The 69,754-nt window shown below is 42.8% G+C and overlaps 1 protein-coding gene across 1 annotated transcript; it reads left to right on the forward strand.

Moving 5' to 3' along the window:
• The first annotated feature begins 34,247 nt into the window (after positions 1–34,247).
• Positions 34,248–59,297, forward strand: LOC143301633 (dynein light chain roadblock-type 1-like). The gene is made up of 4 exons (XM_076616057.1): positions 34,248–34,587; positions 44,514–44,589; positions 45,285–45,452; positions 54,882–59,297. Exons 1-4 carry the CDS (start codon positions 34,585–34,587, stop codon positions 54,929–54,931), a joined length of 297 nt encoding a protein of 98 aa, XP_076472172.1. The 5' UTR covers positions 34,248–34,584; the 3' UTR covers positions 54,932–59,297.
• The last annotated feature ends 10,457 nt before the right edge of the window (positions 59,298–69,754 follow it).

Consider the following 69,754-nt stretch of genomic DNA (forward strand, 5'->3'; position numbering starts at 1 on the left):
GCTGAACGCCGAGGAGGTAACTAAGGCCATTCACCACCTTAGAATAATAAAGCAGCAGGTATTGATGGTATTATCCGCGAAATTTTTAAGACCGCAGTCACACGTGGCAGAGTAACAGATTTTCTCGTCCATTTATTTAATAGTATCTTTTCATCTGGACATTATCCAGAAGCTTGGACAGAAGCCCTGATCCACCCAATACACAAGAAAGGAAATCTGCACGATTCTGATAACTACAGAGGTATTTCCTTATTAAATATTTGTAGCAAAATTTTTAGTTACATCTTAAATAAACGATTGTCAGCTTTTGTAGAAGAGAAAAATATTCTTGGTGTGATACAAGCAGGCTTTCGAAAGGATCGCTCTACAATTGACCACATTTTCACGCTCTTTGCTATGATTCAAAAACATCTATTGAAAAACATAAAATTGTATGTTGCGTTCATTGATTTTAAGAAAGCCTTTGATCTTCTTTCTCATTGCAAATTGTGGCCCATTTTACACAAATTAGGAGTAAAAGGGAATATACTGAACACACTAAAGAGTATGTACACAACTGTTAAGGCCCGCATTCGTATTGGAAGTCAGATTTCAGAAGCTTTCCATTGCCTTAAGGGTTTAAAACAAGGTGAAATAACAAGTCCCATTTTGTTCTCCTTATTCATTAACGAACTGGCTCAGGACATCATTAAGAATGGAAAACATGGTATACAACTTTCCCCCGATGTGCTTGAACTTTTTATTTTACTGTTTGCAGATATTATTTTACTATCAGACACGGTTACAGGCTTACAAAACCAGTTAAATGAACTTGCATGCAAATCAGATGAGCTAGGACTTCATGTAAATCTTCACAAATCAGAAATTTATTTTCAGAAATGGGGGTTACGTGGCAAAGAAAGAAATGTGGTTCTATAAAGGGCAGGTAATGTCAGTGGTAAATTCCTATAACTACCTAGGTATGATTTTTCAACAAAATTAGCATTTAGTAAAGCCGTCAGTGGCTTAACTTGTAAAGCGGGGTCATTGATATTTTTAGAACCCTTTGGAGATTAGAAGATTGTTCAGCAACCATTTTTGTAAAACTTTTTGACACACAAATTAAGCCAATGTTGTTATATGGTGCAGAAATATGGGTTTAACACAACAGAAAGTGGTGGAAAATGTTCACACCTTTGCATTGAAGAATTTGCTAAATGTCAGCCCCCGAACCCCAAACGACATGGTGTACGGCGAAACTGGACGTTACCCTTTATATGTTTTTACCTATGTCGCTTGCATCAAATACTGGTTACGTTTAACAACACTAGATGATTCCAGACTTCCACGTAAAGCATACAACATGCTCCTGTCACTTCATAATGATGGTAAGATTTGCTGGGTAACACAGGTTTATAAAACTTTATACGAGACGGGTTTTGGCTTTGTATGGGAAAATCAGGGGGTGGCAAATCAAAATATATTCCTGGGATCTTTCAAACAGAGACTGATAGATTGTTACTACCAAAACTGGACTGAACATACCACCAGCAGCACTAGATTTAGTGTTTACCACACATTCAAAACATCAGTATCCTTGGAAGCTTACTTCACTACAGTTACGAACAAACATATCCGTGACATCCTGATAAGATTTAGATTAGGTATATCCGAACTACAGACGCACAAAAAACGTTACACTGCTGTATCAGAGCAAGATTTCACATGTTCATTCTGCCACAATGCCATAGAAACGGAACTGCATTTTCTTTTCCACTGCACAGAATTGAATGACTTACGACAGAAGTATATTCCTAAAAAATAACACGCTTTATCCGTCGATGACTAGGTTTCAGCATTTGATGCAAGACAAGCATTGCCTCCATGACATTGGAAGATACATTTATTATGCAAACCGACGTCGTTAATGCTTTTTTTTTCTTTCTTTTTTTCTTCTTTCTTATGTTCATAGTCTACTATAACAAAGGTTCACTCTGACATTGTCCGCACGATCTGTTGTAACGGGTCATATGGCCTATACAATACAATTCTTGCGTTCTTGCGTTCTCTCTCACCTTTGTAAAGGTTCTTGCTAATTCAGAGACAGGTTTAACAGGCACTCGACATGTCATTTGTGTTGGGACTGGTAACACTGACACACATCCTGGACAGATGTGACACAAAGGATGGATCAGTGATGTCACTGAGATACAGGCTTTAAACATCTGTTTTGTTCTGGGATCAGCACCTCTCATCAATAAGTCAACTGGCAGAGTAAGTGTTGAACACCTCCTTTGGAAAGAAGACTGACCCAGATCAGTGGAGTTGCAATGGTTTGGCTACAAATGTCACCCAATAGCCTACAGTATGGATTATGGTGGTGGTGGTGTGTCCATCAAGATCGATGATGACCATCGTTGTCATCCAGCTGGGGGATGGGGGGAGGCTGGTGGTGGGGTGGGGGGAGGATGCTCATGAATCTATCTGTGAATGCGCAGATGGCTGAATAGTCCAATCTGCGCACGAAATGTTCGCTGACAGTTGGGGCAGACAAAGACAGGCATACCATTGTCAGGGAGCTTGTTTGCCCGTGACTTTCTGGCCTGCCTCTTCTGAACAGATGCAGCAGTCCTGTTGGCCTCGCACAACTTGGTACCTTTGTGCACAGCAGTGCGCCATTTGTCATGGTCCACTGCAGATTCCTCCCAGGAGTCAGGGTTGATATCAAACGCTTTCAGAGAGACTTTCAGAGTATCTCTGAAGCGCTTCTTCTGACCTCCGTGTGATCTCTTCCCTTGTTGCAGCTCGCCATAGAAGAGCCTTTTGGGCAGCCGATGGTCTGGCATGCGCGCCACGTGTCCAGCCCAGTGAAGCTGGGACTGCATCAGGATGGTGAAGATGCTGGGAAGGGTGGCTTTTACGAGCACCTCTGTGTCTGGGGTCTTGTCTTGCCACTTGATGTTCAGTAGCTTCCTGAGGCATGTTGTGTGGAAGTGGTTCAGCTTCTTGGCATGTCGTTGGTACACTGTCCAAGTTTCGCAGGCGTACAGTAGTGTGGGGAGAACTACTGCTCTGTAGACCTTTAGCTTGGTCTCAAGACTAATGCCTCTTCTGTTCCAGACATTTGCATTGAGTCTACCAAAAGTTGAGCTTGCTCTTGCAATCCTGACATTCACTTCATCGTCGATGGTCGCATTTCGTGACAGTGTGCTGCCAAGGTATGTGAACCGCTCCACCGCACTGAGTCTCTGACCGTTGACTGTGATGTTGGGCTCAACGTAGGGTTTCCCTGGGGCTGGCTGATGGAGAACTTCAGTTTTCCTCGTGCTGATGGTAAGGCCGAAGTTCCTGCTGGCAGTGGCAAATTTGTCGACGCTGAGTTGCATGTCAGCTTCAGATCCAGCGTTGAGGGCACAATCATCAGCAAACAAAAAGTCTCTGATGATGTCTGTCATGACCTTCGTTTTTGCTTGAAGCCTTCTGAGGTTAAACAACTTGCCATCTGTTCGGTACTTTAGGCCGATTCCAACATCGCCATCTCTGAAGGCATCAGTAAGCATTGCAGAGAACATGAGGCTGAACAGTGTTGGAGCCAGGACGCAGCCTTGCTTGACACCATTTGTGACAGCAAAAGTTGCAGATGTTTCGCCTTTGTCCTGGACTCGAGCCTGCATGCCTTCATGGAATTGGTTGTCCGAGGGCATCCGTACTTGGCCATGATCTTCCACAGTCCCTCTCTACTCACGGTGTCGAAGGCCTTAGTGAGGTCGACATAGGTGGAGAACAGATCAGCATTTTGCTCCTGACATTTCTCTTGCAGCTGCCTTGCAGCAAACACCATGTCGGTGGTTCCGCTCTCTTTCCGGAATCCACATTGGCTCTCAGGCAAATGACCTTGGTCAAGGTGTGCTGTGAGGCGGTTTAATAGGATCCTGGCAAGTATCTTGCCTGCGATGGAGAGCAAGGAAATGCCCCGATGGTTATCACAGGCTTGCCGGTTCCCCTTTCGCTTGTACAAGTGAATGATAGATGCATCTTTGAAATCCTGGGGGATCGTCTCTTCTTTCCACATGAGTGAGTACAGCTGATGGAGATTCTCAGTCAGCACAGTGCCTCCATCCTTGTAGACCTCTGCTTGTATGGAGTCTGAGCCAGGTGCTTTGCCTCTGGATAGCAGACGGATTGCTTTCTGGGTCTCAAGAGGTGTTGGCGGATCGTCCAGTGCTTCGTTGATGGGGACTTGTGGGAGACGATCTATGGCTTCATCATTTATGGAGGAAGGGCGATTTAAGACAATGTTGAAGTGCTCAGCCCAGCGTTCGAGAATTTTCTCCTTCTCGGTGATCAAGGTATTCCCATCTGCACTGAGGAGGGGGGATGATCCTGAGGATGTGGGGCCGTAGACTTCTTTTAAGGCATCATAGAACCTCTTCATATCGTGCCTGTCAGCATATCCCTGGATCTCATCAGCTTTGTCACTCAGCCACTTATCCTGCATCTGGCGTAACTTTTGCTGAACAGTCCTGCGGATGGCATCGTACGCATCCTTTTTTGATGTGGACTTTGGGTTGCTCAGGTAGGCTTGATGCAGACGGCGTTTCTCACCCAGAAGCTGCTTGATTTCATCACAGTTTTCATCAAACCAGTCTTTGTGCTTTCTGGTCATGGGTCCCAGGGTCTCTGAAGCTGTACTATAGATCAGCTCACGCAGGGTCCTCCAGTCAGACTCCACATTCTGGTTGTCCAGAGAGGCGGATTCCAGACGATCTTCCAGCAGCTCCACAAAGGACTGTTTGATGGTGATGTTTTTCAGCTTGGCGATGTTGAGCCGTTTTGGAGCCTTCTGGCCTTGGGGGCGTCTCTTGGGCTGGATTCGAATATTCAGCTTCGAGACTACAAGGCGATGGTCTGTCCAAAACTCGGCGCCGCACATGGTCTTTGTTACACGTACATCTTGCCTATCCCTTTTCCTGACGATAACATAATCGATGAGATGCCAATGCTTTGAGCGAGGGTGCATCCATGACGTCCTGTTACGGGTAGGGAGGCAGAAAACTGTGTTGGTTATCAGCAGTTCGTGCTCTTCACAGGTCTGAAGCAAAAGCAGTCCATTTGGGTTGCAGTGGCCCACACCGTGCTTTCCAATCACTCCATCCCAGGAGATGTAGTCAGAGCCAACTCTAGCATTGAAGTCCCCAAGAATGATGAGCTTGTCTGTTTTAGGGATAGCAGCAATGACAGAGTGAAGGTCCTCGTAGAACTTCGCCTTCACTTCATCCCGGTTGGTCATGGTTGGGGCGTAGGCACTGACAATGGTGAGGTGCTTCTGGCCAGATGCCAGTGGGAGTTTCATGGTCATAAGCCTATCGTTGATTCCAGCTAGCTTGCTGACAAGTGCTGTTTTTACTGCAAAACCAACGCCAGCCTCACGTCGCTATTCGCTTCCTCGTCCACTCCAGAAGGTGTAACCAGATCCCTGTTCACAGAGCTCGCCTTCGCCTGCAAGCCGAGTCTCACTCTAGGCTGCGATGTCAATGTTGTATCTGGCGAGTTCAGATGCAACTAGTGCCGTTCTCCTTTGGGGTCTGTCCGCGTTATCTCAGTCCAGGAGAGTCCTTATGTTCCAAGCACCAATGGTGAGAGGAACGATCCTTGTTTTTTTCTTTTCTTTCTTGTTTCGACCGCTGATGTAGGGTCCCCACCAGCCGCGGTATGCTGGCCAAGGTGATATGGAGCAGGCAATTTTTAGGGCACCTTTTCTAGCCCCTTCCTCATGCCAGGGAGGTGAGCAGTGCATTCCTAAAGAGGGCTGCTCAGACGGCTGCCGAGCTCCATCGCTGCTCCTGTCGACGAAGAACGACCCTATGGCCTGAGCCGCCTATGTGCAGGTCTGCGGCTGCGACTGCCAGTGTACCCACACCTGTCGTTTCGTCGCTCGCCTGTCGCCACAGGACTTGGGGGTGATGAAATGATGAAGGATGAAAGGTCATTTTGGATGACTGATGACTTGCGCGATGAGTTTGTTTAAAGTGAAGAGGAGTTGCGCAACGTCGACCTCACTCTCTCGTCCGGGTCCACCAATTTCCAGTGCCAAGACTAAATCGAGACAACTGGAGGATGAGCACGGATGCAGTGGATGACCAAGATATCCTTTCGGTGTCTCATCTTGCTCTCTGCACTCCACAGTGCGTTGCTGTAACCGCCTTCCTCTCCGTTGAACCGATAGGTTTCTTCCGCAGATTCTGCCGGATCCAGACTTCGCATGCATGGGTAGACACACCCCAGGGGCCAACTGCGTGTGGCATGCACACAGCACGGTGGAGCTAGATGGCCGTCGGTGGTTCTCCTGAGCCAACGCCTTTTTATGGATCTCCATAAGGGTGTCTAGGCACCCGCCTCACAAGTCCCGGAAGGGAGCGGTGGGAGTGCCGGTTTAGTCGTCGGCAACCTGACCCTGAACAGGTTGTACTGGATTACAGGTTACCAGTAGCAGATCTAATGACCTGACCTGACCAGAGTATGGATTATAAAGAAAATTTAAACACCACTTATTGCAACAGACATTATTTTTATTCAATAAAAAGAAAATCTTTTTTTCTGAATATATCCTGTAAGTCATAGGTGCCTTGGCCCTGAAACTGATTTTTATTTATTTCGTTGATGGGCACTACCACATTCATGAGGCAAACCACATTCCACAGGCAAACATTGAATTTTACTTTCAAATGGGAAAGCCCACCAAGTGCTCGTCGTGCTGAGGCCATGATTTTTATTTATATATGCAGCCATTTGAACCTTTACTCTGTAGTTTTATCACATAACTTTACTTTGCAAAACGCTTGAAAGAAACAAATTGCTTATGTATTGGTTTGTTTCGTAGTAAAATAAAACATGTTACACTATGAACTATTGTGCACACCTCTGCCTGGGACATAGGCCACCAACAATGCTGTCCAGCCATCCCGGTCTCTCCAGTCTCCCTTGTGTGTTCCAGATGACGGCTTGCCTTCTTGGGCTGGGTGCAGATTTTCGGAGCATGTCACTGATCCATCTTCAGTGTCTTTGGGAAACTCTTATTTAGGCTGCTGTCTTGTTTGATCCCTCAGTTCATCATTTCTGATTTTCTTTGGCCAGCAAATCCGGAGAATCCTGAGGCAGATCCTGATGAAAGTTTGGATTCTCTTTATTCTCTCCAGTTTGGATCCACCTTACTTGTCAATTATGCTTCCAAGGTAATTGAAGCTCTCCACTTCTTCTAGCACCTTGCCTTCCTGCCTGTTTGGTGTTGTGTTCGCTGCATTGACCTTACAGGTCTTTCCCACAGTGGATGTTGAGACCCAGGCAAGCTGTGGTTTCCTCAACAGTACTGGCTGGTTTTTTCCTGCATCTGTTGGTGGTCGTGGGAGAGGAGGGCCAGATCATCAACAGAGTTAAGGTCATTCAGTTGTCCACTGTATGCATTTTGCTTCAGGGCTGTGGAGGTCTCATAATCCAATCTAGTGCTAGTATGAGGGATGTTCATTAAAGATTTCCCTTTACTTACTTCCATTTATTGTAGGACGTTGAAATTGCACTTGTATAATGATACATATCTCAATATCACTAAAAAGGTTTGGAAAAAAAATTCATTGAAATGGAAGAAGGTATAAGTTTGCCATCTTGCCCAATTAAGATAGAAGACAAAGAATTTCCGTCCAGTGCAGAGAAAGCAAAAACATTTGTAGAAATGTTCTCAGAGTCTATGCAATTGGAGGGCCTGTTTTACGGTCAGTGCGCGACCCATCCGCTTTTACTGAGCAACTTTTACCTCGTGATCTTATTTGTGATGATGATGAGAATGAAAGAGAAGGTGAGCGAAAGAAAGCACGAAAGAGAGGAAAGAGAGGAGGCGTGAAGAGAAGACTGAGAAAAAATAACACTAAGCCCCCACTGCCATCTATGATTTTATCCAATGTCAGATCTCTTAACCCAAACGGCAGAAACTGTAATTTAGATGAAGTACGAGCAAACTGTCGATTTTTAAATGATTTTAGGAACTCGTGTGTGCTTTGTTTTACCGAAACCTGGTTTAGTGAGAAAGTGTCGAATGAATGTGTTGCGATTGATGGTTTTAACACTCCGTACAGAATGGACAGAGACTGCAAGAAAGTGGGGAAGAAAATGGGTGGTGCCTGTATGTCAACGAGAAGTGGTGTGACAGTGCGAATGTGTGTGTGAAGAAGCAACTGTGTACACAGGAACTTGAACTCGTATAGGCCTCGATACCTGCCACGTGAGTTCGGCCGTATTTTTTTGACTGTTGTGTACGCCCCAGTCTTTTGACCAGGCATCTTCTGCACGTGCAGGAAGGACGATCGCAGGTGTTGTTCGCGACCTTCAACTCATCTCTGCCGATGCCCCGTGTTTTATTGTTGGAGATTTTAATCACTGTGATTTAAAGAAAGCCTTACCTTCTTTTAAACAATGTTACCTGCCGGACCCGACTGGACAAGACAATCGATCTGTGTTAAGGGAACATTCCTAATGCCTACAAGTCTGTTCCCCTTGCACCAGTGGGTGTATCTGATCATGATGTTGTTCATTTAATCCCAGCCTACAGACCAAAGATACAGACAGAGCCGATTGTGAAAAAGAGTGTGAAAGTTTGGACGTCAGAGAGTGTGGATGAACTGAGAGGATGTTTTGATTGTACTGATTGGAGTGTGTTGACTGACCCATGTGAGAATGTTCATGAAGTAGCTGATGTTGTTACATCTTACATCAGTTTCTGTGAAGACATGATAATTCCGACAAAAATATTTAAACTTTTCCCCAACAACAAACCATGGATCTCAAAGTCTCTCAAAACAATTTTAAACGAGAACAAGAGAGGCAAGGCCTTCAAGACTCACTTGTGATACACTGAAAAAACAAATCCTAGCTTTTTATGTATTGTGTATATTTTCAAAATGTAATGTTTAAGATGAGAAAGATCAGTTTAAAGCGAATTAAGTCCCCTAGCATTAATTACAGAGTAATTTCCCTTTTTTACTATCTGCACCAAAACGTTTGCAAAATAAATAAAACTTCCATGCTTAGCAAAAGAAGTTCCTGTTTGAACAAAAAAATGATAATAATGACAGCTCTTGTTGTTGGGTCAGAATATCAGATCAAAGTGCCAAGTTTAGAGAATACAAAAAATATAATGTAAAAAGGTGTGGTTGGTTCGATTCTAACAGAAGGGAGAGGGGAGCAGACAGGGGGATATAGGATCAACTAATGATGCACTCACTCTCTCCTCACATCAATAGCAGGGCCACATGGAGTGGTTTTTATAGAGTGTTTACTTTACAATACAGCACACAGTAAAAAGTTCACCCTACACCTAAAGCAGCACCTATAAGCAGCACAACTGGAACACAAACACACAACCAAAACCCAGGTCAGGTAAAATCTCAAAATATCCTGACATCACTGACATGAAAGGCCTATACCCTCTCAGCACCTTTCATCACATGTCCACCAGTATGCACTCCTCTCACACACAGATCTATGTGAGGTACAAGCTTCATCAAGCTTACCTGCCACCAGCAGTGACATACCAATTACCATACTGTGTACAAAACATATCACTGACCAATACAACCCTGTGTTCCAACTCATGTTAACAACCCATCATTCAATTAAACGGTGTGTTACTATTTCCAAACAAATCTCCTCTTTGCCATCACAAAGTGTCCCACTGACACAAGTACATGTGTGGAAATCATTACTTCCAACACACCTCTGGTAAACAGCAATATGCAACCATATAGCACTGACCCTCAGTGCTCTCATTGTTAACCAACTCATTAATCACATTAAAATGTGCTTTCCCACTTTGTCTGAACAAAGTAAACCACTGACACATAGCACAACTCCTACACATGTTACCACAACAACCAACAAATCAAACATGTGTTCCACAACACTTGCTGTTACCCCCATGTGCACACACACATGAAAAACCCTCAACACACACTGACAATGTGTTATCCTATAGATCTGTTCAGTTCGCACTGAACCAACACCACCTACTATATACAAAACAAGTAAGTAATACATCAAAAATATAGAACAAGATATCTGTAGCCAAATAGAAGGGGGGTGGGGGGGTGGGGGGGACTCAAAAGATTTAGGCCAGTACTTATCTCAGTGGGTAGCTTTCACACATTAACCCCTTTTCTTTCCACAAGCCACAAGATCAACTTATCAACTTAAACTGGCTGTTCACCGACACAAAACATAGTTTCTCAACACAAGTTATCAACATGGCATAAAACCATTACAAGTCATGTACTCACAGCCCAACAAGGATTTCCTTGCTCCTCACATCACTGATCAGTCAGTCACCCTGTGTCAGTCAGTTCTTCTGGGAGACAGCTCAGAACTGGCTGTGCCGACTTGTTTTATCCCTTCCCACAACATACTATGCAAGCTACAACACTCACTCCCCCAACTAGCTGAACTGAAATAACGGTAATGTTCAACTTTAGAATACTAAACTCAGGGGGGCTGTTTTGACGAAAAACGAAGGGTGTCTTAGGCTCACCTCGATGCACTAAGTTGAATGGAACCCTCAGCTAAGCTATACGACCACTACTTTCCCATGAAACTGCGACAATTTTATACACAGTAAGCTCAGCCGATCACAGCCAGAGCAACCACCTGCAAGCCATTTTGACTGCCGTTCATCCACGTGATCAGCAGTCAAAATGGCGTGCAGGTGGGGAAGGAGTACTCAGCTTACTGTGTATTTGTCACAGTTTCATGGGAAAGGAGTGGTCCTAGAGCTTAGCTGAGGGTTCCATTCAACTCGGCGCATCGAGGTGAGCCTAAGACACCCTTTGTTTTTCGTCTAAACAGCCCCCCTGAGTTTAGTATTCTAAAGTTGAACATTACCGAAATAACTAATCTTTGCTTGTCCTAATGACTCTATGTGAATGACAGACAGGCTCACTGCTTGATCCCAATTCGTCAATTCAACAGATTGATCTGATTCACTACAATTCATTCCACTTGTTTCTACGACATTCTGTGATGACAAGTTCACCCGTTTATGTCACAAAGAGATTGGGGAGACAGGACAATACAATTCTCGGCATGTTAGCCAGCTTGATCAAAGTACGCATTAGCATAAATTCTTCCTAGCTTACGTTCCGAAGTCCCGCCATCTACGTCAGCTGCGTTCGTGGAAGAGGAGATGGGGAACGACTTGAAAGACAGGCCGCCACACAGGATGTTCTGCTCAGCACGGGGATTGCGGCAGACGTCACATTACCGCACGTGTTTCAACGACTGGGGCGGGTGATGAGGTGGCGCGGACCATAGGCGCCGACTTGGGAGTAGGGGTGAGGAGGGAGGGTGGCGCGGGTGTTGGCACAACCTCAAAGACTGGGCTTTGGACGGAGCGGGAAGGGAGATAAGGAGGAGGTGGGGGAGGGGGGGGGGACGAAGGGGCGGGGAGGGAAGGGGGACAGAGTGCAGGTGGTGGGGGGTGACACTGCTGGCACACTATAACAATAAATATAACAGTAAATGCAATTTGCATATAATTAGGCTTCATTTTTTTATTTTTTTGTGCCCATCCCAGAGGTGCAATATTGTTTTAAACAAGATGACTGGAAAGAACTGAATGTTTCCTATTTTTATGCCTAATTTGGTGTCAACTGACAAAGTATTTGCAGAGAAAATGTCAATGTTAAAGTTTACCATGGACACACAGGCACACTGACACACACACACCCACACACACACAAACACACACACAAACACACACACACACACACACACAGACAACCGAACACCGGGTTAAAACATAGACTCACTTTGTTTACACAAGTGAGTCAAAAAGGTAGCGTTTCAGTCAGGGAACAAGAAGGATAGGAAACTGATACAAAAGAAGCTTAGAGGTGAATTACGAAGGGAACAGAGGGAATTCAAATCAAAAGTAGAGCAACAGTTTCAGACAGGAAAAATGGCAGATGCATGGGATGGGTTAAAAATGATCACTGGAGAAACGAAAAGGAAAACAGTAGCTTGTGAAATGAAAAAGGATGAACAGCTTGATTTTTCAAATAAACTGAATGATTTCTACTGTCACTTTGAAAGGAATGATCTGGGAAGGGAACTGGATAGTGTTATCTCACAGTTGCAGGAAAAGATCAAAGATAGGAACACAGGTGAAGACTTTGAGATCGATGCAAAAGTTGTTGAATCTTTATTTTTAAAACTGAATGTCACGAAGGCAATTAGCCCCGACAGTATCTGCGGAAGATTACTGAAAATATGTGCTTCCCGGTTGTGTGACGTGTTCTGTAAAATTTTCAACTGGTCTCTGAAGGACTGCTCTGTCCCCAGCATCTGGAAAAAATCTACTATCTGTCCTATCCCCAAGAAAAAGAACCCAGCCGCACTAAATGATTACCGTCCTGTTGCCCTGACTTCAGTAGTGATGAAATGCTTTGAAAAAAATTATTCTCCGACATCTTCTTTCTCACACTGAACAGCAGCTTGACTCTCTTCAGTTTGCTTATAAAGCACACAGAAGTACTGACGATGCTATCCTAACTCTTCTTCATAATGCTTTCCTTCATTTGAATAACACGGGATCTTTTGTTCGTATCCTTTTTGTTGACTTCTCTTCTGCTTTTAACACAATACAGCCTCATCTCCTTGCCCTCAAACTGCTAGGCATGGATGTTGATCCGAAGCTTACTCTTTGGATAGTAAGTTTTCTTCTCAATAGAACTCAGTCCGTCCGCTTTCATTCTGCCCACTCTTCTCTAAAATCTACTGGTGCACCCCAAGGTACAGTGCTGTCCCCTGTTCTTTTTACACTGTACACAAATGACTGCAGAGGCACGGAGGAAACTCCTGTCATAAAATATTCTGATGATTCAGCAATTGAAGATCTGTCCAACTCTGATGTTATTTATTTCAGTGAAATTAAAAAGTTCTGTTCCTGGTGTGAGAAAAACTATCTGGATCTCAACGTATTGAAAACAAAAGAAATGTTAATAGATTTTCGGAAAGACCCCTTGCCTGTAGCTAACCTTGTTATTGATGGTCAAACAGTGGAGAGGGTCAATGAATATAGATATTTAGGACCATCTTATACAATAAGCTGATTTTTGACAGAAATGTTGATTCCATTCATAAGAAATGTCAATTCAGAATTTTTTGTTTACAGAAGCTTAGAAATGTTGGTATAAATTCAAATATTAATCAAAGTTATTATCGATGTTGTATCGAGTCTGTGCTCACAGTTTCATTTATGTGCTGGTATGGACGTTTGGGAGTGAGGAGTAAGCGTGTTTTGAACGATGTCATGAGTGTATGCAGTAAAATTGTGGGAGTGAAACAAGCTAGTATGCAAGAGCTGTATGAAAGTCGAGTGGTTAAAAAAAGCAGGCAGATAGCAACTGACGACACCCATATTTTAGCAAAGTATTATGAGCTATTGCCATCAGGACGACGTTACAGAACTTTTAAGTTGAAATCCAGAGCTCTGAAGACTTTTATTCCACGTTCAATCCACCTATTAAATTCTTGAGAACTGTGTGTGTGTGTGTGTGTGTGTGTGTGTGTGTGTGTGTGTGTGTGTTTTACTGGGCTTAAAAACGTGACAATTGGTTATAATGAATGTGCAATATGTAGGAGGAATAATGTGCAATATGCAGGATAATGTACAATTGAATATGTCTAATGCTAACGTCCATATTCTAAATGTAATAATTAATTGCAATGTTTTAAAAAGCGAATATGTGAAATGCTTTTATTTGAGAACATATGTTTATTACTCTTGTTTAATCAAGTAATCCGCGTGTGTGGGATGGGTGGGGGTGGGTGGGTGGAGGAGGGGGGGTGCGGGTGTGTGCTGATTATCTGGTTGCGGTTTTCCGCAATTTATCTTTATTTTTATCTTATCTGTCTATTATAATCAATGTGCAGTATAGTAGGCTATGTTTATAATTATATTCAAATAATGTTTCTTAATTCTTTCTGTTTTTACATTAAGAATACTAGTTATTACCTGCAGTGTGTGGATGTATGTATGAAATGGTGTATGTGATATTTTTTACATTTGTATCTTGGTAATATTCGTAAAAGCTGTTGTTGACTTTTACAGTTATGGTCCCCATGTTGTTTACTTGTCTATGTTGTGATAATGCACCTGACCAAATTTCTCCAGTTGGAGATAATAAAGTTATTCTTTTCTTTTCTTATCTTATCTTAATCAATCTTATCTTATTCTTATCTTATCTTATCCTTATCTTATCCTTATCTTCTTATTTTATCTATTGCCTAAAAAGAGTAAACACAGAACCGAAGAAGAGAGCAAAAGTGATTATACAGATCCAAGCCCACTCAGTGAGGTCAAAGACGCATTACGATCCCTCCCTAAAAAGAAAACATCTGTAGGACTTGACGCGGTCTTAAATGAGATGCTTAGACACTTACCAGAAAATTGTTTTGTTATTTAAGCTTTTTCAAAAGTGCTGGATTGATGGTTTAATGCCAGCTCAATGGAAACAGTCTATTGTGATACCAGTTTATAAACAAGGAAAATGTAAAACAGATAAGAACAGCTACAGGCCAATTGCACTAACATAACATACTGGTAATTTGATGGACAGAATAATTTTGGGAAGATTGATGTACTATTGCCATAAAAATAGAATTATCCCAATTAATCAAGCGGGCTTTCAGAGAGGTAGATCTGCAATTGATAATTTGGTTGAACTTACAACACATGTAAAACAACAATTTGCTAGAAGAAAAAACGTTCTTGCAACTTTCTTTGATATAAAGAAAGCCAATGATCAAGTTTGGCACGCAAAGTTACTCTTTAAACTGAAATCTGTTGGCATTTCAGGGTGTCTCTATAATTATATCAAAGATTTCCTGACTAAAAGACGTGTACAAGTACGAGTCGGAAATACGTACTCAAATCCTAAGACTCTTCACATGGGATTACTCCAGGGTTCTGTTATTACCCCTGTTCTATTTAACATCTTGCTGAACGACTTACCCCAACATTTATCAAAAGACGTGATCCTAGTGCAATACGCAGATGATGTATGTATGTGGATGGAATGTAACTATGAAAAGAAATACATTAAAGAGGGCATTAAACTATATTAAGAAAACATACCAAAGAGAAATAGATAAATTGAATAAGTATATTGTCGATAATGGTATTACATTATCAGCAGAAAAAAATCACATTATGCTTTTTACCAACATTTAAAATTGAAAATGAGCCCATTCAGTACAGAGATAAGATAAAGTTTTTAGGCTTAATGCTTACTTCAAAACTATCTTGGAATGCCCATATTGAATATGTAACAAAAGCAAGAAAATGTTTAAACTTGCTCAAAGTTATAAGTAACCAGTACTGGGGACAAGACACAGCGATACTGAAACATTTATCATCATCACTTATTCGATCCAAACTATCGTATGGACAAGAAGTCTTTTTCAATGCTTCAATTTTAAAGTATTTGTTAAAGAAACTTCAAAGCATTGACTGTAAAGCATATAGACTTGCCCTTGGCGTACCTTTCCACACATCAACCCTCGGAACATATAAAGAAATGGGAGAATTACCTTTGAATGAATACCGAAACCTGGCATGTGCTAAATACGTATTGAGAAGCTCAACAACTGAAAATTTTACATCAGAGGAAGTAAGAATTACATCTGAAAACAACTTCCCAAAAAGAGCTAAAACGATATATTATCTAACGCCAATTGATACGTTTGTGTCAAACCTTTTCCAAAAATCCGCACTTAATCCAGATAATGTAGACACGCAGAAAACAGTAAGTCCATGCCCCATTTGGGAGATGAGTAAAGCACAGTTTGATATCAATCATACTGACATTGCACACACAAAAAAAAAAAGAAAGAAAAAGAAAATCCAAATATCATGGCAACTGAAGTCCGATTACACCTTCGGAATAGATACCGTGACCACTTACATATTTACACAGACGGCTCACTCCTAGACAATGGCCAAGCAGGTTCAGCTTTCGTTATACCAAAACTGAAAACTGAACGATCATACCATATTGATAAAGATCGATCAATATTCACAGCTGAACTTATTGCTGTTCTTGTGGTTTTAAATTATATTCTTGATCTTCCAGTTTGCCTTCTACGAGTCTTATTTTGTGTTGATTCAAAATCTGTAAGAACAAGTCCAAAATAATAATAGAAATAAGTCACATTGTACATCCTTTGAATATGAGAGGAACACATATAACTTTTTGTTGGGTTCCTTCTCACCTTGGTCTCCAATATAATGAATGGGCTGACAGGGCTGCAAGAAAAGGTGCAAAACACCAACAGGGAACCACAGAACTTTATGTGCCTTTGTCTGTACAAGAGGAGTACCGCTTACTAGAAAAAGCATCATGGAGCAAGGCCAGAGAAGTATACCAGCAAATGGCAAAGTTTTAAATAAAAGTATAAATAATATTCAACAACCGGAATTTATCAATCAGTCAAGTACATTCAGTAATTTAATCAGATTAAGGCAAATTCAGGCATTATCAAACAGGATAAAGCTGAACGCTTTTATAACAAAGTTCAGCAGAGATATTAAATGCATATGTGGAGAATCTATTTCTAGCAAACACATACTCTTTGAATGTCAGAGTCTGAAATCGTTTTTACCAAACTTTTCGGAAAATTCTTGTGAATGTATTTTTGACAATTTCAAGATGTTATCTGCTATTGCAGAAGGTTTGCTGCATAGTCCAACTGGGCATTTGTTATAGTTGTTACAGTTGTTTGATGTTAGCGTTTCCTTCTATATGCCTATGTCTCCCCTTTTAATGTTTTATTTTTTCCAATGCTCTGTATCTTTCCCCACCACACACACACATGTGCACACACACATACACACACACCATTCTTCACCCTCTGCCTAATACTGTCCCCACCACCACGCCCCGCCCCTAATCTTGTGATATTTGGTCAGAGAGAAGATGGATCTGAATCTGCAGAAAAAAAGAAAGAAGAATGACCAAACAACTGTGATCAAACTTCAAGAAGAATTAAAAGTAGAACACAGACCAGTAGAACAGAGATGACTGGGTATATTAAACAAGAAAAAGAATGACGAGCAGCAATGGAAAGCGAGACCACTGCGACTACTTTCAGTTTAGAATCTACCAGAAATCAAGTATTGACAGCCTATCACTACAAAAAGCAACTACTCAAGGTGTTGATGAAAAAAGTAGCCCACCCCCAGAAAGGCTGTATAATAAGGTAACTTTGAGAAAGGACCTGACACCACAGGAAAGGAAAGAAGATGATGCTCTTTTTAAAGAGATGAAAAGAAAGAGCAGGCAAAGGCTTCAGGGTACGAGTACGCCCATTGGATTCGCAAGAATGGTCATGTTAACATCAGCACCCAGAGGGGTACACTGAGAAGAAAGGATGAGAAGACAACCACAGATGGATGTCAATAGTTTTAAAACTAGTTTTAAGTTTAAAAAGTTCTTGTTCGTCTTCCTCTTCAAAAAATGTAGATAACGTTAGGAACTGCACTTGCTTTTATACAAATGCTGACCAGCTAATAAAAAAAGAAAGAAATGAGTTAAAAGCCATGGTGGATATTAATTCACCAGATATCATAGGAATAACAGAAGTAAAAGCAAAGAACTTGAGGCATCCAATCAATGAGTGTGAGATAGCACTGTAAGGATACGAACTCTTTCACAACCTGGACCAGGTGGGGGTGGGGGGAGGGGTGGCGCTGTATGTGAGAACAGTGTTGAAACCATCAGTTTGTAACAGAAAAGCAATTTCACAGAATGCGTCTTTGTTGAATGCCAACTTGACGAAGGTAAACTGCTAGTTGGACTTGTATGCAGAAGCCCCAACAGTGAAGAAGAAAATTCAGAAAGATTGAATGAGCGACTGCAAAAGGCAGCTGAGATGAAGGCATCCCGCGCCGTAATCATAGGGGATTTCAACTTCCCAGAAATCGACTGGAATAACGAGAAAAGCGAGGCAGGTCCAGTCCATGCAGCCACAAAGTTCCTGAAAGCAAGAAAAGATGCCTTCTGGATCCAGAACCAAAGGGAGCCTACACGTTACCATGAAGGAGAAAAGTCCAACATAGTAGACCTCGTCCTCACCAACAGAGGAGGTATGATCAATGAAATTATTACAACAGCTGGACTTGGAAAGAGTGACCACTTCTCCTTGATCATTAGGAACCTGCGCCAGTACCAACCCACCGAAAATTGAAACCCCTTAACTGCCCTGCACGTATGTGACACGTGCATATTGACGTCACTGATGACGTCATCAGAAGAAGGGGATATAACTATGGAAGGCTGAAAATTCACAGTTTATCTGGAGTGGTATATCTCCAGACCATTTTCTACGTTTTTAGGCTTATTGTTTTGGATATTGTTTTATGACTTGAAACACCACTTTCCACTGTTTCCCCCCTGGCAGTGAAGAGGTTTAAACGTCTTAACTATGCAAAAACAGATTTCACTGTACTGAAGGCTGACCTGGCAAAAATAAAATAGGAATAGAAACTAGAGGGACTAACAGTTAACGACACGTGGCTGAAGATCAAAGCAGGAATTAACTCTACTGTGGAAAAGGCAACCCCTTGGTCTTTCACAACAGGACGCAGAGGTAAAAGCTGGATAGACAAAGGCACTCTTACCTCAGTTCGAAAAAAACTGTTCAGGAGGTGGAAAGAAACCAGTGACGGTCAGATCTAACTGGACTACATCAAAGCCAGGAATAAAGCTAGAAAGGAATGCACAAAGGAACATGGAAGCCAAAGTCGCAAAAGAAGCAAGGAACCTAAAGGCCTTCTGGAACTTTGTAAGGTCAAAAACAAAGACACGGACTGAGGTAGCAGACCTAAAGGGGAACGATGGCACCAAGACAGGAACTGGCAAAGAAAAAGCAGAATTGCTGAACCAGTTCTTCCAAAGTGTTTTCACTATAGAAGATGATGGACCACTGCCAGGCCAGCCAGAGTATACATTTGACAAAAAGCTCGAAAATTTTCAGATATCAATAGAATGAGTCAGGAAACTGCTGGCTGGTCTACACACAGGCAAAGCACCAGGACCGGATGGACTGCCGCCCATCATCTTAGCTAAAGCAGCAGACGAATTAACGGAACCTCTCGTGCATCTCTTTGATGTCTAGATAGTGGGCACATCCCAGACAAATGGAAATGTGCATTTGTAACGCCAGTTTTTAAGTAAGGGAGCAAACTGCAAGCCAGCAATAACAAATCATTCAGCAACACTAGTTGAGTTGAGTGGGGGTGAACTGAGTTGACTTTTGGAGTCATTAAGATTTTGTGACAGACTCACATTGCTGGAAGGAAACAAACAAGAACACAAAACAACAACAATGATAAATAAAAGGAGTGGCAAAACAAAGCAATACGCGATAATTTATCAAACATTGATTCATCGATTCTTTACCGACGTCCTGTTGAAAAAATAGGCCAAATGATAAGTGATCATTCTCCATGGAAATTGTTTCACACTAGAACCAGTGACAATGAAGTAAGGTTAAGTGGAATTACCTGAATTTACCTGGCAAGCCCGTTATACAAGGGCACATTAATTGGAACTGGTTCTTGATTCAGTCTACCAAGGCCGGCAGACAGGTTCTCAGAGCACTGACTTACTGAGCCATGCCCCATCCTGTTTTTACTTGTTCCAGTCTTGTGTGCCCCCTCGTATATACAGCATATAGTGGTGCATCTGATCTTGCTGTACAGGATCCTCTTCGAACAGTCATCACATGATCACCAGGGATATCGGACGACAGCCAATTCCTGTTGCGTTCAGACCCAGCACCAGTAGTTCTCAGAGATCCATACTGTACTATCAATGCCAGATCGCTCTGAGGACTACACCTTCCCCCGAGCAGAGACACGGTAGCTTCAACTTTTTTTTTTCATTCAGCAATTCCAGCACACATCATACACCAAGACAATTTGAAAAGGGAGAAAGAATAATACACGACCTGCACGCTGATAGTTGCTTCGGTGGTGCTCAGAGTGGTATGTGCCTGTTCAGATTCAATATGATGGAGTCTCCCGTCGGTCCGACGGATGAGTAGGAAGGCATGCTTATATGTCGGTGTGTGTCCTCATATGGGAGAAGAGGCCGATTCTGGATGCGCAGCACTTCCCACAGGTGTTGCAAGGGAAAACGTCTCCAGAAGTTGAGCCCTGCTTCCTTCGCTCACGCTTCTCCTTAATGGCCAGCATTCTTTTGTTTTCAAACGTCTTTATGCCACTAGAGCACAGCATCCTCCAGCGATAGCGGTCAAGGGCATCAGTTTCCCAGGAAGCGATGTCTATGTCACAGGCTTTGAGGTTTGTCTTCAAGGTGTCCTTGAAGCACTTGCAGGGTCTTCCAAGTTCACGGTGGCCTTCCTTCAGCTGGCCATACAAAAGCATCTTCGGGATCCTGCTGTCTGTCATGCGGACAACGTGTCCTGTCCAGCGTAGCTGGCACTGGATCAGCAGGGTTTCAATGCTGGGCAGGCCGCTCCTCTCTAGGACCTGGATGTTGGAGACCCTGTCTTGCCACTTTATGCGGAGGATCTTTCGTAGGCATCTCTGGTGAAACTGCTCAAGTTGTTGAATGTGACGGCGATACGTCGTCCATGCTTCACAGCAGTACAACAAGGTGGTCAGCACAACAGCTCTGTAGATTTTCATCTTGGTGCTGAGCCTGATGCCTTTGTTGTTCCACAGCCTGTTGTTGAGTCTGCCAAAGGCAGAGCTGGCCTTGGCGATGCGCAGTGTCACTTCTGCATCAAGGGCTCCATTGCTGCATAGGGTGCTGCCCAGGTAGCAAAACTTGTCAACTGACTTGATCTCTGTGTCATTGATCTTGATTGCAGGTGGGGGGGGAGGCACTGGCGTTCTGTGAACTAGCCGGTTGGTACATGGACTCAGTCTTGCTGAGGCTGATGGTGAGTCCAAAGCGCCTGCAGGAGGTTGAGAACCTGTCCATAACGAACTGCATGTCATCATGGGTGTGTGCAGCAAGCACACAGTCATCAGCGAAGAGGAATTCTCTCATCAGTGCCTCAAACACCCTGGACCTGGCATGGAGTTGCCACAAGTTGAAAAGTTTCCATCTGTGCAAAACTGAATGTAGATGCCCTGGTCACAGTCTTGGAAGGCGTCAATCAGCATGGCAGAGAAGAGAATGGAGAACAGTGTGGGTGCCAAGACGCAGCCCTGCTTCACTCCATTTACCACAGGGAACGGATCCGACATGTCAGTATTTTCCTGTACTCTCGCTTGCATGCCATCATGAAAAGACGCAATTAGCTGGGTTAGGCTCTCTGGGCAGCCGAACTTTAGGAGGATCTTCCACAGACCATGGCGGTTCACCGTGTCAAAGGCCTTAGTCAGGTCTACAAAGACCATGTGGAGCTCCTTGTTCTGCTCACGGCACTTCTCTTGCATCTGGCGTACAGCAAACACCATGGCACATGTTCCCCTGCCTGAGGGGAAACCGCACTGTGCTTCAGGGATGACTGTGTTGGAGACATGGTCAACCAGTCTGTTCAGTATGATGCGGGTGAAGATCTTGCTGACGATGCAGAGGAGAGAGATTCCACAGTGGTTATTGCAGGTTGTTTTGTCTCCCTTCCGTTTGTAAATGTGGATAATAGAAGCATCCTTGAAATCCTGGGGGACCTCCCCTCTCTCCCAGATAGACTGGAACAGGGCGGTCAGCTTGTCTGTCAGCACCTCGCCTCCATACTTGTAGATGTCAGCCTGGATTCCATCTGCTCCTGGTGCTTTTCCTGACGTTGTCAGCTTCAGGGCCTTCTGGGTCTCGACCTTGGTGGGAGGGGCAGCTAGCAAGTCATTGACTGGTAGTTGTGGGAGGGCTGCAATTACCTCGTCAGATACGGACGAGTCCCTGTTGAGGAGGGCGTTGAAGTGCTCTGCCCAGCGGGCAAGGATGTCTTTCTTGTCTGTCAGAAGGGTGGTCTGGTCCGAGGCTCGGACAGGGGTTGATCCTGTGACTCTCGGCCCATACACAGCTCAGAGACCATCATGGAAGGTCTTCATGTCGTAAGCAGCAACAGCAGACTGAAGCTCTTCGGACTTTCTATCCCACCAGGTGTTCTTCATCTCACACAGCCTCTTCTGTACGAGTTGCTTGGTTTGCAAGAACTGGTTGTCCTTCCTCTGGCAGTCTTTATCGGAAATGAGATCCTGATGCCGTATATGCAGTGTGTTCAGGAGCTTGGAGATTCCAGAGTCGTTCTCGTCAAACAAGTCTTTGTGGCTCCTCTGTACAAAGCCAAGTGTGTCAACTGCTGCTGTGTACAGAGCATCTCTAAAGGTGCTCCATACCTCTTCTACATCAATCGATGCAGGAATTTCTTGGAGAGCTACTTGGATTTGCTGCTGCAGCACGTCCTTGGTGATAGGGAGGCGGTGGATGTTCAGCTTCCTTGGGGTTTTTTGCCTGGCTGGTTGGAGCTTGCGTGCAAGTCTGATGCTCATCTTGTTGTGTACCAGGCAATGGTCCAACCAACAGACTGCTCCTCTCATGCAGCGTTTAGTGGAAACATCACCTCTGTCCCTCTGCTGGACAATCACATAGTCCAGCATGTGCCATTGCTTGGAGCGGGGGTGCATCCATGTGTTCTTGTACTTGTCCACTTGTTGGAAGAGGGTGTTGGTGATGGTCAGTCCATGCTGCGCACAGAGCGAGAGCAAAAGCAGTCCGTTGGAGTTGCACTTGCCAGTGCCGTGCTGCCCTAGGACTTTTGGTCACGAGGAGAAGTCCACGCCGACGCGGGCATTGAAATCCCCAAGGATGATCAGCCTGTCCTTTCTGTCTACCGCTGAAATGGTGTGGCTGAGTTCCTCGTAGAAAGCTTCTTTGATGTCATCAGGGTTGGTCATCGTCGGGGTATAGCAGCTGATGACTGTGGAGAAGCGATCCTTGGACAGCTTCAGACGCAGGGTCATCAGCCTGTCGTTTATCCCATGTGGAAGGCTGTCAAGCTGTCGTGCAAGTTTGGTTCGTATGGCAAAGCCCACGCCTGAGGTTCTTGGGGTGCCATCTGGTTTCCCAATGCAGTGGAAGGTGTAGCCCCCTCCAACTTCCTCCAGCTGGGTTTCACCGGCAAACCTGGTTTCGCTCAGGGCTGCTATGTCCACCTGGTAGCGATCAAGCATATTCAACATATATGCAGGGCATTACCTATAAGCTTGATAAAGACCCACCGCCCGCCCTACCCTCTCCCTTCCCACTAACTATCCATCCATTCCCTCCCTTTCGCCTCCACCCCACTTTCCGGATCCCCTGTTCCCCTCCCGCCCCTTGCTCTGACAAAGATTTTTCAGTCAGTCGCGGAGTCAGACCATCGATATTAACTTGTCATCTTCGTCCCAGCCGGCCTCCTAATAACTGCCACCTCCCCTCACCCCACCCTTCCAACCCTCTATTCCGTACATCTTCTTCCCTCCCACCCACCCTCCCTCACACACACACACACACACACACACACCATCGAGCTCAATAGTATGGAGGGGAAGAAGGGAGGCCGGCCGTGCGCCAGCAGGCTGCCATCTTGCTGGAGGCTTCTGCCTGCTGTGCGCGCCTCTCCCTTTCTCTCTGAGTCTCTCTAATTGAGCCGTCAAATCTGTTGTGGTTGAAAATTACTTTGGTTTTTAATGTACGTAAGCAACTGGACAAGAGAGGGATGGAGGGAGAAATTGTTTACTCAGCTGTAAAATGTTAACTGCTACGAAAACTTACAGGAGAGAGGGGGGCAAAGAGAGAAAACGAGATAAAGGTGATGGCACAGAGAGAGAGAGAGAGAGTTTTCAGCTGTTGTTTTCTTGTTTGTTTTGTTGTTGATGTTATTTTGAGGGACCTCCAATATCTTAGCTAATTTTTCCCACTTCTTTTTTTTCCCCCTTTTTCACACACAAACACACACACTGACGCTGTTTTTGGTGTCTGTTGTGGGGCCTCCAACCTCCCTGATTTTTCCCACTTTCTTTTTTTCCTTTTTCGTTTGACTTCTCTTTTTTTAAGTCTTCTTTCATTTTAATTCTTTCCTTTTACACCCATTCATGCACAGTTCTTTGTCTGCCTGTCTTTCTATTGATGGGCAACATTTGTCGACTTAAGTGTACGATTTGCTGCATGAACTTTGTCAAAGGCAAAGTTGTTTTTTATGTATGAAAAAAGTATTTTATATTTAATTTTTTAATTTATTATTTATGTATCTACTTTATTTTATTTTTAAATTATTCATTTATTTATTCATTTCATTTTATTTCATTCTTATTTATCATTATCATTATCATTTTTTTTCTGTTTTTTTCTATTTTTATTTTCGTTATCATTATTTTACTATTATTCTTATTATTATATCTAATTGTGACCAAACGCTCTGCTTGCTTCAAAAATTGTTCCACACATGAGCTACATCAGACAACGTTTTTCGCAAGGCCCATGCAGATGTGTGACGCCATTACAAAGCCGCTTACGTCATTCTGTCCTTCTCACCACACACTCGCTGTTCGACCAGTGTCACGGTACGTCATTGGCTGAGTGGAAACTTGTGTTTCTGCTCCACTGTATTTAATTAATCTCTTTTGTCAGATCAGTAAACTACAAGTATTATATACTGGCAGAATCGTCGCAATTCCATCTTTAAATCTATTCCATTTATGTTTGCCTACGTTAAAATTATTTAATGCAGTTTGTAATTTTCAGCGACGAGCTCCTTAAAAGTGACCCTGTTCAGGTGAGTTAAATTAAGATTCAGTATGAATTCATCTTAAATAATCAACACTTCATTTTGTACCCATTAGAAAGTAGGCGTTGAGCTCTTTCTTTTGCAGCTTATCCGACGTAAATTGGTTCAGGAATCATTTAGAAATCTGTCTCTGAACACCTTGTACGAAACACAGTTGTCATCGGATTTGGCCAGATTTAAGTCGATCTGTGTCGCAGCACACGTGATTGTCTTTGTAGTTCACTTAACCTGCATAAATTGGCAGAGCGAGTAATGAGTGGTCACTTCATACCTGGTCAGTCATCTGACCAGAGCTGCTCTCTCTCTCTTGCTGCGTCGCGAAGCAGTGTTGCGTCGTGTGTGTTCCCACAATGGCTGACATCTCACTGCGTATTGCTGTAAGTACTAGAATGTGTTGATTTGTAAATTGTATTGTTCGACACAGAACTTGTGTTCATATGAGTGTGTTCAGTTATTTCTTTGTTCAGTTATTGCTTTGACATGTTAGTCACAGCTCGGCTATGACTGATCAAAATAATCACCATGTCGTCATATGCTTGGAGCAGTGTTCCATTTGATTCTTCTTAACGTCACAGTCAGTGACGTCTCTGGACACTGATAGTTTGTTCGAGAATATTCTAGTGAGTGCATATGACGCGTTCTTTCTCATTTGCTGTCACTGATGAAGGTTACAGTGTTTCATTGATTCTCAGTACTTTAAAATGTGTGTAGTATTCTGTCATGATTACAAGATAGTGTTGGATTGATATCAGTTATTGGTTAAAACCACCTCATAGTATCAGTCTGCTAATTGTAATTTAGTTATCATGCCCTCTCCTATAAACTGATTCATTTGAGTCACTTTGACACAGTATAAGCTTTACCTAAACTATACTGTCAGTGTGCTTTCACTAAATCAGCATAGCTTCAATCACTTTAACTGCACTATTTAAATGTATTAGAAATGTCATTTGATGTCAGTGTTTGGTCTTCACACATATGCATTACCAAGTGATAGTCTTTCCATGTAATATGTATACATGTGCTTTATTATTCACTTGTGCCGACATGTTGTGCTAATCACATTTGTTTGTGTCATTGCAGGCACTGTCTTCTCTTAGGTCTTCTCTTCTTATATCTTCTCTTCTTAGGTCTTCTCATTTTATGTCTTCTCTTCTTATATCTTCTCTTTTTATATCTTCTCTTCTTATATCTTCTTCTTCTATTCTCTTCTCTTTTTATGTCTTCTTCTTTATTTCATCTCCTTTAGTTTATCTTCTTTTCTTCTGTTCTCATAACTATTGTAAATAAAACAATAGAAAAACCCATTTGTGACTGGCCTCTATATGTTCCTGGCCTGTGCACGGGAATTCTTGTCTATCCTTTCATTCAATCATCATTTAGTTTAGTTCTTTTGTACCGTCCCCTAATAGAACCACTCGGTTCAGTAACACAGCCACATAATTTTTAATATTAATGTACTTCTTCTTTTTTTTCTCAAGGTCTGACAAAGCGCATTGGGTTACGCCGCTGGTCAGACATCTGCTTGGCAGATGTGGTGTAGCGTATATGGATTTGTCCGAACGCAGTGATGCCTCCTTGAGCTACTGATACTGATACTGATGCTGTCTGTGACAACTATTTGTTGCTTCAATTATCATTATTATTATCATTATCATCATTATTATCATTATCATCATCATTATTATTATTATCATCATCATCATCAGTTGTTGCTATTATCATTATCAACATTATCAATATTATAATTAACATTATTATTAGTCGTTATCATTATTATTATGGTCAAGACTAAGAGAGACACAGAGAGAGAGAGAGAGAGAGAGAGAGAGAGAGATGTCAAAAATAAAAGATAGTATGTTTGCCCCCCAAATAGTACTATTTCCCATATCAACTATCACAGTTTATTGCCAAACAACGATTAAATATTTTGCTGAAAATGTCTACACTTTACTACTGTCCAGCAGTAAAATTAATGTACGCTGCTAGCCTCTAGCAAGATGGAGAACCGGCTGCCGTGCGTGGCGGCCTGTTTATTTTACCGCGGCTGCCACTCCTTCTGATTCAGCTCAGTGACACACACACACACGCACACACATTGGTTTGGCGATCACCTCAACTGACCTAGCTATAAGACTGTATACCAATGTTTTTGTGTGACGGTATAATTATGTTGGTACATACCCCTTCGTTTAGGGGCCTTGGCCAATGATGAATAAACCATGACATCAGCCCGAGGTCTTCTCTTGGAAAACCTTCTTTCCGATATGGACTTGTGCTGCCTTAATGACAAGTCTCCCACTTACCTTCATCTGTCCTCTAGAAAGCTCTCGTGTTTAGATCTGTCGGTCTGCAATCCATGGTTGGTCCTGGACTACGAGTGGAAAGTGCACGACGATCTGCACGGGAGTGACCACTTTCCTGTCGTCCTCCGCCCCACAGATGGAGAAGGTGACTCTCTGCCTGACCGCCTGAACTATGACAAAGCAGACTGGGGAATTTTTACCAGGAAGATAAGAGCGGAGCTGCAGGAAGAAACAGTATTGAAAAGCAAGGACCCTGCTGACACTCTGACTCGGATCGTTTTAGATTGCGCCAAAGCAGCAGTCCCATCGTCTGCCTCCAAGCCTCAGATGCCAAGAACGCCCTGGTTCAACGCGGAATGTCGGGAGGCCCGTAAGTCTCGGAAGAGAGCGCAGCGACGCGTCTTTCAGAGACCGGAGACCGATAGCGTTCGAACCCATCAACAGCTGAGGGCGAAAGCCAGGTATGTTTTTAAAAAGAGCCAGAGGAAGTCATGGAGAGATTTTTGCTCTTCCTTAACCTCCAACACACCCAAGAAGAAAGTGTGGAGGGTTTTAAAAAGAATTAAGGGCAAAAACGTATGCCCAACCTTTCATCATCTTAAACTTTCAGATGCTCTGGTCACAGAGAAGAAAGCAGCTGCCAATTTGCTTGCCTCCACAATTGAACAGAACTCGAGATCTGCTAACAAATCTGCTCGGTTTCTTAAAACCAAAAACCTGTCAGAAAAAACACCATGTAACTTCTTTTCCGACAACACAGAGAATTACAACCTTCCTTTCACAATGAACGAACTTAAATCTGCCCTTCAGACCTGTACGGATTCCTGTCCAGGAATGGACGAGGTCCATTATAAACTCTTAAAGCACCTTCCCCAAACCTGTCTGGACACCCTGCTTAATGTTTATAACCACATCTGGGTCACAGGCTTTTTTCCACCCTCCTGGTGGAAAGCCCTCATAATCCCGCTTCCAAAACCTGGAAAAGACCTCTCGAACCCCTCCAACTACCGCCCAATTGCACTGACCAGCTGCATCTGCCAACTGATGGAGAAGATGGTCAACGGTAGACTGATGTGGAAACTAGAGACCGACGGCCTTCTGGCGAAAGAACAGTGCGGTTTCCGCAAGCATCGCTCTACCGTTGACCATCTGGTTCGTCTGGAAACCACTGTAAGAAATGCCTTTGTAAACAAACAACATGTGGTGGCCATATTTTTTGACTTGGAGAAAGCTTACGATACCACGTGGAAATTTGGTATTCTCTCGGACTTGCACAAGCTTGGCTTCCGAGGACACCTGCCTCAGTTCATCCACATTTTTTTACAAGACAGACAATTCCAGGTGAGACTCGGCACCACCCTGTCCGACATTCACGAGCAGGAGCTGGGTGTCCCGCAAGGGAGCATCCTGTCACCAGCTCTTTTCAGCATCAAAATTAATGACATCGTTCAATCCGTTCAGAAGGGATCGGACAGCTCGCTGTTCGTGGACGATTTTGCCTTATATGCAACTGGCAGCACGTATGCCAGCATCCAGCGACAGCTTCAGCTCTGCGTCAACAAAATCCAGTGTTGGGCAGAGGAGAATGGCTTCACATTTTCGTCCTCCAAAACTGAATGCATCCATTTTCATAATTTTCGCCAGTTCTATCCGGACCCTGAAATCCGTCTGGGAAAATCCACCATCCCGGCGGTCAAGGAAGCCAGATTTTTAGGGGTCGTCTTTGATCAGAAGCTGAACTTCCTCAGCCATATTAAACAGCTGAAAGTATCTTGCCAAAAAGCTCTGAATATCATCCGAGTCGTGGCACACACGAACTGGGGTTCTGATAAGAGAACTCTCTTGCACCTCTACAGAGCCCTGGTCCGGTCCAAACTGGATTATGGAAGTGTAGTATACAGCTCGGCCAGACCGTCCTACCTGAAACTGTTGGACCCTGTACACCACCAAGGGCTCCGTCTCAGCTTAGGTGCTTTCCGCACCACCCCTGTGCACAGCCTGTACGCAGAGGCGGGGGAACCGCCTCTCTCCAACCGCAGACTGAAGCTGACCCTGAATTATTATTTGAAATTGTTTTCTGAACCTACAAACCCTGCTTATGACGCTGTATTCAACAACCCTTTCGATAAGAAATTTGCAGACAACCCAAACTGCATACCTCCTCTTGGACTCCGCATTCAGCCACACTTAGAAAATGCCGATCTGGATGTCGGTGGCATCTCAGATTTCTCTAAGTTCCCTGACAGCCCTCCGTGGACCTTTACAACACCTGAGGTCCGATTCGATCTGGCCTCATACCGTAAAGACACCACCAGTTCTCTGGCCTACAGAACTTACTTTTCGGAACTCTGCCACAAATTCCCCACTTTTCAAAGCATCTTCACTGACGGTTCCAAGTCAGAGGACGGAGTCGCCGCATCTGCGTTTTGTCCCGCCTTTCCTGACCGGCCCTCAACGGAACACATCCTGTCTGACAGCTCGGTGTACACTGCGGAACTGACCGCACTGGTTCTGGCGGTAAAAATGGTTCTCTCTTCGAAACAAAAGAGATTCATGATCTTTTCCGACTCCTTGTCAGCCCTGGAGGCGATCGCCTGCAGGAATATCACTCATCCCAAACTGCTGGAATTTTATGAAGATTTTACTCTCGCAACGAAGAAAGGATACGAGGTTGTGTTGGCCTGGGTTCTCTGGCCTACAGAACTTACTTTTCGGAACTCTGCCACAAATTCCCCACTTTTCAAAGCTGTTGGCATTCGTGGTAACGAAAGGGCGGACCTGCTGGCCAGGAACGCTGTAAAGAAAGAATTATCCAGATCCTTTGTACCCTATACAGACATGAAGCGGAAGGTGAACACTTACGTTAAGGATCTTTGGCAAGAGGAGTGGAACACCCAGACGGATAAGCTCTTCCAGATCCGTCCAGACCTAAAAGAGACCCTCCCTTCAGGGGTGAAGAACAGAAAGTCTGTGCTGTGCAGACTGCGTACGGGGCACACTTTTTTTTACTCATTCTTACTTGTTGAAGGGGGAGGAGCCCCCTCGATGCATTCCCTGTGACGAGCCTCTCACCATGAAACACGTGCTCCTTGACTGTTGGGATCTGCATGACGTTAGACGCAGACATTACACGGCGGTTTCTTTGAAGACTTTGTTTCGTGATGTCCCTCCGTGGGCGCTGATGGACTTCTTAAAAGAAGTGAACATTTTTAACCAGATTTGAAGGTTTTAAACTATGGAAGTTTTTTTTTAACTTTGGAGTGGAAAGTTTGAAGTGGTGACTCGTTTTAATTGGTTGATTTTTTTATCCTTGTAGTAGTTATTGATGCGGCGATAGCCTTGAGATGGCCTTAGTGGTCGGCGAGGCTCTAAGCACCATCATTTCATTTCATTTGGAACACCCAGACGGACAACAAGCTCTTCCAGATCCGTCCAGACCTAAAAGAGACCCTCCCTTCGGGGGTGAAGAACAGAAAGGAGTCTGTGCTGTGCAGACTGCGTACGGGGCACACTTTTTTTTACTCATTCTTACTTGTTGAAGGGGGAAGAGGCCCCTCGATGCATTCCCTGTGATGAGCCTCTCACCGTGAAACACGTGCTCCTTGACTGTTGGGATCTGCATGACGTTAGACGCAGACATTACACGGCGGTTTCTTTGAAGACTTTGTTTCGTGATGTCCCTCCATGGGCGCTGATGGACTTCTTAAAAGAAGTGAACATTTTTAACCAGATTTGAAGGTTTTAAACTATGGAAGTTTTTTTTTTTTTAACTTTGGAGTGGAAAGTTTGAAGTGGTGACTCGTTTTAATTGGTTGGTTTTTTTTATCCTTGTACGAGGGTCATTCAATAAATAAGGTGAATTTTTCGGTATAAGGACTTCTAATACAGATAGAAGCTTACTTTTTTTTTTTTTTTTTTTTTTTTTTTTTTTTTACTTCTTTTTCACATGGATTTAATTTGTTTTGCAGATTAAAAAAAACTTTGAGAGTTTTAGCGATTAACAAAGATGGCCGACCAAGAAGCATGCTCCAGGATTGAACAGCGGTCAGTTATCAAGTTTTTGGTTGCTGAAGGGTGCAAACCAGTTGACATTCATAGGAGAATGTCAACTGTGTATGGTGCCACATGTTTCAGCCGAAAAAATGTCTGGAAGGCCTACAGAAGTGAGGTCTCCTGAGGTGATCGAATCAGTCAATGACCATCAACGAGCTGGGCTGGGAACTGCTCCCTCATCCCCCTTACAGCCCAGACCTTGCCCCTTCAGACTTTCACCTGTTTGGTCCCTTGAAAGCGTTCACGAGAGGCACGAAGTTTGAAAGTGACGATGAAGTCAAAAGTGTTGTGAGCAACTGGCTGAGACATCAGTCCAAAGATTTTTACGCTGAGGGAATACGGAAGCTTGTGCACAGATGGGAAAAGTGTGTGACAGTGCTGGGAGACTACGTTGAAAAAAAAAAAAAAAAGTAAGCTTCTATCTGTATTAGAAGTCCTTATACCGAAAAATTCACCTTATTTATTGAATGACCCTCGTAGTAGTTATTGACGCGGCGATAGCCTTGAGATGGCCTTAGTGGTCGGCGAGGCTCTAAGCACCATAATTTCATTTCATTTCACACACTGATACCTACCAGCTTCAAGACAGACACACTGATACCTACCAGCTTCAAGACAGACACACACCTGATAACTGATCAGTGCGCCAGCTCCTATCCAGCCACAGACCTCCAGTCCGTGGGGAAGGCGGGGGTCTTTAGCATCCCCATTTTCTGGAAAATATGTGCTAGAAATTTCTTCTTTTCTGTTGCTCTTTTTATTTCTGCTTATTTTTCTTCCTTCACTGTTGTCTCCTTTTTCTGCCTTCCCAGTCCATTCCTTTCTTTTTTCAAGCAAGCCTTGACACTTTTTTTTTCTCTCTCTCTCTTTTCCGCAGTCTACTATTTGTGCTGTTTTGCTGTGGCGATTATGTGATGAAATTGTAAACTCTGGGATGGGCACTTGCTGTCCGGCATACTGCAATGTTATTTACCTATAACCCCCCCCCCCTTCCTCCCTCACCCCCCCCCCCCCCCCCCACACCCCCCACCCCCCCTTTTCCCAAGGGAGATAAATGGTTAGGGCTATAATTATGGCATGAACTGTGTTTTGTGGGTTTGTCTTGATGCTGCCGTGGCAGTTTTAACTTAAATTATATTAAAAAAAAAAGAAAAAAGAAAAGAAAAAATATGTGACACTTTTGTGTTGACGCGGTAGAGCATTTCTATGGTTTGACAGTCCAGATATGGCCCTGCGCGGTCGGCAACAATAAACAAAAAAACTCAGCCACATGATGAGTTTTCAGTTTCAGTAGCTCAAGGAGGCGTCACTGCGTTCGGACAAATCCATATACGCTACACCACATCTGCCAAGCATATGATGAATGCATGCGCATACGCACACAAGCACGGCCGTGGCCCACGCACGCACACATACACACAAACACGTGCGCCCGCATACACACAACTACACACACTGCACACACACTCACATAACTACACACACAACTACACACACACTTCACACACACACTCATACCGTGACACACACACACACACCGTGACACACACACTAACACACACACACACACACACACACACACACCGGCACACACACACACACCGCACGGTGACACAGACACAGACACACGTCACACACACAGACACACGGAGTTAACTGACTTCTGGGCATGCACTGGTGCATAGTCACGCATACATTGTCCGTCACCATGGTTACACCACTTTTCCCCCTGTTCCATCCCGCCCAACCTGCCCCCCCCCCCCCCCCCACCCCCTTTTTTTTCTCGTATTTTTTTTTCTTTTTCCTGTTCAAGTTGTTGTTTTCATAATGCATCAACGTGCCTTCTTCACTGGTGTTTGAGCATGCACTGTAGTGTACTACGTTGAATGTAGTAGGTATATCGTCAGTTTGGGAGCCAGTTATTGAATGAGTGACTTGTTTTTTGTTTTGTTTGTGTGTGTGAATGTACGTCACGTAACGTGTGTGTGTGTGTGTGTGTGTGTGCCTAACTTAGAGAGAGAGAGAGAGAGGAGGAGCCTGAAATAATGCGAACCTATCCAGCTATCCCCTTCTTCAGTCAGTCAAATATTCACAAGAACAACCCCTCCTCCTCCCCCCCCCCCCCCTCTCTCTCTCTGTCTTCGTGTTCTTTCTTCTCCCGATCATTCCTAATTCAGTCTTCTTTTTCTCCGGCCAACACACACACCTTTAAATGTGACAAGGTGGGAATCCCTGCTGCTGCTGCGGCAATCATCAAATTCCGGACCGAACAACTCTTGGGGAAAAGCTTAATTCTAATGTGCATGTACTGGTGAAGTATACCTACTGTCTGAACTGGAAAAGTATTGAACGGATTCTGCCATGCAGTGCTTTGACAAGGCGAGGGGGGGAGGAGGTTGAGGGGGGGTGGGGGTGGGGGGCTCAGTGTCGACTTCAGCTGTTGGTGATTTTGTAAACCAGAGGTAGTTGGCCAAACTATCCCTGTTGATATTCTGTTTATGCTGGTCATGCAGTGGTACAACGTCTTTGTTAGCATCGCTAATATTAAACGATTCAGAACAAACTAATGTGGCCCAGATGCTACAAGGACTGTGTCGCGCAAAACATCGTCAAACGGTCAGTAGCAAACAACAGCAGATGTATTGTAGTGTCACCATCAAACACCTAACAATGTAGGAACTTCTCTATTAGAACAACAGCAGATACAGTGGAATAAAGTCTGACGATGACATCCAGTCTGCTGGCCCCAGGCAACACCACTAGGGTCCTACTCCTGTGCGCACCCCCTCTCCCCCCCTTCCGCTCCCCAACCCGTTGTCAACAACCCTTGTCCAGATCCAGAAATGCCAGTGTCGAGCTTTGCCGAGTAACTTCCGCCTCCGCAGGTGCCGACTGCCCCCGGCAATCATCTGCTTCTTTTTCTTCTTTCCGTTACACGACCAACATCGACTTGCCGATGACTCTGTCGTGGTTCATGCATACTGGGTATTTTCGTGTCTCCATAACCCACCGAACACGGACATTGGTAACAAGATCTTTGACGTGCGAATTTGATCTTCTGCGTGCGTATACACACAAAGGGGGTTCAGGCAACCTGCCCCCGACAATCATGCACAATAATAAATCATTTTGTATGTGTGTTGGTGTTCCATCCAGTGCACTCGGGTCGAATGTCGATATTTTTCGGGACTGTTGCAGGACCACATTAAATCCGCGTGTGACATACTTTCAATCAAATCGGCATTGAACACAACTTCATTCGAGCCAGTTCTGAGCAAAAAGACACCATTAACGTGCGCCTCCTGTTACCGGAAGTGATGTCTTGGTTGTCAGTGAAGAAGACTCCTCCATTCCTGTAGCAACAAGCGGAGACGTGAAAACATTATCTTGTCACTCCACAAATATGGTGAGTAGTGAGTTAACTTACAGTGTACCTCACTGTCCATCACTGGAATTCGCAATACTGCATTTCGAATGGAACACTTGCTGATAACTTGATTTTATGATTGTGAAAGTTACAAATAATAATTGTGGGTCGGAATGCAGTGGTTCTAACATTGGTTGCTAACAGCTACGTTGAAGGAGTTTACACGGTTTTCTTGTGTATCCCCCCCCCCCCCCCCCCAGAGGTGGGAAAAAACTGTAGCTACAGGTTTGTGGAATAATCACGGTGAAAGGCAGACTGGAGTCTTGAGTGTGACAAGTAGTGTGTAAAGTTTATGTTTCATGGAGGTGTCAGAGCTCGAGGACTGAATCATAAAATTATTTACTATACCACACAACTGCTTGGAAAAAAAAGAGCAGATGCCTGACATTTGCATTAACCCAACACACAGGTCAGGCCTTGAGTAGTTTAACAAACATATACAATGTGGGTATTGTGCATAATTCACATACTTGTGGGTATTGTTCAGTTTCGATTAAGGTGAATAAGAAATTCTGTTTCCTCTCAAATTAAATATATAATAATAAGTAGTAGTAGTATCAGCATCGTCGGTGTGGGGCTCAGATTTGACCCATGGACTTATAATGGTGGACAAAACCTATCGCTGCGCAACTAAAGCCATGCAGCCGTGTTGTTTGGCCTGGAGGAAGGGCGCGTGCGCGAGGTGGTCACTGTCATCTCCGATCACCTGCAATTTTTCCTTCAAAATTCGTTGTTTTCCTAGCAAAGTTGTATTCCCAAATTCAATAACTGGGTGTTTTAAAGTTATTAGACCATTTCGTCACTGCATTTACCCAAAATTGTATCCCTACCCGTAAGAAAGACTGTGTAGCAACGTTCAATGCTGGTGAGTGAGTTTGTCGCCACTACTACCATGGCGGCCATTGAACTTCTTGATCGACGCAGATGTTGTTGAGATACGAGCTTGTATTGTCAATACAAGGCAGGTACATAGATTTATATTGTTCTTGATGCTCCACAGCAACAAAATCGCCAACATGAACAACCAGAGCAGAAGAGGCAGGAACTGAGGCCAGAGAGGGAGCTATTTTCGTTTTTGCGATCGTCATACTTCACAGCTCCTGACCAGTCTATACGCAGTGCTAAAGTATTATCTACAGAGAATCCAGAAATTTTACATCGCCCCAGTGATGCCTAATACCCTTGACAATGTATTGTAGCCCCACAAAACCAATACCAGTGCTTCTAGCTCTAATAGTGCTTGTACACTGTACACTGCCACACCAATCAGCATTTAGGGAAAGCATCACCATGAGCGACACTTCATCCCAAACTTCACAGAACACTGAGAACAGACCTGAGGTCAGTGATCAAACCAATGAATCTTCACATTACCCTTGTGGAACTTGTGACTTGGAGGTTAGATGGGACCAAAGGGGAGCTGCGTGTGAGTCGTGTGGGCACTGGTTTCACGCTTTATTTGAGAATATTGGCACCAAATTGTACAGCCGTTTGAATTCGAGTGAGGTTTCATGGCACTGCTTCCTCTGCGGGAAACCAAACTACAGCACCACTGCTTATGACCTGTATGGAGTTGAGCACTCAGAATGGAATTCACTGTCAGATACCACTCTGTCTGTCCCACATGCGAGTTCCGAGTTCAAACCAATGCATGCTTCCACACCCACACAGGCAAGTAGGCAAGATAAGCAAGATAACCCCTCAGGGTGTTGAATATTAACTTTCACTCCGCAGTTGGCAAACGAGCTGAGATCCTCAGTCTCATCGAAAGTACTAAACCTGACATCGTAATCGAACAGAAACCTGGATGGACAGTGATGTAAAGGACAGTGAAGTTTTTCCTGACCAGTACAGACTTTATAGAACAGACAGAAACAGAGAGGGTGGAGGTGTGTTGGTGGCATTCAGGGAATCGCTGAAGAGTGCCCAAGCACCGGAGTTGGAAACAAAGTGTGAGATAGTTTGGATCAAGATCCACACAAACGAGAGACCGACCCTATATGTGGGTGCATACTACCGACCAGATAAAAGGGATGCAGAGAGTCTTCGGCACTTTGAAGTATCACTGAGGTGCGCCAGACACACTAAGGCAAACATTCTCGTTGCAGGGGATTTCAGCTTCCCAGGCTGGGAGTGGAGTAGTATGACACTGGAAAAAGGCACCAAGTATGTTGAGCTCCACACACACTTTGCAGATCTCCTGAACGATGTAGGCATGGAGCAAGTTGTTCAAGAGCCAACACGCCTGGAGAACACCCTTGACCTGGTACTGACAAACACCCCCCACTTGATCCCAAGAGTAAATGTGAACCTGGCCTGTCAGATCATGACATTGTATTGTGTGAGTTTCAGACAAAAGTGACATTGGGACATCAACCCCAGAGACAAATTCCTCTGTACCAGAAAGCCAACTGGGGTGGCATGAGGAGTGACATGGGTGACTTTCACACAAAGCTGCTGGAGGCAGACACAGACACCCTGGTAGAGGAACTTTGGACCACTTTCAAGGATAGCTTACATTCCAGCATCAAGACCAATATTCCTCATAAACTGTCGAAACCAAAACTGAAGCCCCCATGGTTAACTGCCGACCTGAGACGTCTCATACGGAAAAGAGACAAGGTGTACAAGATGAAGAACGGCTCTGAAGACCTAAGAATACAGATGCATGCCTTTAGAAGAGAGGTGCAGAGAAAGCTCAGAAGAGCACACTGGAACTATGTCAGCCAACTCTTTGAACAGCGAGAAGAGGAGAGCACAAAAAGAGTCGTCCAGTGGTAGAATACCCACAAGCTTATAGGCTTCTGAGGTCTTAGTATGCACAGGGACCCCTAAAGCCAGTTTCACAGCTTTACTGTCAATTATTTGCAGCTTCTTTAGAAACGTCGGCGGAACAGAAAAGATGATTTCTTGACCGTAGGTCAATCTTGATCTGACGAGAGATGTCGCTAAATGTAAAGAAGAATTTTGGAGTCTTGTCCCCAAGGAGAGTGACATACAATTTTTTAAGAAATTTAAACTTTTAACTGCTTTAGTCACTATTGAATCAATGTGTTTCTTCCAATTTAGTTTTGAAGTAAATAGGATCCCAAGAAATTTTATTTCCGACTTGAAAAATATTTCATGTCCTCCCCAAAAAAATTGTGGTAGTTTGCTGGGATTATAACCATTATTAAAGAGGATCAAATGTGTTTTTTCTACAGAAAACTCAAAACCATTAGAGTGCATATAGCTACTCAGTCTATCGAGTTCATCTTGAAAATGTGTCTCTACATAATTGATGTAATGTAGGCTTGTCCTTTTCCTCAAGGATGTCTGAATCCATATAGCAATAGCATATTGAGCCAGCTTGGTAGATGATGAAAAATGTGTGTAAATCATAAAGCATAATGTTGAACAACAATGGAGAAATAATGGAACCCTGCGGGATTCCCATGTTTATAGGCCTGGAGGTTGATAAAGTTACTCCCACTTTTGCCACTATATATCTCCCCACTTAAAAAGGATTTAACATAGTCATAAACATGACCCAACAGACCAATTTGTTTCAGCTTAAATAACAGTCTGCTATTCCATACTTGGTCATAAGCTTTAGTAAGATCGAAGAAGGACGCAAGATACTTTTTCGCTTAGAAAACTGTTTTTTTAATTTGGGTAGTGAGATGGGTCAGATGATCAGTTGTAATCTTCCTTTCCAGAATCCAGTTTGAGCTGACGGAATGTTATTTTTGTCACAGTAATATACCATTCTAATATTTACAGTTTTCTCCATGACTTTACCAACGTGGGAGGTAACCAAAATAGGTCTATAGCTCGAAGCTTCTGTTCAGGGTTTACTCTGTTTTAATACAGGAGTTACAATGGAAGTTTTCCGTACCTCCGGGATTTGTCTACATTCCCAGCACTTTTGAAATAATGTATGTAATATAATTATCCAGTTTTCTGGCAAATGGTTTAACATGGTGTAATGTACTACATCCTTACCAACTGACACATTTTTATTACTCAACAAATGAATAGCGTGTGTACGCATGTGTACATATGTGTGTACTTTACATTTTGTATTGGATTTTAAATACTGTTAAATAGCTTGGTTTTAACCATGTACACATGTCTGTGTTTTAGTTTTGTATGATATTTATTTATGCATGTGTGTGACTGTGATTATTTTATGTGATTCTTAAATTAACTTATCAATTAACTGTTAAGCATATTTTCTTTTAGTGATTATTTTATGTGATTCTTTTCTTAACTTATCAGTTAACTGTTAAGCATATTTTCTTTTATACATTTATGCATTTACGCTGATATTGAATGACTTCTGTGATCAGTGGGTGTGAGGTCCCACATTAACTTGGCATCTGAGCATTCTACTCCCTTTGTGTGTTCATACCATGCATTGTTTGTGAAGCGTACACCACGCAAGAATTTCTCATCTTGAGATAATAAAGTATTCTGCATCTGTATCTACTATCTGTATCTTACGTTATCAAACCTGGATGCAAAGGGTAAAAAATATTGGGTTACAGGGATCACCAGTTCAAGCAATGTCTGATTGACATGTAATTACAAGAATGGACAGCATCTGTTAGGGAAAGGGAAAGATATGATTTGTATAGACCCATACAAGATGGTTTTGGACATGGGCATTTTGTCCACTTTGTAAAAAAGTTAACGAGGATGAATACCATCTTATCTATGTTTGCCCATTGTATGCTGATTTCAGAAGAAAATTCCAAGGTTCATTTATCAATGTTCGCATGGACACTCTTTTGAATGGTATGTACAAACTTGTCTTGATCAGTAGCAAAATATATCTTCCATTCAGTTAAGATCCGGCAAAAAACATTAAATATTGTTTAGTGCATTAGCTTCGATTATTGGCAGAAGTGAATTTGTTACAACTTATAACCTACCCTGGGGACTGTTTGTTGCATGAAACTAGATGCTATGATAAGATTATTGTTATTTATATTGGAGTGTACAATGAAGATATTGTTACCACTACTTCGTCCTCATCCCCACCAAATCCCAATGCAATTGTAATTATGCCTGTGGCCTACATGCAATTAAATGATTAGTATTGACATTCTCTCTCTCTCCGCATCTTCACAAGTCATTGTTTCAGTCGTTCAGGTTGTTTGTGAGGAATTCTGAAAGTGGCAGAGAATTGTGAAGAAACCATTAGCTCAAGAAATTGCAAGTGCATCCCTGCATACACACATTTGTTTGTACATAGAGCACAAATATGCACTCAAAACATGGCATTTATGCAGACACAGACATATACATACAGAGAGCCCAGCCCCCCATACACATTGTGCGCACGCACACAAGCGAGCACGTGCATGCAAGCATATTTAATGTAAATACATATTCCTTGCAGGGCACAACATATTTCAGTTTAGAATAATTGATGTGTTTTTTCTTTGTTAATCACTTTTAAAACTTCTCCGTCGTCTCAGATGGTTATGCCTACATGAACAGAAAAGTGTGCGCGCACACACACACACACACACACACACACACACACACACACACACACATTATACACAATAAGAAGAAGAAGAAGAAAACACAAATTTTCTTTCACTGTACAATGACATTGTAGAAATAAACAAATAATCAAACGGATAAAGTAATTCTCTTTCCGATGAGATGATATTCCTTTCTCTCTCTCTTCCTTCGAAGGTTTTCTGGAGCAGATAATGGCACCACAACATGGCATGTTCTCACTTTGGCTTTGACCCCATATTCAGTTATGACCAGGGGTATGAGTCAGGGCTGGGTCCTAACAACATTTAAGAACATCATAAAGGTTGCATTACAACAGTGCAGATTATGTGTGAATTGTTTTGTTGAAGATAATGATGGAATGTCCAGGACAAAAAGTGATAGGGGTGCCTGTAAATCGCCAAACTGCTTAATCAGCACACCAGGAACTGATCCAAACCTATCAGTTGTGTGCCAAGATTGAACTTCTGTAAGTCCACTTCTATCAGTACATTTTGCTTTATGCTTGATTTTATGTCAAGCTTTGAATTAATCAAAATGTGTGGAAGAGCCTGCCAAGATGAAGGTGTATGATCCAGATAGGAAAAGAGGTGTGTGCTGACATGTGCTGATTTAAAATGGTTGATAACAGTAACATGCACACTTTTTTCAGTGTCATGAAAGTATCAAGAACTTTTGTGTGTGACTTGACTTGACTTGACTTGACTTGACTTGACTTCATTTATTGTCATAAAATCCCGAAGGATTAATAGACACAACAAAGAACAAAGGGAACAAAGAAATAAACGGTCATCTAATACGCATGCACTGAAATACATAGTTGGCAAGTGTTTTTTGACAGTCATCGCAGGTGAATAAATCACTTGGTTTTAGTATATTGTTTTGTATGTTTCTAGAGATCACATTTGATTGATGATCATACTGCTGTATAGTAGTGATTAGATGGCTTCGCAAATTATGAAATAAGATACACGAATCTAAGAAATGCAATTCATCTTCAACAACTTCACATATAGCACATAACCTCTCTTCTCTGGGAATGTTTGCATATCTTCCTCGTTCGATGTTTAAATAATGTGCGCTTATTCTGAGTTGACAAAGAGCTTGTTTGTGAGCAGGATCGATTTTATCAGTTAGATAATTCTCAATTTGATAATCGTTTCTTTTAATTTTGTTGTAGAAATCTAATCTACTGTATTCAGTTTTTGTCTGTTTCCAGAATTGTACATATCTATTTCTTAGTTGTTGGCGTAATGTAAATTTAAGCCTGCTGTTACTAAATGTCGACTGATTGTTCCAAACATGACCTAATCCTACATTGTGAAGAATATTCTTTACAAATTGTATCCATGGATTTTCAATTGTGTCTGGTTGGTTCATCATCGACATATAGACCTTTTTGATATGGCTATCATTATGTGCATCCAGAATATGAGTCCAGTGGTCAAGAACTCTGCAAGCAATATGAATTCCAACTGGAAATCTGCCCAGTTCGGCTAGAGTTGGCAGATTCATTGCTTTAGAATGTACCCCTAGAAGCAGTTTGCAAAATTTTATATGCATTTGTTCATGTGAATGTTTCGAAGAAATACAATTTCTAAAGAAATCTGTCATTCCTGTATTGAATGAATTGGTAGTTTTTGTTTCAGCCCATGGGAACCAAATATCGGATCCATATGATAATATAGGTAAAACAAGTGAATCAAAAAGCTGCAGCACAATATCCAAACGAATATCTTGCTTTTTAACGATTCGTCGGAGGGAGTGTGCTGCTTTTAATGCCTGTTTGGCTAGATGCTCTTGGGCAAATGAGAACGTTCCAGTTTTGTGAAATAATATACCCAAGTACTTGTATTGATCAGTTGTCGGGATTATATCATTGCCTATTGTGAAAATAACTGGCACTTTGGGATCGGTGTGTGTGAAAACTATTACTTTAGTTTTATCTATGTTAATTTTTAGATCCCAGTTTTCACAATACAGATTGAGTTTATCTAGTTTCCTTTGTAATCCTATCTTTGTCGTGGACAAAATTACTAGGTCATCAGCATATAGTAAACATGAAACACTATCACTTTTGTCAAGGTCTATGGATGGTGAGTCAGTAACGCCCAGACATTTCGGGAGATCATTAATAAATATATTAAATAAAGTGGGACTGAGTGTGTTCCCTTGTAGTACCCCCTTCAATATGGGTATTTCAGAAGAAAATCCCGTATCAGTTCTTGTGCAAACTGTGGCATTTTCATACATGCTTTGAATAACTCTAAAGCAATTTCCATTTATACCGATTTGATACATTTTTAGCATTAGAGCGTGATGCCAGACCCTGTCAAATGCTTTCTGAAAATCAACAAAACAGCAATAAAGGCGATTCATTCTTTTTCTTAAAGTATCGTCAATTATCTTTTTAAGTATGAATATGTGGTCCGAGGTCTTGTGTGATTTTCGAAAGCCTGCTTGCTCTTTTGATAGTAAATTATTGTCTTCGAGGTAGTTTGTTATTCGATTGTTTAATATTTGACAAAAAAGATTACTGAGTGAGTTGTTTAGAGTTATTCCTCGATAATTGGTTGGGTTTAATTGGTCTCCCGATTTGTAAATTGGTATGCTAATTCCTTTTTTCCACATATCTGGGAACGTGCCTGAGTTAAGGACAGACTGAAATAACAGTTTTAGTATTTCTGTTGTTTCCGGTAGGCTAGCCTTTATGATTTCGTTTGTAATCCCGTCTTTTCCAGGCGTTTTTTTGTTGTGTAAGTTTCTGGATGCGTTGATTATCTCTTTTGTGGAAATTGGAAAATCAAGATACGAAGGTGTTATATTCGAGTTTATGTTTCTTAGTTCTGTATTTATTTTTGCTTTTGTGCTTTGTGTGTGCGTGTGCGTGTGTGTGTGTGTGTGTGCATGAAATCTTCTAAATTGTATATGAATTTAGCTTGAGTTTAAAGTGTTCTCAGAAAGAAATGTAAACACATTTGAAATTATAGAAGACTATATATATACACACAAGGGATGTTATGAATTCATAACAAAATTAAAACTGTGAGAAGGTGTTCCCTCAGGGTCTGAATTACCAGAAACCTGGGTCAGCTTCCATTCAGTGTCATTTGGTATCAAAACAACAGTCATTTCTTCCATTTTCAGTGTACTGTCTGATCATCTGCGCAGTTTCAGTGTCATTCCTCCCATGTCGCTAATTGAGAATCCCCCATCCACACCCACACCTGGGTTTGGCTGTCATGGTCCCCAGTTTTGGCAGTTCCCAGGGAGCCATCATTGTTAGATCGTCAAGAGGACACACACCAGAGGAGACCCTACACTGCCACTGAGTTACTTCAGTAGTGTTCAGTAGTACCTGTTCGATTTAACATTCTTGGGACACCACCTACTAAGGCCCCTACTGATGAAAATAACAGCTTAGTCATGGAGCCAGACTGAGTGACCGTTCTCCCAGTGTGGAGACCGTCACCACGTCCCCCAACGACAGCCCCTCGCATGAATCTGCTGAAAACGAAAACCTTGACAGAATTCATCCCAAGCATGGAAGTAGAGGGGGATCATAATTGAGGTCACCATTTCAAAAAAAATTATAATGATGATGAATGAGGATGGTATTGATGACAAGTTGCTACGGAGGTTTTGGACTGTGTGACAAGGCTGAACTCTATGCTTCCTGTCATGATGATGTCCTGGCATCAACCAGGCCCGAAAGAGAAGACACATGCAGTGTTGGTTAGGAAATTAGAGCAACATACCCAGTCTCAGAACCAGTATCAGTAGCTTAAGGAGGTGTCACTGCATTCAGACAAATCCATACGCTACACCACATCTGCCAAGCAGATGCCTGACCAGCAGCATAACCCAATGTGCTTAGTCAGGCCTTGAGAAAAAAAAGAAGATAATAATAATAGTAATAAATAGAAATAAAATAATGATAATAATTACAATAATAATAGTAATAAATAGAAATGAAATAACATACCCAAAGATGCATCAGTGAATTGGATGATACTCAACTGTGAGATCCCAGTCTCCATGTTTAAGCCCATAGCACATTTAACTGTGGGAACCAGCAGTGTGCCAAAAAACCCACCTCATGCTGTGAATCAAACCAGTGTCCTCTCAGCTGTTAGTCCACGATGCTAACCACTTTGCCATGGCAGCTGGTGGTATTTTTACACTTTATTGACACTGATCACCTCACTTCAGAATGTGTGTGTGTGTGTGTGTGTGTGTGTGTGTGTGTGTGTGTGTGTGTGTGTGTGTACATGCATATCTGTGGTGTGTACAGGTATGTGTATGTTTATGTGTGTCTGTGTCTGTGTGTGTGACAGTGTTTTTAACACTGACACTGACAGCACTGACAATGATGGAAACCTGGTGTGCAGGCTGATGTTGAGGAGACCTGCAAGAAGATCCAGAACATGAAGGGAGTGGAGGGGGTGCTGATTCTGAATCAGGAAGGTGAGCTGACTTGGATACACATAGACATGTATTCATGTTGGACTTGTGGGATCCAAAGCTTGTATGGTGCAGGAGAGGGTCATCTTTCTTGGGGTTTAACACTGTCATCAGTTTCAGTTTCAAGGTGTCAGTTTGTTGACAAATCCATTCACCACAGACACATGTACACACATACACACACGCACACACACTCTGTCTGTCTGTCTCTCTTACATGCTGATGTGCATACACATAAACACACATACACATGCACCCTCTTCACCCATGCATCCCCTCCCATTGGCCCCACTTCCACACTCAGAATATTCTGAACTTGCACAGTTCCCGCAGTAAGCACAACAGAAACATAAGCACACATGCAAGCACACTTATATATATATACACACAGATACACACACACACACACACACACACACACACACACACACACACAACTTACATGCTCCCAAACTCACACACGCATATCATGGTATGCACACATGCACACATACACATACATGCACACACAGAGATGTTTACATGTGTATTTTCCTCAACCACCTTTCCCAATCCATCCTCTGTCCCATTCCACCCCCCGCGCCCCCCCACTCCCCCATCCTCTCTAACTGTTGTTTTTTTGTTGTTGTTTTTCCTGTCTAATATCACAAAGTGGAAAGATGCTAAATTGAAATGGAGCGGTGTGCTGTGTCTGTCAGGTATCCCCATCAGGTCCAACATGGACAAGTTAGACACCATTCAGATCGCGGCTCTGGTGCGCGGTCTGATCGACCAGGCCTGCAGGGTCATCAAGAACCTTGACAACCAGAACGAACTCACCTTCCTCCGCCTCCGCACCAAGAGAAATGAAATCATGTGTGCTGTGGGTAAGTGGCAGACTGCTTCCGGAATTAGGTTACTTTTCTCCGCCTTTACTTTCAGAGGAATAAAATCATGTGTGTTGTTAGTGAGTATTGGACTGTTCTCAGAATGAAGTTACTTTTCTCCCCCTTTACTTGAACCCTTTCGCTTCTTAAACTATTTCTGATTTTTGCAAAATAATCAGCAACCTCTAGCAAACAAAAAAAACAAAACAAAAAAAACCCCAAAAAACTCACAAAAATTTTAATTATTTTCAAAAGTATGTAAAAGTATAAGTTTTCTGGAAGGAAAATGAATGGAGAATACAGTTATCATAACTTCAGTGTTGACAGGATGAGATAACTTCCAACTCCCAATCAGAAGATATCTCAAATTTTTAGAAAGAAAACGAAATCCACAGAATATTTTATGGAAATAAAAGAAGAAAAATCAAGTATATTTTATTTTTCAGGTGGAAATGATGGTAAAATATTAGCAAATGTTTTAGACACAACAACCAAGTGAGGTCATGTTGTTTCCTGCACTATCATGTTGTGTTGAATATAAACACTGTACATAACCACTCACATACACACACCCACACACCCTCCCACCCCAACACCCTCAAACACAATCACACAATATTACAACAGAAAAGCTCACTGTAAACAATAGTTCAGCTTGAAACATTCATCTGGAGGGTTTAATCGTAAATGAAAACCCCCAAACGAAGGTTTCATGCTAAAAAATTGGGTTTTTTCTATACTCACTTCTGACATGACCCTGCCCGCTTCCTGTTGATGTAGCTTGTGGCATGTAATCATCATCAGGACAACCAGAATCACTTCAGTTGATCAACAACATCACTTTCATTTTCTATCATGTTTTCGTAGTTGCTATTGTTGACATGCAGAAAATCAAACAAAATTGTAGCCTCCTCTTCTGTACTGTACATTCTGGCAGCCATGTTGACACACTCAACAGCTTTTTGCTTTATAAAATGCAAAAAAAAACAAAAAAAAAACAAACCCCCAAAAAACCCATCAAAAACGAGCCAAAACGTGCTGAGAAATTGCTTTGTACACTCACTCATTAAGGCAGTTGCCATTTGCAAGGGAGATAAGGTTATGCAAATGAGTGGCTGGACACCTGATTATGCAGTTACCCCTACATTGTGGATGTATCTGCAGTCAGAAGTGAAAGCCTTAGGAAGAATAAAATCATGTGTGTTGTTGGTAAGTATCGGACTGTGCTCCCTGGAGTCATTGTTACGCCAGCGAGGATCTAACTCGGCTCCAAAAACACTGAATCCCTCGACTGCTGAGCCATGGTGAACTGAGGTCATTTTAGTTTGAAGATGAAAGGCAATTACTACTTTTTATGTACTTCTTGTGTGTAATTGATTTTTTTTTTTTATATATATGAAAGCAATGAGTTCAAGAGGAAAAAGTGACGGAGAGTCGAATTGGCAGATGTGAGTCAATGTGATTGTCAGTTGTGAAGTAAAGACGTCATTGTTTATTTATTTATGGTCTGTTCATCTAAGATGATGATATTAGACTGAAATAATGATATTATTATCATGATATTATTAGTATTAGTATTATTTCTATCACAATTATTATTATCATTATTACTTAGAAATCACCATTTCTGAAAATCAATGGCAGGGGAAGAACTGGTCAACTGAAAAGGGGGCGAATGAGGTGGAAGGGGGTAGGGGGGGAGAGGACTGAGGAAGGAAGAAAGAGAGAGAGAGAACAGAATGTGGAAAAAATAGAGTACAAAATGTAAAATGGAGACGGTGGGTGTCAGTGTTTAGAGAAAGAATAACAATTGGAAGGGTGTGCGTGAGAGGGGGGGTTCGGGGAAGTGGGATAAGGACAGAAAATGAATCAATAATCAGATATTGTATGCAGTACTTCTATAGATTATTATTTGAAAAGAGGATGATGTGGGGACCGACAATAAACAACCAACTGGACTATTTAACACATAACTAGCTAGAACATTTTGAAATACATAACTTTTTCTCCCCCCCAAAAAAAAACATTTATACTGGTAACATGTGCTCAGTAATTTATGGAGGCAAAAAAAGGTTTCATTTCTAAACAGCAGGTTAAAATGTGCTCTGCTGTTGCAAATGCATTTTTTTTCACAGTATTTTGTGTATGGGACATTTTGTAATAACCTAAATGCCATGCTCTTAACAGCCCTGCCAGTTCTTTTAGCATTTGATAAGGCAGAAGTCTTAACTTAAAAGATGTAAAGGAATTTAGCTTATTTCTTTCAACAGTATTACACATTTCAGATGATGATAAATGATGAGGAAGTTCAATTGCATTTAGAGCGTTTTTAGCCCCAAGTTTTGCAAGATGATCTGCAGGTTCGTTAGAGGGAATCCAACACATTTGAATATTAGTTCCTCTCATTTGAATACAGTGAGTCAAAAATCTTATTTCAAAAATGATGTTTAATTACACATACTTAACCGTGACCCACTAGTGCAAACTCCGGCAAGGATATAATTCCTGTCCTGTGCAAACTACTACCCACATATGTGGAGAAAATAGAAGTAGCTACGGTCGATATCCCAAAGTAGGTTACCTCCCCTGTACATCCCTGACTAGCGCCCTCTTTTTCTGGCAGCCATCTTGACTCCTGATCCTGTGCTCTTTATACGGCTAAGTTTTTTTTTCGTATTTCTGCCTGTCTATCGATTCTTTGACACTCATGTTTTGTATCTGACGAAGACTTGTATCAGGTCACAAACTTACTTAGCTCGTTTGGCCAGTCAAGCTAAAATTATGGTGCAATCTCAATCGTAAGGGCCTCTACATATAGGTACAGGTACAGTATTTGGGACAGCAATTAAGCCTTGCGTCATTAATAAGCCTTGCGCACTATTACATTATACAAATCTCTCAATACAATTATGGGGGCTCTCACTTCCCCCCATTTTCAGTGGGCAATAGGCCTTACAGGCCTAAGGGCCTTCATATCGACAGGATGTGATCTGACACTGGGCCCTCAACCTTAGGCTTCGTCTGCAACACTAACCCTCCACCTCCTCCACTGCCTCCGCTCCCTCCAGTCGACTCCATACCTCCACCACCTCCTACGCCTTCTCTGGCGGCTTCTCAGGGTTTGTTTCATCATATTCAGGTCAATGGTGGTGTTTCTCTTCATTCAATCGATTCGCGATCAGTCTCAACGTGCTGTGCGTTTTCTTGGCCCTGCCAGTCGGCAGTGTGCGAGTCGCTCTCCTCTCTTTCTCCATGCCCACAATTTCAAGGAACGAGTGTGCTCCCTCTCAGGGAATCCAACACAGACTTAACATTCTCCACTTCACATGTGGTCCGCTATATATATATATCTCATACATCCGTGAGCAAGGCCGTGGCCACAGATCATGCGCCACTCACGCGGCATGCCCCGACTGTCTCGAGTCCACACCCGGACCATTTCGGGTAGGGAAGCCCTCCCTCTAGGTTGGGAGGAAGGTGACCCAATAGGGGACACGCACATGCACCCACCCTCTCGCTCTGATTTTCAAATTCAAAGGAGGCAACCCCCACTTCGGTGCCCCCACCAGTGAGCGCCGCGATTACCTCCCTTGCACCGGCATTACCCCACACCACGGGTGCATGCACAGTCCCTCCAACCTCGGCGGTGGCAGTTCCCTCTACTAGACTCTGCTGTTACCCAACCAGTGGTGGCTCAGACACAAGCCCCAACTGACAATCAGCATCTCATACTGTCTACGTTACATGACGCTCGCGGCCACAGATTGCGGCTCCGTCACGTGGCATGCCCTCAACTGTCTCACGTCCAGTGGCGACCGATTCGGACGGGGAAGCCCTCCCTCTACTTAGGGAGGAAGGTGATTCGCTAGGGGGACATGCAACACCAAATTGCATCTCCTCTCAGCATTGACCACGGCACCAAGGGACATTATTATTACCTCCCTTGCGGCCCACTTCACCCGTGTCGGTTATGGTGGCATCGAACCACGGACTCCCACACGCGACATTATATTCCTCCCCCTACAGCGCGGAAGCATAACAAAAGGGATATATGCTACAGAGGCCTCCTGCTTCGCCGATTTTGGGGCACCAAGGGAGGCAACTCCGCTTTTGAAACTTGGGTAGTTCCCTTGCACTTACACAGCAAGTCACTCCAGCCCCCTTTACTGACCACTAGCGATGTTCTTTTGCATTCTCATTGGACCTTGCTGTCCACCTGAGGGCTTTATGCAGCAGCTCCTATCAGCTACTGACAACCTCTATTTTCCTTCCTCTGTTTCTCAGGCAATTGCAGACATATATTGCTCTGCAAGGAACCATTCCACTTACCATTCTTTCCTTTACATACACAATAACAGTGAAATAAAACAGAAACAATAATACATTTGTTATTGTTAATGATGTATTCTTTAAAAAAAAAAAAAAAAAAAAAGTAAAATAAAAAAAGGTGGGGGAGGGGGGGGGGGGGACACGCATAAATCCATGCACGCACATATCTTGATATTTCTACATATGTGCGTGCGTTTCGGCGATATGTTCATACATTCTCCATATCGACAGGTACCGTTACACTTCTATCTCTATACATTGAGATTTTCTATCTCAACAATATATGCGTATATTTTTTTTTGCACACTTCTGTACATGAGGCTCAGGACTGTGCGTTTACATACAGGCACAATCTTCACATGTGTATGTACATATCTATTAGACATTTTGCATTACTTTTTCAGTTCACATTCCCATTTACTTGAGCATATCCATGTTTGCTACATATATGCTTGTGCATGTGTTCTTTTTCGCGCATTGATCTATAGGCATGGTCACATTCCCTGACATCTTCTCTCAGTCAAGTCGACATACATCCTATGTACATATTTGTACACATCTTAGCATAGAGTTTCCTCACTCCATTTTGGAGGACTACCACATACAGAGACACAACTGTCTTGCGCAAGCTTGAACATATGCTCCTGGCCACATCCACATCTCTGCTGTAGCTGGCCCCAAGGGACCTACACACACTCCCTCCTCACCCACAGGGCTAGAGATGCCCTAACTTGGTACAAGGAGGGATGAAGCAGTCCAACTTAGGGGTGCCACTCCAGACACACATGCCCTTCATTCCTCGCCAGTTTGTAAGGCATCCCTTCTTACCTCCCTTGCCTACAACAACCCTTGGTTTGCACCACTGTGGTTGTGACAACAGCTCCACACAGGCCCTACATCCTAGCAAGCCCTCCCATGAAGGGGTGTCTGTCTTTGCCTTCCAAGTTTTAGCAGGCCCAAAAACTGCCCACTGGGCAGGAGACAATCACCCTAATTCCGTCTCTTCCACTCCTCACTAGTAGCAGAAGGCCTGGGTAATAATTGTTTTCCTCTATACTCGGGAGAATGGCATATTGACAAGGACGGATGCGCCTCACAGAGCACAACAAACCGTCCATTAGCCACAGGGGCGTACCTTTCTGCCCAATCATACCAGCACTGCAGATGCCGCATTCAAGCACATCAGTTCGCCCCATCACCTTGCTTGAACAGAGATCCAGCATCAACGTCTCAAACAATTGGTGTTGGAAAGCACTTTCTGCACTTGGTCTTCCCTGCCTGATCCTTTCAGCCTCAACACACAACCACTGCTGTGGTTACAGATGGGCATTCTTTCTCCAGCACTGTCTTTCCAATGAGACACTTCCAGGGGTTTCTAGCCTTGACAGGCTATCCCATCATGGAGCCCCAGTCTTCAGTCAAGGGCCTGTCAGAGGATGACTGTTGTCACTTTGGAAGCAAGCACCATGTCTTTCAGACACATGGCTGCACCACAAGACCCTGTCACATCCTTCCGGCTTCCTGACATTTCAGCAGAACCTGCATGGTGGACACCTTCATCCCTCAAGCACACAGCAGCTGTTTCCTGATTTACCCATGCTGATTGGTATCCTCCTAGGACCAGTATATGATAATCAGTCGTGTACGACAATGACCATCAGAACAGCAGAGGAGGCAACTGCTGTCCTGACTATCCGGGCTGGAATTCGATTATACAATTTCTAGTAGAGAGTGTTTTGCCCAAGTTGCATCCCCGCTCCCTCGATCAAGAGGGCCTTAGGACTCATCATTGGGACGGATCCCAAAGGCTAGTTAGCCCCCAAGGCTACAGCACTAAGTCCCAGTGCAATTTGACTTATAGTTTGAGAGACATAGTCCTTCATGAAAGACTAAGCTGCAAACAATTTCCCTTTGCAATTAAGAAACCACTGATAATACAGCTCTCACTTTGCTGTTGGCCATACTGTAAATATATGTCAGATCAGTGATTTGATGTAAATGGCCAGTACAACACATTTGGAGCCACTTTTCTCCCTGCCCCCGCCCGGCTCCATCCCAGACTTAGTGCGCACCAGACACAGCCAGAGGCCTGTCACGGATCTGGTCCCCTTTCTCACTAAAGTACCTTCAGCAAAAATTTTCCCCATGGAAACCCTCTTTCATTAGGAATTCCACCACAGAATGAGACTCAGTGACCTGCGGGCACATGAAGTGCACTCCCACAGCCTGATCCAACCCAGCCATTGACTGCCGACAACATTCTGCAGGTTGCTCCAACATGCCACACTTGGGTAGAGAAGCCACCAAGCCTTTTGTATGCCCATTTGTGATGGTATCCGCCTGGGCAATTACACAGCCTTGCCCCAGAGACACCAGGGACCTCAAGTCTCTTGTTGCCAAATGTCTGCCATTCCATGCATAGGCAACATGCCAGTGCTGTTTTTTGGCAGCGACAAAAAAGTGGCGGGGTGGGCGCCCATCACCTGTCAGCTCGCATGGAGGAGCTCTACAGTTCTGGCTGTCACACCAAAGGCAAGCCCAACATGGTGGGCTACCTCTGTCTCATGCCACAGTTTCCTTCAAACACATATATCACTTCCACTTTCGGCCCACAACCAATGTGGAATCATCAGATCAAGCCACACGTGCACCTCCTTGCATTGACGCTCTACCACGCTCAAGTGAGACAACCCTATAGGGTACGTGTTTCCTTCCCTTCCTTTGATTGGAAGGGCTCTCAATAAAGTGTGGATTCAACACACTGACCCGATTCTCTTTGCGCTACATTTATCAGCACAGCTGTGGTCCACAGACCTCTCCCACAACACAGCTGTGGGCCTCAGTCTTCTTTGCATGCACCAATATCCTTAGATGACACAGTACACCCTATCTCTGAGCCCCATCGCCCCTGGCGAGTGGTGTCGCTAGCTCACCCACTCAAACTCAGACCCCTTAGTGCAACCCCCTTCAGCCACAGCTCACAAAGTCAGAGCATGGTCCTCTTCCCTTGCCTTTGCCCACAAAGCATGGCTACAAGACATGGAGGCTGCTTGCTGGAAAAACCCTGCTACCTTGATTGAATTCTACTTGAGGGACATCTATCGCTTTTGGGGATGTTGGCTCAAGAGGCATTGCCTCTGCGGTGGTCATGCAACAGGCCATCGCAGCGCACTGACAATAAAACGGATGAGCCCTCCACCTTGTCATGCAATTCTGCACTAGTGGGTCACAGTTAAGTATGTGTAATTAAAAGGAAATTTTCTTCCTAAAATTACGTTTAAGTAACATACTTACCGTGACCCACATTTAAGACCCTCCCGTTCCTCCCCGCTTTCTGTTCTCCCTGATGCTGCGCTGGTTGCGGCAAATTGCCGTAAAAAGAGGGCGCTAGTCAGGAATGTACAGGGGAGGTAACCTACTTAGGGAGGTTATCGGCCGTAGCTACTTTCGTTTTCTCTGCATAGGTGGGTAGTAGTTTGCAAAGGACAGGAATCAGACCCCTGCCGGAGTCTGCACTAGTGGGTCATGGTAAGTATGTTACTTAAACATAATTTTAGGAAGAAAATAACCTTTATAATTAATGTTTGTACAACCTGATTTGATAGACTGCAGAACTGATTTTGAATCAACACAAGATAAAACATTAATCAAGTTTAGGGGCAGATCAATTAGATATGTTAATGCCATAAAAATGGCAATTATTCAGCAGTAAAAATTGAGAAGCCCTTTCCAGTATGATATGACTTTTCAATTTTCAAAGCATGAATTGTTTATCCAGAACCAGCAAACCGATTTTCTAAAACAGAACCATTTTTATATATTTTTAACTGGTGGGGGCATGTTTCAGACAGGTGTGATACCTGAGATGCTAGAATATTGGGATTTTCATCTTTTTTAATGTCATACTAGTAATAGCTGCTCCAGTAAATTCCCATAATGGAGCTGGTGAAGAGCTTATAATTGGAGAAATATTTGATTGATTAATAGTATCAAACACTTACGTAGAAATAGTTTCTATATTTCTGTTCTGTTTGGATCGTTTTGAAAAAAAATTGTCAGACTGTATATTTATCTGTTTTTACAGAATTTCTGTAGCATTTGCTCTGATTGCATATTTTGCCAATGCTACCTTTCTTGATTCATTAAGAGGTAGAAGCTAACTTTAAGGCTTTGCTGTCTACGCTTTGCAATTTTTTAAAGTAAGCATTTTGAGCAGAGAAAAATACCTTCTGTCCATACGTCAATCTAGATCTTACCCGTGCAGTAGCAAGATGAATAAGTGTTTTTGAATCTTGACCCCAAAGCTGTTTACTGATGACTTTAGGAAAACTTAAGCTTTTCATTGCTTTTGATGTCATGTTTCCTAGATGTTTCTTCCAATTTAGCCTAGGAATAAAATAAACACCAAGGAATTTGACCTCAGATTTGTAGAAAAGTTCTTTTCCATCAAGATGAAAAGTTGGTAATTTTGGGGGGGGCAGCACCATTATTGAAAAAAATATCGCGTGTCTTTTCAGTTGAAAACTGTAATCCATTATCTTTCAAATAAATATTTAATTTTTCAAGTTCTGATTGATGTAAATTAATGTGATTGATATAACAGAAGCCTGTTTTCTTTCGCAAATGTACGTTCAACCAAACTGCTATATTATCAGCTTATTGGGCAAGATTAATAGATTTTGACAAATATTTTGGCAAATCATATAAAATTATGTTGAACAAAAGTGGGGAAAATATAGGTCCTTGCGGAATACTCATGTTAATTGATCTTGAAGACGACAATGATTGCCCAACTTTAGTGGTGATGCATCTTTCTGTCAGAAGAGATTTTATATACCTGTATACATTGCCACGTAATCCAATGTTCTTTAGCTCAAACAGTAATCTGGCATGCCAAATGTGTGATGTTAAGGATATAGGTCTATAACTTGATGGGTCTGATCGTGGTTTAGCTGATAAGTTTGGGAGTAATAATAGCTTTGTGAAGTAAAGAGTGATGACTGCCGTGTTGTGCAGACTGTTCCAGTGGATACATATGGATGGAGATGTGTTTGTTTCACCAAGGTGGTTGTGTTATCAGGGCTTCTTTCGTTTGTGCAGACAACAGTGGCTACACAATGACGGTGGTGCAGAAGGCTGAAAGTTGTTGATGTCAACATCTCCTGTCGTCTGCTGTCAAGATCTGATGACAACATCTTAAGTCGACATGTCATGACAATGTGTCTGCTTGTCTTTTACAGTGGCGCTCTTTTGATCTTCACTTTTCAGCCTGACAGCATGGTTGAAATAGTTGTGGATATGATAGCATAGTTCCACTCTTGTTTTGATCATCTGCTGGTAGTAGTATGAATAACTTTATATTTCTGTTGATTGATATCAGATGGTTTTTCCCTGGTATATTTTGCAATTTTAATGCAATCGGGAAAGCATACTTTATTTTAGTCTCTTCTTTCTTATGATCTTGCACAGTAGCAGCAGTACTAAAATACTAAAAATATGTATGTAATTGATGAGTCCTTTTTTTTTTGGTAGTAAACAGCGATGGTTAAAAATTAAAAAAAAAAAAAAAAAAATATATATATATATATATATATTCCAAGTACACCCAACAACATACCAGTATCAGCTGTTTGTATTATAGTCTGTTGAACTATGTTTCAACAAAGAGGCTGAAGTTATTTTGGACTGATTAAATAGTGTTTGAAGAAAATGACTTGAAAGTGAATTATAATAAGTAGCCTTTCAGTACTCTTGTTGGACACTGAGTCTGTTACCTGAAAAACTAGATGTTTGTCTTCTCATCAGTGGTGCTGTCTCAACTTTGGATATTTAAGTGATGTGTTCGTCCTGAGTTCAACCAAGTCATTCTGAATGGTGATAACATCAACATTGCCTGTGCCAGAGTCCGTCTTAACCCTACGTTACATGCTCACATTTGTCACATTCAAAATCTGAGCTTTGCGGTTATTTAAACTACAGCTGCCCTGAGTTTATTTTTGTTTCAAAAGTTGTCCACTTTGATTATACTTAACCTTTTCAGTGCTGAGCATTATTTTGAATTGTGCTTCCTATTTGCCGGGTGGTTTTAGGTTGTGAAGGTTAATAATTATTAACAACACATTCTAGCATGTAAACTACTGCAATAAAATATACATAACCCATACTTATCTGAAATGAACAGGCTATCAAATTCTGATGGTTAGAAGTTCATTTAACACAGTAATTGTATATCATGTCCTTGAGTTGTAACTCCTGCCTGCGCCTCGTCCACACACTTCGTGTTTACTTTCAGACAGTATCAGAAGTTCAACAGAGACCCAGTTGGCCCTCACTGCAGGGGAATGGGGGATGAGCATTGTTCATGATTTCACCTGCAGACAATAGCTGTTTGATCAATGCAAGTGTGCTTTTCTAAAACCATGCTGGACATGTAATTCACAACTTACACGAAACTGTTTACCACCCTTTATCACGTTCTGCATCTATCCCTGCCCCGAGTAAGTGGATGGTTTTTATTTGAGATCAACTCTAGGTCAACCACAGAGCTATATTCACCACCTGCTCCGCTTTCTCTCTGCTGGCTGCATCTGGCTCTTCAGCTACCCCCACCTTCCTCCTCTCTGCAAATCATTATTCTAACATTCAGTCACATCAGGTAAACCATCTGAGAAGATTTTGCACACCTAGTACTCAATTCATTGTTGTCAGTGACTTTTAGATCTTCTGCAGCATCTTTGATGGCAAATTCTCTTTGTTGTTGTTGTTGCTGGAATACACTACCGTTTCCAGCCACTAAGGTAAGGTAAGGTTGTGGTTCATCGTCCACCATTTTGAAAGCATCGTGAGGGGGGTGCTAATAATAACAAAGTGATTAGCTGTTGCTCCTTATGCATAATTGAATTAGACATGTCAAGCTATCTGACTTGCAGCTGTTCGAACACATCAGTTTTAAAATAGAACTGTGAAAAATCCTGAAATTGTAAAACTTTTGCATTATTCAGTGCATGACATCTGAGCAATTTTTAAAGCTTTCTTTGTAATATCATTGGATTAAGTAAAACCTCATATTGGAATGCACTCAGGGATTCAGTTCTGCAGCCCTCTGGACAAGCTTTTGCATATCCTGATGATGTTTTTCTTTAAAAATTACAAATCGTAAATCCTTGACAATGCTAAATTGTGAGAAATATTAAACTTAAATCCTTTCAAAATGTCAGTTTTAGAATTTAATGTAAATGATACTTTCCATTGGACTAGAATATTATTGACAGACATTTTAAGAGAAAGTAAAACAATGATCCGAATGTGTGCTTTTTTATACTGAGATATTTGACATTTAGCCCAACTCAGATCATTTCACTGTCCATGTCTTCACAGAATATTGTTTCACAGTCTGTCACTACACATGCTGTGCAGACTTGTTACTTTATGTAAATAACCTGACCATTTGATTTTCTCTTTTTCTCTATGTACTGGTCATGCTGTGTGTGTATGAATATACACATTCATGTTTGTATGTTTACAAAGGTGTGTTTTCATGTGCTTGGTGCTCTGTGGGTGTTGGTTCCATGCCTCAAACTTCCTTTGTAAATTTATGAAGGTCAATTCCAGTGCCTCACCCACCCCACAGGTTTTGGCTGAGTTGGAGTGCTTTAAAGAGAAAGAAATTGTGCTTCCAAGAAAACAAGGGTTGGTAAAAAAAAAAATAAAAAAAATGCAGAATAAGCTTTGAATGTAAAGAACACGGTTTTGTATCAAAGATCGTGGGTTGGTACTAAGTTTAGAATGTTAAGAAATGATGTTTTTGTATCATCTATTGTGGGTGGTACTAATTCTGGAATTGGTGCAGCAACAAAGAACAAGTAAATGTGCTTTAAAAAAAAAATCTATTGTGCCATTGGATTATGAAGTGTGGAGATGCTTCAAGGTCTGTTGATTGACTTTGCTGAGTGTGCCGTGGGCTGACAGTAGAATAGTGTGCTTTGCTGTTTTTCCACATGGTGATCAAGTGATCATGGATACACATGGGTGATGGATTTTGCTTTGGTGTTTGAGATGTTTTGAAAGACTGTACATATTTTATTTACTTTCAGTCCTTTCCATTGGTGGTGGGGTGGGGAGAAGTGAGAACAGAAGAAGAAAAGTTTGAAGATCGAAAATCTTCAGTTTCATATTTGTCAGCAAGTTGTCTGCTTTCAAAAGAAATCTTTATATTTATGGATTGTTTAGATAGTGAGGGATATGGTGACAGTGATGAGGTTTAAAAGAAAACAATTGATTTCCATAGCCTGTTTAACTAATCACTGGTTCTGTCTGCTGTGGGCTAATAGTGGAGGACAAATTAAAGCAAGGATTTGTTTATTCTGAACATGACACACAAGGGAACTTTGGGGACCTCACACATTCTGTTCTCCCTCTTACCCTAGCTCCCCCCCCTCACACACACACACACACACACACCCACACCCTCTCTGTTTACAGTTCTCACAGTTGAGGTGAAAATGGCAGAGGGGCTGGTGGAATAGAAGCTGATAAGTTTGGGGGGTAATGGATTTGTCACCTGCCTAAGTTAATATGCTGTGAGATGGCCGAGATTTTTTCTTTCACGTCTCCATTTTTTATTCAGCAATATTTGTGTAATGATTGTTATTTGATGGTGATATGTATTGACACGCATTTTGCAAAGGGTAAAATGTGTGTGTGCGTGTGTGAGATCATTTGTTCAGCAAGCGTCACTCGAGTGACCCATTCCAAGACCGTCCTCTGACTGGATTTGCCTCAGTACAGGACACTTTCCATTGATGTCAAGATTTTATTCACAATTTGGAAAGTATCCCTAAACTGCACCGCTCAGATGAAAGAGAAACAGTGGTGTTATATTTTATTGTAAATGGGTGGCTGGTGTTGATAGTTGGTGGGAATTTCTGGAACAGTCTCAGCAGAGGTTTGACAGAATCAGGGAATATATCACATTTTTCTGGCATACATGTTTTATTGACACAAAGTTAATGAGATGGTCAAATTTTGTCCTCAAAAACACAGATTTCACCAATAAGGAAGAACTGAGATCATAATGATTTTATTTGTATCAAAGCTTAAAATACAGAGCAAGAGAGAAGTGGGAAGTTGTGGAAATATGGTACTGAAACTCTCTTCTTGATCAGGGTATCTTTTGCAGTCTGCTGTTGTACTGGATGGATGGGTAAAGTCTGTGATATGCCAGATGAATTGATGGTATTTCTGATAGTATTGATTACTTCTCTGATAAGGTATTTCTGATGTAATGGATAGCATCTCTGATATGGATGGATTTTGTCTCAGATATTATGGATGGATTAATGGTATCTCAGATACGATACAGGATGGATGGATTGTAAAATTAGAAAAGAATGTTGCTTTTTTCAAATACAGGTATGTCAAAGATTATGATTTTCTTGCTTTTGTGCTCTTTAGTGAGTAGTCATAATCTGAATGGCCCTTTTTTTTCCATTGGATTATAAACTCATGTTTCATTTCCCTGTTTGAATAAAAGTGTTTTTGTTGAGAGGAAGAGAGTGAAAAGGGTGGGGAAGGAGTGGTTCAAATACAAATCATTGGTAAAATCACACAGATCTCAATTTAACCACACTCTGTCCCACACAGAGTACACACATACTACGTGTGTTGTTTGTGAAATTTTGTTCCTGCCACTTGTGCATCACATTGGTGTACCAAAAGAATCTGCAGGAAGCGTTAGTGTGCTTGCCTCTGTGTGAGCAGGACATGTGTTGGCAATCATCAGTGCAGTTCATCTGGAAAAACAACAACAAGCTTAAAGCCCCCAGTCTTGAAAACTGTTACTACATCTGAGAAAGGTTGGTCACAGAGTGCATTAACTTGTGGAGACTGTCATGGTGTGGAAGTCATTTTTGGAAGAAAAGTTAGAAGTTTTACACACTGACCAAGTTTTCAAACATTCTCACACTGACCTTAACAAAAGGGGCAGATACAGTCTTCAAGAATCATTAATCATAGGGAAGATAAAAGAAAATCTATTTGCATCAGTTTTCTCCACTATCATGGCAAAGAAAAGGTCAGTAGACTGAAAAAATAAAATCTCATGACTCGACATCCATTCCGCTGGAATCATTGACCAAAACAGTGTTATCATTGACCAAAACAGTGGTAAGACTTGCTGCATCACACAAAGAAGCTATGGAAGATATACCAGAACTGGGTTAAAAAAAAAATTTTTAATTTTTTTTTAAAACATGATGCTGATAGACATTCTGGTATGGCCATGTAACTACACTGAACAGCCTTGCAAAAACAATCCTTCAAAGAACTGTTTAGGGAAGAACATGGTGGGCAAGTCAGAAAAAAACAGTGGACTGACAACTTAGCAGAATGGACAGGAAAATCACTTGCAGAGACCTTGGCTTTGACACAGCCGACATACATGGAGGAATGTGGTGAACAGTTGTGTGTGGTGCCACAATGACTCTTCACCGAGTTGAGGGAGGGAAGAAGATGGACAGTGAGTTGAAAAGTGGAAGGTTTGGTGTTTTGGTAGTAACAGACTCATGGGGTGCAAAAACAGCCAGCAGGTTGTGTTGTGTGTGTGTGTTTCTGACTGACGTGCTATTGTAAAGTGCTTTAACAGGTTTGAAAGCACTGTATGAATGTACTGTTAGTATCATTTAAAAATTGCCAGTAATGTCAGCATTGCAATTTTATTTCCACCACTGTAGAAGATTAATCAACAAAGATGTGCTTGGCCTTTCAGGCAGACACACAAGACACAAAGAGATGCCCACTTTTGATTCTCAAGTACATCCAGATGTAATTCTGCCACATCTCCCCCCCACCCCCCACCTGCACATATACATGTATTACATCAGCATCAGGATTTATACATATATTTTTTTACACACACACAATCAATCATTTTCTATATGTAACACATACACACGCGCGCACACATGCATGCACACATATTCACATATGTAGACTAATTTCTTTTCCCTCCCTCGAATTTTTTTTCAACCTCGTCTCTTCTTCTTCATTCGTGGGCTGCAACTCCCACATTCACTCATATACATGTACACGAGTGGGCTTTTACATGTATAACCTTTTTTTTATCCCGCCATGTATGCAACCATACTCCATTTTTGGGGGTGTGCATGCTGAGTATGTTCTTGTTTCCATAATCTACCGAATACTGACATGGATTACAGGATCTTTAATGTGCCTATTTGATCCTCTGCTTGCATAAACACAAGAAGGGGATTCAGGCAATAGCAGGTCTGCACATATGTTGACTTGGTAGATCGGAAAAATCTCCATCCTTTACCCACCAGGCGCTGTTACTGAGATTTGATTCGAACCCAGGACCCTCAGATTGAAAGTCCAACGCTTTAACCACTCGGCCATTGTGCCCGTCCAACCCTCATCTAATATCACTTATAGTGAAAAGACGTTAAACTAAAGAACGAACCCTCGCACACAACCCCACTTTGCACATACATATGCCGGTGTGAGGTTGAATACATTTTTGTACACAGTGAGTTACAGCTTCACACATCCACCCTCTCCATGAGACACTTCCACACATGAAAAGATCATGTTTGCTGTTGTTTTTCTGAACTGAATTTCCTTCACTTTCATTTGTTTATAAACTGTTTTTGTTTTTGAATCTGAGTTTTACACACACACTTTAACCTTCGCTGGCTGTCGCTTTTGACTACACATGGAAGCTCATGTGGGTCGTCCACGACCCATACCTTTTAGAGACAAAAACCTCTGTATTCCTCCAAAGCTTGTGTGGGTCATGCACGGCCCATACTTTGTAAAGAGACAAAAACCTGTATATTCCTCCAAAGCTTATAACAAAATATAGAAAAGGAAAACATATCGTAACAACTGATTACACACACATGCGCTCGCACATGCACACACACTCAGAAGAAACATGCCCACGCATTCACACACGCACATAAACACACTCACATGCACACACAATTGATCACACACACAAATGCATAACACCACATGCACACACATACAAACCCTACTTATGCACACACACAGTGATAGAGAGAGAGAGACTCAGACAGACAGAGAGAAATGACTTAGCATCCTATACATGCACAAAGATATTCAGTCACACAGGTACATGCTGTTAGAGAAAGGGATGGAAGGGGGTTATAGCTGAAAACAGGCAAAAGGAACGGGGCGGGGAGGGGGTGGGGGGCAGTGGGAGATTCAGTTTCAGTAGCTCAAGGAGGCGTCACTGCGTTCGGACAAATCCATATACGCTACATACAAATCCATATACGCCAAGCAGATGCCTGACCAGCAGCGTAACCCAACGCGCTTAGTCAGGCCTTGAAAAAAAAAGGTGAATAAATAATAGATAAGTTTACATAAATAAATAAATAAATAATAATTATGATATAAAAAAGGTAGTAGTAATGATAATAATAAAAAAATAATAATTAATAAATAAGTAAATAAGACAACAATGATGATAAATAAGCAAATAAATGTAAAACATGAAGAGACACATTCACACATACACCCACACATGCATAACAGATATGCACCAAACATGCAGTTTCACAGATATGAAAGCACAGTCAAATACATATAAACGTACATGAGCTCCAACACACACACACACACACACACACACACACACACACACATTACCCTGCACCTCCTCTACCCCCCTCCTCCACACACTCATTTCTAGTCTATGTATTGCAGCTTCCACGGCACACACACACACACACACACACACACACACACACACAGATGAACACTTACTTGTACAAGCACACACACACACGCCCATATCTCCCACCCCCAACCCCACACACATATATACAAAGATATATATATATATACGTTCCAATATCCTGTTGCTCCCACAGTGTAGGCATGCATACACTCGCATACCTCATCCTCTACCCCACCTCCTCTCCGCACCCCCACCTCCCCCTCACACACACACACACACACACACACATGCACAGAACTCTCCTGACACTTGTGTACACTTACACTCTCGCGCATGCACAAACGCACTCAAAAACACACACATACACACAAACACACACATACACACACGCACAGAGGCTGCCACTGATTGGCCGCAAGAGGGATGGGAAAAGATCTCTGATGCCAAGAACGTGGCGTCTAGTGTGTTGCTCAGTCTATTGTATTTGGAAAAGCCCACAGAGACTCTGTTCCATTTTGAAGAAATCTGCGCAATGTTGGTTTGGAAATGATGCCGATATTTGTTTGATTTGCAAAGCATCGTGCCCTACCTTTCATGTTAGACTTACGGCCGCTCCCTCTCTCTGCTTTTATTTCTTTGAGGCGATTGATGGTGTGATGGCCTTGTACCTGTTCTTTTTGATATTCTTTGACTTTTCTGAGGATTTCCGATTTTCCTAGATGTAGGCCGCTCGTTGGTGTTGCGTTACCAGCAAGTCTGTCAGCTCGCTCATTTCCCTTAACTCCTGCATGTCCCGGGCAGTATGACCATGTGAGTTTTTTTATCTGAAAGTTGCGCATTGCCTTATGCCACTCTGGGCTTCCCATTCCGTTTTCAATTTTCTGTATGAGGTTCACTGAGTCGGTTAGAATCATGGCATGTTGGTTTCCGGGCGTATGGATGGACGATAGCCACTGGAGGGCATGTGTCACAGCTTCAACTTCCATCGTCAGGCTGGAAGTTGTGACTTTGTAGGCAGCATTCTCTTCCCTAACTGTTTTTCCATTTTGTTTCGCAGTGAATCCCCAACCGGATTGGTCTTTGGTGACTGAACCATCTGTGTATATGACGATGTCCTCTTCTTTACTGTTTTCTTCTATGAGTAGCTTCACTTCCACATCAGTTTTGCCCTCTGGCCATTCTCGACAATGTCTTCCTAGAGTGGGTGAAATGGCTGTGTTGAATAGATGGTTGAGGTTTTCGGGGTTTTTCTCCCATTCTTTTGTTTCTTTCAGGTCTTGTAGTCAGCATACTAGCTGGATTGTGTCTTCTGCTTGTCCCATCCATGATCTTCCTCGTCCTAGACGGCTGCCTTTTGGTTCTTTGACTGCGTCATGCAGTGGGTTTTGAGGGTTTTCTAATGCTTTGAAGTAGGTCTTGACCTGTTCTAACTTGTTTCTGGCCTGCCCTGAAGGAAGGTCAAGCAGGTATTGCCTGGTTTCTGTGGGCGTGTCTTTTGTTGTTCCAAGGATCAGCCTCATAGCTTCTTTTTGAACTCTTTCTAATTTTAAGAGGTTGCTTTGAGACGGTGTTGTTAGCCCAAGTCGATTACACTTGAAAACCCTGTCTCGCGTGCACCTCGGGGATCAGCTGCATAGCACGAGACATAAATTCAGATCCCCAAAACCCCAAAACAGGCGTGGCAAAAGAGGTGGGAAAAGATTGTGCTTAGGTAGCAGAATGAAAAGCAGAGCTGCTGTCAAAGAAATTCTTTAGAATCGGCAGTTGGAATTGTTCCAGCGCGAGAATGAGAATCTCAACAATTGAGAAATTGGCATATGATTTTGACATTTTATGTCTCCAAGAGACCAGGACAAGTGCCGACAGACCAATACATTTTGAGAATTTCACAGTCTTTCAAAGGAATGAAGGAAGAGGAGTAGCAATCATACTGAACAAAAACCTAAAAAAACAAAGTTTCCACCATAAATCTAGAGAAATGGTGTCGCAACTCATGTGAACTAGTGGGGGTGCGTCTTGAAAAACCTGACGGAATTCACAAAAGCATCGTGCTCATCAATGCCTATGTTCACCCAGGAACCTGCACAACAAAAGAGGATTGGGCCTTTTTAGAGGAAATAGAGAACGAACTTGAAGACTCAGTCATTATCTGTGGAGACCTCAATGCAAGATCGAAGCTATGGGACCAGCGGAACACCAACCCACAAGGACTCGCACTTGAAGCAATGATAGGGGAAATTCTTCTTAGCCCATTAACAACCACATCCCCAACTCGCCTTGGAACAAGACAAGGGGACAGTGACAGTGTGATCGACATCGCTCCAAAACGCAGAGCAGAAATGAATGCAGAGACGCTTCCATACCAAGGCAGTGACCACCTCCCGGTAGTTTTCAGTCTACAGAAACTGTCAGATAAACCCTGTATGAAACCGCGTGATCCATTTCAGTATGAAACCAAAGAGACAACCGTCATCGAAAAATTAAATGCAGAAGAAACAAAAGAACGGCACCGAACAGGATGCAAACTATTCAGCCCCCATGGTGGAATACCGACACAGAGACAGCCTGGATAGAAAAACATGCGGCTGTCAAACTTTGGCAAAAAGAAAGAACAAAACCATCTCCGGACAAAGATACTGAAACAAAAATGAAAGAAAAAACTAAACAGTTTGAAATCATTGCTCAAGAGGCCAAAAATGACAAGTGGAAACAGTTTTGCGAGGCACTCAGTTATGACACAACATTGACAGAGTTCTGGCAATTTTATCGTCGCATGGAAGGGAAAACGTGCACAACAACAACCCCAGACATGGTAGACACTGATGGAACCAAGCTTAAGACAAACGAAGAAAAAGGATCCGCCCTGCTCAAACGTTTCATACAACAGAGCGATCAAAGAAACTTAGATGAGAAAAAGAAATATGTTGAGGAGTTAAACCAAACCCTTATGCAGATTGGACCTGATGATGACGACAATAGATGATATAAACGAAACAATAGCTAAATGCAAGAAAGAATCAGCTCCTGGCCCAGACAAAGTTCGCTACTCGGACATCAAGGAACTATCGGAAAAAGACAGAAGCAAACTTTTCAATCTATATCAAAACAGTTTCCACAATGGACATGTGCCGGAGGACTGGACACACAGCTTCTTAAAACCCATACCAAAACCAGGAAAGGACCATCATCAGGTAAGCGGCTACCGGATCCTAACCATGCAAAACATTGCTGGAAAGCTCATGGAACGCATGATAGCCAGGAAACTTGCAAGGGATCTTGAACACAGGCACATTCTCCCTTCAAATCAAGGTGGTTATAGAACAGGCAAGTCCACATGGGAAAATGCAGCTGTTTTTGCATATGAGGTGTATGAAGGATTTCAAAGGAAAGAAGAAACACTAGCAGTAGCAATCGACCTTGAAGATGCCTACAATAAAGTCCAGTTTGCGCACCTCATGGAGCTGCTACTAAGGTATGGAGGAAGTTTGACACTGACAAGATGGTTAGCAGCAGCACTTCAGGAAAGAACCGTCGTCCTATGTCTTGGAGATTGGATGTCTGCACCTTCTAAACTATCCATGGGACTGCCACAAGGGTCTCCGCTCTCTCCTGTCCTCTACAATGTCTACACGAAGGGCCTTGCAGACTTAAACAACAATGGAATAGCTCGGGTGCTTACTCTTGCGGATGATGGCCTGGTCTTCAAAACTTCCAAAGATGCTCAGGAAAGAACTAAAGCCGTCCAGAAACAACTAAACAATATTGCTCAATGGTGCAAAGACACAGGATCTTCCATCAATCCAGTGAAAGCCCAAACGTTGCTGTGCACCCTCAACAACAGAACCGCGAGCAAATCACCACCTTCTGTGTCATTCGATGGGATTCAGATCGAGAAAACTGAATGCCTACGCTACCTAGGAATACACTTCAACAGGATGCTGACCTTCAGAAAACATACGGAAAATGTTCTCAAATGCAAAAAGGGCCTTTCAGTCTTAAAAGCAATGGCAACCAAAGGTATTGAACAACGCCACCTCTTCCTGCTATACCAATCACTCGTCCTCAGTGTGATCGGTAGTGGGAGAGTAGTGGGGTAGTGAGGCTATTGAAAGTAAAACTTCTTTATTTTCCTTCACTAATTGCAAATTAAAACCTTCTGAAATCACTATTAAAAAGGTATGCAGTGGGTCGTGCATGACCCACACAAGCTTTCGAGGGGTGACCACGTTTTTTCCTCTTTAAAAAGTATGGGTCATACACGACCCACACAAGCGTATGTGTGTAGTTAAAACGCCACCTTTAATTACTCATTAAAAAAAATTAATGAATTTGTTTCATTTTTTGGCAAAAGTTGGCCTTTTTTAGGTGTAGGAAGCATTTCTGAAATTTCGTAGAAAAATATTAAGAATTGGCTGAGATATTTGCGTTTTTGTACCCTTTTGGGTCGTGTACGACCCACGATAGCCAGCAAAGGTTCTGTATCTGTATCTGTATCTGTAGGGTACGTTGCTATCGCCACTTATGACATAAACGCAACGGGGGGGGGGGGGGGGGGGGGGGGGGGGGGGGAGTGCGCAGCCTAGCACAAGTGGTGTCCTCAGAGCCGTGCTTTTAACTCTCTCCATGCGAACTTTCACTGCGTTGACGGCCACAATCACCAATTTGATTTTTACGCCGTTATTGTTGTTGGGTTGCGATGAAAGAAAAACAAGCTACAGAAAGTGACAGACCTATTAGTGAGGATGAAAACTTAGTCCTACTCTAGGTGGGTTCTCCGGCAGGCTGCTATCACTTCACTTTTCGCCCTTCGGAGCTAGCCGGTCCCTTGCTGATCTAAGACAGCAGGGCCCCAAAAATAAAATTAAAAAACCCAAAAATATTAGGGTAAGAGAGGGGGTGGGGAAGAGGAGGGGGGGGGGGTAGGGGACCTATTATCTAATTAACTACTGATTGGGGGGCACCCTAGACTTAAAGGTGTCCAAGGTGTCTGCTGCTATAGCTGTTTCTGGCAGGTTGTTCCATGGGGAAGAAGGAATATTGTCTGTATTGGGTTTTACATCGGATCTGGTTGAGCTGGCGAGAATGTTTCCTTCTTTGTCTGAGTGGGGCTGGCACGATGCAGCTTTTATCGACGATCGCCTCTTCGTCCATTATTTTCCGTAGCATGGCAAGCCTAGCTACCTTCCGTCTGTGCTGCAGAGTCGGCCATTGCAGTCTGTCGATCATTGCGGTGACACTAGATGTGTTGTGGTACCGGTTGACCACAAACCGTGCTGCTCGTCTCTGGACAGCTTCGATGTTCTTGATGTTGTCTTGGGTATGCGGGTCCCATACGGTGCACGCGTACTCCAAGATTGGTCTGACGAAAGTCATATACGCTGTTTCTTTGAGGCGCACTGCTGGGATCTTCAGGTTTCTTCTGAGGAGGCCGAGGGTCTTATTGGCTTTTGCACAAATGGTGTTAATGTGCAGGTCCCAGCTGAGATCACTTGTGATGGTAACGCCTAGGTATTTTGAGGTAGAAACAGTTTCTAGGATATGGTTGTGGAGGGTATAATCGGATTTTGCAGGGCATGATGATTTTGTGACTGGAAGAGAAGTACATTTTCCAGGATGGAAAGCCATGTCCCAGCTGTGCTCCCATGCTTCTAGCTTCTTGAGGTCTTCCTGAAGTAAGTTTTGATCAGTTTTGGAGGCCTTTAAACGGTAGACAGCGGTGTCATCAGCAAACATACGTGTCAGTGAGGAGAGTTCTTCTGGCAAGTCATTGATGTACACCAAAAATAGCGCTGGCCCTAAAACAGAGCATTGTGGGACCCCAGACTTCACACTGACCCGGCTGGAAGCTGCGCCCTCCACTACCACCGATTGTTGCCGGTCTTTCAAGAAAGCTCCTATCCATTTGTTGATCTTTCCTTGGACGCCGTAATGTTTCAGTTTGTGGATGAGGAGGCTGTGGTTGACTTTATCGAAGGCCTTCGCAAAGTCCATAATGATGACGTCTGCCTGATTTCCTTTCTCTACAGTTACCAAACAGTTCTTCTGTAAAATTGAGTAGTTGTGTCTCGCAGGACCGAAACTTGCGAAAGCCATGTTGTTCTTGACATAAGATTTCGTTGGTTTCTAGGTGAGACATGAGAGCACTGACGATGACATGTTCCAGAATTTTGCAGGGGATAGAGGTCAGAGAGACTGGGCGGTAATTAGCTGGGTTGTAGTGTTCTCCTTTCTTGTATATTGGTGCAACGTTTGCAAATCTCCAGTCAGAAGGGACATAACCAGTGTCAAGAGAGGACTGATAGATCATTGTAAGGACTGGAGATATTTCAGGGGCAAGGTTTTTCAGGATGAGAGGACTGATCTTGTCAGGGCCACAGGCTTTATGGGGATTAAGTTTGGAGAGGAGTTTGCAAATGCCTTCTTCAGTAATTAAGATGTCAGAGACGGTTGAGCTGGGGGAGATGTCAGACATCTTGCATTTAGCGCGAAACTCCACGTCTGTGTACTCACGCCCCTCACTGAACACTGACTGGAACTGCTTGTTGAGAGCCTCAGCCTTGGCGGTGGGATCCGTCACAAGCTTACCATCCACTTTCAGTGGTGCGACGCCAGAGTTGGAGCTGCGCTGGTGCTTGACGAAGGTGTAGAATCGCTTGTTCGGGGGTGAACCTTCTGCCGACTCAGCGGGGTCACCTGTGACTGACCTATGGACATATTCCCAGTAGGAGCGTCTTATCATACGTTGTTTCGGTCTTCTGAGTTGTTCATGTTCTTTTACTAGTTCAGGGGTGCTTTGCTTTTTCTTTCTCTTATAGACCCTGTCATGGCGCTTGGCAATTTTACGGATGTCAGCTGTGATCCATGGTTTACAGGCCTTGGTACGCGTTGTCTTGTGGGGGACATTGGCCTGGACTGAACGGCGAAAGAGACGACATTAACAGCGTTTCACCCCAATTACCATCATCAAAATATTGCAAGTGGAAGGCTCTTATACTGAAGAGGTGAATGTTGACAAAGAATCCCACAATTCTGACGACGGAAGTTAAAGTTTGGGTCATTCAGACACCCACTGGACATCCGAGGGGTCTGTGTAGAGGAGAAGAGAGGACTGGCCGTACTGAGTGAGTTAAGCCAGAAAATTTAGTTTAAAATTTGCGTTATGTCTGCAACAAAACCGTTCTTTTCACGTTAAAATAGAATAAATCATACTGATCACACTGCTATAAAGTTGGCCACTATAGGGGGGCGGGAA

The sequence above is a fragment of the Babylonia areolata genome, chromosome 27 (genome assembly GCF_041734735.1).
Source record: "Babylonia areolata isolate BAREFJ2019XMU chromosome 27, ASM4173473v1, whole genome shotgun sequence".
In the NCBI taxonomy this organism is placed as follows: Eukaryota; Metazoa; Mollusca; class Gastropoda; order Neogastropoda; family Buccinidae; genus Babylonia; species Babylonia areolata.

Excerpts from the sequence above, each read along its gene's own strand:
- LOC143301633 (XM_076616057.1), top strand. Across the intron at positions 44,590-45,284 it reads GCTGATTCTGAATCAGGAAG|GTATCCCCATCAGGTCCAAC; the intron begins GTGAGCTGACTT and ends TGTGTCTGTCAG. Across the intron at positions 45,453-54,881 it reads TGAAATCATGTGTGCTGTGG|ACAACAGTGGCTACACAATG; the intron begins GTAAGTGGCAGA and ends TCGTTTGTGCAG.